This window comes from Gopherus flavomarginatus, chromosome 6, assembly GCF_025201925.1.
Source record: "Gopherus flavomarginatus isolate rGopFla2 chromosome 6, rGopFla2.mat.asm, whole genome shotgun sequence".
Classification (NCBI taxonomy): domain Eukaryota; kingdom Metazoa; phylum Chordata; order Testudines; family Testudinidae; genus Gopherus; species Gopherus flavomarginatus.
In genome coordinates this window covers 61,967,313-62,038,603 of record NC_066622.1, presented here as the reverse complement: position 1 = coordinate 62,038,603, position 71,291 = coordinate 61,967,313, and the positions used below count along the sequence as shown (strand labels likewise).

Sequence of the window (71,291 nt, the reverse complement as noted above, 5' to 3'; positions counted from 1 at the left end):
GCAGGAATGGCTGCTCCCCAGTCCCCTGGCAGAGCTGAGGAGGGAACACAGCGCCCCGCCCCTCCAGAAACAGCTGCTACCCAGTCTCCTCACAGAGCTGGGAGGGGAACTCAGTGCCACTCCCCCTCAGGAACGGCCGCTACCCATTCCCCTTGAAGAGATGGGGAGGGAACACAGCTCCACGCCCCCTTAGGAAAGGACGCTCCCCAGTCCCCTGGCAGAGCTGGGGAGGGAAGAAAGCGCCCCACGCCTGCCCGAACATCCGCTCCCCAGAGGCCTTGCAGATCTGCGGAGGGAAAGCAGAGCCCCACCCCCGCAGGAACAGCCGCGACCCAGTCCCCTGGAAGAGCTGGGGAGGGAACACAGTGCCCCACCCCCGCAGTAACGGCCACGGCCCCGTCCCCTGGAAGAGCTGGGAAGGGAACACAGTGCCCCGCCCCTGCAGGAACGGCCGCTGCCCAGTGGCCTCACAGAGCTGAGGAAAGAAGGCAGCGCCCCGCTTCCGCTGGAACGGCCGCTCTCTAGTCCCATCGCAGATCTGGGGAGGGAACCCAGCGCCCCGCCCCTGCTGGAATGGCAGCCCCACAGGTCCCTCGCAGATGTGGGGAGGGAAGGCATCGCCCCACCCCTCAGGAACAGCCGCTCCCCAGTCTCCTGGCAGAACTAGGGAGGGAAGGCAGCAACCTGCCCCCGCTGGAACGGCTGCTCCCCAGTCCTCTTGCAGAGCTGGGAAGTGAACCCAGTGCCCCACCCCCACAGGAGCAGTCACTCCCCAGTCCCATTGCAGAGCTGGGGAGGGAAGAAAGTGCCCCACCCTCGCTGGAATGGCCGCTCCCCAGTCCCATCGCTGATCTGGGAAGGGAACCCTGCACCCCGCAACCACAGGAATGGTGGCACCAGAGTCCCCTCGCAGAGCTGGGAGAGTAACCTGCCCCCGCAGGAACGGCCGCTGCCCAGTCCCCTTGCAGATTTGGGGAGGTAACCCAGTGCCCTGCCCCCACAGGAAAGGCTGCTTATCAGTCCCCTCACAGAGCTGGGGAGGGAAGGCAGCGCCCCGCCCCCGCAGGAAAGGCCACTCCCCAGTCCTCTCACAGAGCTGGGGTGGGAACCCAGCGCCCCGCCCAGCAGGAACAGCTGCTACCCAGTCTCCTCACAGAGCTGGGAGGGGAACCCAGTGCCACTCCCCCTCAGGAACGGCCGCTACCCATTCCCCTCGCAGAGATGGGGAGGGAAGACAGAGCCCCCCACCCCCGCAGGAACAACAGCTCCGTAGTCACCTGGCACAGCTGGGAAGAGAATCCAGCTCCCTGCCCCCTCAGGAACGGCTGCTCCCCATTCCCCTCGCAGAGCTGGGAAGAATAGACAGCGCCACGCCCCCGTAGGAACGGACACTTCCCAAACCCCTGGCAGAGCTGGAGAGAAAAGAATGCGCTCCACCCCCACACGAACGTCCGTTCCCCAGTGGCCTTGTAGAGCTGCAGAGGGAAGGCAGTGCCCCCACAGGAACGGCCGCTCCCCAGCCCCCTCACAGAGCTGGGGAGGGAACCCAGCGCTCAGCCCCTGCTGGAACGGCCGCTCCCCAGTCTCCTCGCAGAGCTGAGGAGGGAAGGCTGCTCCCCGCCCTCTCAGGAACGGCCATTTCCCTTTCCCCTCACATAGCTGGGGAGGGAATGCAGCTCCCCTCCGCGGCTGGAATGGACGCTTCCCAGTCCCCTTGCAGAGCTGGGATGGGAAGGCAGCTCCCTGCCCCCGCTTGGACAGCCGCTCTCCTGTCCCCTGGCATAGCTGAGAAGGGAACCCAGCGCCCCGCCCCCGCAGGAGAGACAACGTCCAAGTCCCCTCGCAGAGCTGGGGAGGGAACACAGCGCCCTGACCCCACAGGAACTGTCGCTCCCCAGTCCCCTCGCAGAGCTGAGGAGTGAAGGCAGCGCCCCGCTGCCGCTGGAAGGGCCGCTCCCCAGTCTCCTGGAAGAGCTGAGAAGGGAACCCAGCGCCCCGCCCCCGCAGGAAAAACAACGTCCAAGTCCCCTTGCAGAGCTGGAAGGGGAACTCAGTGCCCCGCCCCCACTGGATCGGCCGCATCCCAGTCCGCTCACAGAGCTGGGGAGAGAATCCAGTGCCCCGCCCCTGCAGGAAAAACATCGTCCAAATCCCCTTGCAGAGCTGGAAGGGGAACTCAGTGCCCTGCCTCCGCAGGAACGGCTGCTCCCCAGTCCCCTGGCAGAGCTGGAAAGGGAACCCAGCGCCCTACCCCCACAGGGACATCTGCTCCTCAGTCTGCTGGCAGAGCTGAGGAGGGAACCCAGTGCCTCGCCCCCGCAGGAATGGCTGCTCTCCGGTCCCCTCTCAGAGCTGGGGAAGGAAGGCAGCGCCCCGCCCCCGCAGGAACGGCCGCTCCCCAGTCCCCTCACAGAGATAGGGAGGGAACCCAGAGCCTCGCCCCCGCAGGAAAGGCCGCTTCCTGGTCCCCTCGCAGACCTGGGGAGGGAAGGCAGCGCCCCGCCCCCACAGATACAGCCACTCCAAAGTCCCCTCACAGAGCTGGGGAAGGAAGGCAGCGCCCCGCCCCCGCAGGAACGGCCACTCCCCAGTCCCCTCACAGAGCTGGGAAGGGAACCCAGCACCCCGCCCCTGCAGAAACAGCCACACCCCATTCCCCTCACAGAGTTGGAGAGGGAAAGCAGTGTCTCACCCCCGCAGTAACGGCCGCTCCCCAGTGTTGGTGTCACTAGGCGTAAATCTAAGCCTTAGTGAACCAAAGCTCCTCCATGTTGAACTCTACTTGATCTGCAGCAGCACAGGAGCCAGCAAACAGAGCTGTAAACAGGGGAGTTTCAGTGGGAGTTATAGACTCATAGACTCATAGGTCAGAAGGGACCAATATGATCATCTAGTCTGACCCCCTGCACAAGGCAGGCCACAGAACCCTACCCATCCACTTTTATAACAACCCCTAACCCAGGACTGAGTTACTGAAATCCTCAAACTTGGTTTGAAGACCTCAAGCTGCAGAGAATCCACCAGCAAGCGACCCATGCCCCACGCTGCAGGGGAAGGTGAAAAACCTCCAGGGCCCCTGCCAATCAGCCCTGGAGGAAAATTCCTTCCGGACCCCAAATATGGTGATCAGCTAAACCCTGAGCATGTGAGCAAGACTCACCAGCCAGCACCCAAGAAGGAATTCTCTGCAGTAACTCAGTTCCCATCCCATCCAATATCTCCCCGCAGACCATTGAGCAGACTTATCTGGTGATAATCCAAGATCAATTGCCCAAATTAAACTATCCTATCATAACATCCCCTCCATATACTTATCAAGCTTTGTCTTAAAGCCAGAAAAGTCTTTTGCCCCCACTACTTCCCTCGGAAGGCTGTTCCAGAACTTCACTCCCCTAATGGTTAGAAACCTTCGTCTAATTTCAAGTCTAAACTTCCTTATATCCAGTTTGTACCCATTCGTCCTCGTGCCTACATCAGTACTAAACTTAAATAATTCCTCTCCCTCCCTAATGTTAACCCCCCTGATATATTTATATAGAGCAAGCATATCCCCCCGCAGCCTTCTTTTGGCCAGGCTAAACAAGCCAAGCTCTTTGAGTCTCCTTTCATAAGGCAGGTTTTCCATTCCTCGGATCATCCTAGTAGCCCGTCTCTGGACCTGTTCCAGTTTGAATTCATCCTTCTTGAACATGGGACACCAGAACTGCGCACAATATTCCAGATGGGGTCTCACCAGCGCCTTATATAACGGTACTAACACCTCCTTATCTTTGCTGGAAATACCTCGCCTGATGCATCCCAAAATCGCATTTGCTTTTTTAACAGCTGTATCACATTGGCGGCTCATAGTCATCCTGTAATCAACCAATACCCCAAGGTCCTTCTCCTCCTCTGTCGCTTCCAACTGATGCGTCCCCAACGTATATCTAAAATTCTTATTATTAATCCCTAAGTGCATGACCTTGCACTTTTCACTATTGTATTTCATCCTATTACTATTACTCCAGTTTACAAGGTGGTCCAGATCTTCCTGAATAGTATCCCTGTCCTTCTCCGTGTTAGCAATACCCCCCAGTTTTGTGTCATCCGCAAACTTTATTAGCACATTTCCGCTCTTTGTGCCAAGGTCAGTAATAGAAAGGTTAAATAAGATCGGTCCCAAAACCGATCCTTGAGGGACTCCACTAGTGACCTCCTTCCAGCCTGACAGTTCACCCTTCAATACGACCCACTGGAGTCTCCCCTTTAACCAGTTCCTTATCCACCTTACAACTTTCATATTCATCCCCATCTTTTCCAATTTAACTAACAGTTCCCCATGTGGAACCGTGTCAAATGCCTTACAGAAATCTAGGTAAATTATATCTACTGCATTTCCTTTATCTAAGTAATCCGTCACCTTCTCAAAGAAGGAGATCAGATTGGTTTGGCACGATCTACCTTTAGTAAATCCATGTTGCAATTCGTCCCAATTACCATTGACCTCTATGTCCTTAACTACTTTCTCCCTTAAAATTTTTTCCAAAACCTTACATACTACAGACGTCAAGCTAACAGGTCTATAATTACCCGGATCACTTTTATTCCCTTTCTTAAAAATTAGGAACTACGTTAGCAATCCTCCAGTCGTACGGCACAACCCCCGAGTTTATCAATTGCTTAAAAATTCTTGCTAACGGGCTCGCAATTTCAAGCGCCAGTTCCTTTAATATCCTCGGATGGAGATTGTCCGGGCCCTCCGATTTTGTCCCATTAAGCTGTTCAAGTATGGCCTCTACCTCAGTTGCGGTAATATCCACTTCCATATCCACATTCCCGTTTATCATCCCTCCATCATCGCGAAACTCCTCACTAGTCTTATTAAAAACTGATGCAAAGTACTTATTTAGATATTGGGCCATGCCTAAGTTATCCTTAACCTCCATTCCATCCTCAGTGTATAGCGGCCCCACTTCTTCTTTCTTTGTTTTCTTCTTATTTATGTGGCTGTAGAACCTTTTACTATTGGTTTTGATTCCCTTTGCAAGGTCCAGTTCAATGCGGCTTTTAGCCTTCCTCACTTTATCCCTACATGTTCTGACCTCACCAAGGTAGCTTCCCTTACTAATCCCGCCTTTCTTCCACTCCCTGTAAGCTTTCTGCTTTTTTCTAATCCCCTCTCTGAGTTGCTTGCTCATCCAGCTTGGCCTACAATTCCTGCCCATGTTTTTTTTCCCCTTTCTTGGGATGCAGGCTTCCGACAGTTTCTGCAGCTGCGACTTAAAGTAATTCCAGGCCTCCTCCGCATTTAAATCCACAAGTTCCTCCTTCCAATCCACTTCCCTAACTAATTTCCTTAACTCTTTAAAATTAGGCCTCGAGAAGTCGAAAACCCTAATCCCAGATCTACATTTGTTTATCCTTCCATCTAGTTTGAACTGAATCAGCTCATGATCACTCGAACCAAGGTTGTCCCCTACCACCATTTCTTCTACGAGGTCCTCACTGCTCACCAACACCAAATCTAAAATGGCATCCCCTCTCGTAGGTACTTCAACTACTTGATGAAGAAATCTATCCGCTATCACATCCATCCAGAAAAATCTGACCCCTATTATTCTTGCAAGCACTCGTCCTCCAGTCTATATCCGGGAAGTTGAAGTCTCCCATAATCACACATTTTCCCTTTGTGTTTACTTCATTAAAGACATTAAAGAGGTCTCTATCCATATCCAAATCAGATCCCGGTGGTCTATAGCACACCCCAAGCACTATCTCAGGGGAAGCTCTAGTTGCTTTTTTACCCAGTGTGATTTTTGCCCAGACAGACTCTGTCTTATCCATTCCATCACTTCTTATTTCACTACAGTTAATCTCATCATTGATGTACAAGCCTACTCCACCACCTTTGCCTTTCTTCCTGTATTTTCTAAACAGCACATAGCCTTCAATACCTGTGCTCCAGTCATGACTACTATTCCACCAGGTTTCGGTTATCCCTATAATATCCGGTTTCACTTCCTGCACCAGTAGCTCCAGTTCCTCCATCTTGTTACCTAGGCTCCTTGCATTAGTGTACAGACATTTTAATTTTTTGCTTTTGGCGTCAGTGACATTCTTTCCCTCGTCATGCACAGACCTTCTACCACCAGCATCACCCGTTACTCTGGTTTCTACTCCACTATTCCTCCTTGGATCAATTCTTTGGTCCGCAAGGGTATCCCCTCTCACTTTGTTTACTTCCCTCTCCAGATTATATTCCGGCGTGGAGATCTCCTGAACATCTCCCAACCATCTCCCCCAACTTCCTAGTTTAAAGCTCTCTTGATGAGGTCAGCGAGCCTCCATCCTAGAATTCTATTTCCCTCCTTACTTAGATGAAGTCCATCCTGAGCGAACAGTCGTCTATCCGTAAACGCTTCCCAATGACCGTACATCCCAAAGCCCTCCTTATAACACCAGTGCCTGAGCCATCTGTTGATCGCCATAATCTTGTCACTCCTTCGTCGCCCTGCTCTAGGAACCGGCAGAATCCCACTGAAGATCACCTGAGCCTCAATTTCTTTGAGCGTCTTCCCCAGTCTGGCATAGTCCTCCTTGATACAGTCCAGCGAGTAACTAGCCGTATCATTCGTTCCCACTAGGATCCTATTCAGCCACAGGTCCACATCCTGTATCTTAGCCCCTGGCAGACAGCACACCCTTCTGTTCTCCCGATCAGGTCTAGTTACAGGCCTGTCTACTCTTCTCAGTAAAGAGTCTCCAATCACGTAGACTTGCCTTTTCCTGGCGACAGTGTGATTCTCCGGTCTATCCCCCACACCAGCTGGCCGCAATTCCTCTTGATTTGTATTCGCCCTTATAATCCTCCTAGGGCTCGTACTTGGTGTCGCCTCCATTGACTCCTCCCCTCCTTCTGCAGGACTAGCTGCTCGTCTCTTTTTCCTTGCCCTCTCTCCTTCAGCAGCCTGCTGTGCTCCATCTTCATTTTCCAACTCAGCAAACCTGTTCCTGAGTTCTATTTCTCCATCACTGGCCCGTCTTTTCCTCTGCCTGGTTCTCCTAGTCACATGCTTCCACCATCCACTTTCCTCACCCAGCAGCCCCTCCTCAGAGTTCTTTGGTCCTGCTTCTATCCGCTCGTCTGAGCTTATCCCCTGTGCATCATCATGTCTGTGTTCCACCATCTGCTCAAACCCCCTTCTAAACTCAGCCGGAGTTTCCACCTGCATCTCCAGTCCTCTTATCTTTTCCTCCAGCAGCTCTATCAGGCGGCACTTCATGCAGATGAAACTCCTTTCAGGTGCCCCCTCCAGGACCATGTACATGCCACAGCTACAGCATCTGGTCATCCTCAGTGTGTCTGCACCTGCTGCCTCTGCCTCCATCATACCCTTCCAACTCTGTGCCTGGCAATCCACGCCTCACACCGCACTGCAGGCCACCAACAAGCGCCGGGCTGCTGGCAGACCCCTGCCTCTTCCTTTGTCTGACTTCCTGGTTTCTTTGCCTTGGTCTCCTCTGTAACCTCCCCCTGGAAACTCCCACTGAAACTCCCCTGTTAGCAGCTCTGTTCACTGGCTCCTGTGCCGCTGCCTGAGTGCCTGGCTCCTTATATAGGACCCCTAATCAGGTCCCAGAGTCCAGAATTTGCATAAACCCACCTACTGACCTGTGACTAAGAATCTGATTGCAGAGATAGTTTGTGTGTCAGAAAGGAAGTGTCCCACAGCTGATCTCCCAGAGTCCAATCTGCAAAGTTTCCTTGGTCTCTGAGTGGTAAGGAGCATTTTCTCCAACTATGAAGTTTTTTACAACTTTCAGTGTGTAAATGAGATCAAAGCCCAGCAGCTTACATATGTCTAAAAATTGCATTTAGTCATTCACAATTTTTTATCTGTGGCACAGCTACAAATATTAATTAGAATTTTAAAAAGCTTCATATTTAAACTAGAGAGATCTAAAAGACATAAAACATGCATTTGGAGGTTTCACATGAAAGCCATCATACTAAATGCAAATATTCTTTTTCAACCTCTCTTATTCCACTAAGCTTTGCAACCCATGTCCCTTGCCTAACGAGTTTTATGTAGATTCGGGTGAGTCCCGAAATCATGAAATGCTAAGTTCCATTCTACTGTCTTTGATTCATATCACTGGAATAACTGCACTTTATTACCCCTGCCCTAATAAGAAAAAGACTGGGGATCCCACAGCAGCCAAAATGACCCTTTGGAAAAGCACCCCCATCATGCAATGCAGGGTGGGTGTGACCATGCACATCAGCAACAAAAGGCCTTTACAACACATCACCAACAGATGTCAGGGTAGAGTTCCTACTCACCCTGCTTATATCCTTCCCCCAGCCAAGAATTGGTGGGCCTGATAAATCACATTCTCTATTAAACCAGCTCATTGGTATTGAATGTGAAGTTATGGCTAGCAAAAGTAGCCACCCATCTCTGCCTTGTAGCATCCAGCTTAGCCCTTGTTAACACATAAGTCAGTGGATTGTTCTCTGTCCACACCTGAAACTGAGAACCACAAAAGTAGTCTTGAAATTTCTCAGTGATGGCCCATTTCAAGACCAAGAACTGCTGCTGGTGGATGGGATAGCGAGTTTCACTATCAGACAGTCCTCAGCTGGCAAAGCCTACAGATTTACATTTCCTTCCACTTCCTGGTATGGGACTGCTCCGAGACCCTCCAAACTGGCATCAAAATGCAGGATAAATGGTTTTTTTGGGTCAGCGAGGACTAGGATTGGCACATGAATCAGGTAAACAATGATTTCCCGTAAAGCCCTGTCACATCTCTCATCCTGCCGTGTCCCAAATGGAGAGGAGAGGAGCCCCTCCCATGTCCGAGGCCAGGAACACCAGATTGGGGGCAGGGGTGGGGGAGGGGAAAAAGTGTTCATGGCTCAGTCCAGGTCTGTTAGTACTGCAAAGAAAAAGATTTCCTTCCTCAGTCCAGGTCAACTGGAATTGTTGTTACAGAGGGGGAGGGATGTTTCTCTTCTGGTTCTTAGATGCTTTAGTGAGAGGGGACAGGCAGAGGTTTTTTCTTCCCTCTGCAGCTCAAACTGCACACTTCTTCTCTGCTTTTTGCTCTAGCATGATTTCTCTCTTGCATCTCAATATTCTCTTTCCTGGCCTCATTCCAGAGCATTCACAGCCCAATTCTCTATCCTAACCCTGAGTCCTCTACTGCACCCTGAATGTCTCATTCTAACCCCACCCCAGAGTCTGCACCCCCAGAGCCAGGGCCTTCATCCCTCTGCACTCCAACTCTCTATCCCATGTAGCCTGATGTAGGGTGTACTAATAATATTAATTTGGATAATTTGATGAAAATTTAATTTATTAGCTTACATTTTATTTAATTTAATTGAGTTACAAAGTTACAGTTGCATTACTGCTATTCAAAAGATACATGTGGCATTATATGCAACAAAGCTTTGGTTAATATACTCACAGCCTTCCTTGATAACCTGGTGGTAAGAGACAAAGGACCAGCCTTGCAGTTCAGGTTTCTAACTTCTTAAGTGAAAGATGCAGTGCTTAGAAAAAGCTGGTGTTACTTAGGGTTTACTTGAATATGTTAAACTTAAAATCAAAACCTAATAAAGAAAGAATAAAAACTTAGGGAAACTGAGCTTAGCCTAGTTCCCTTGAAACTTAAAGTTTAAGAACAAGTACAGCCTACTGGTAGTACATAGAGAGAGAGTGGAGGAAGTAAGTCAGAATGATAGAGCAAAGTGCTCTAGCGAGGTGGGTTACCTCTTTTATAGGGCACAAGGGCCGGAAATCCTTCCTCCTATGCCCAAATTTCATTCTTCACCCACAAAACATTAGGGTACGTTTACTTCATAGGCTAGTATGTTTGTGCATGTTGATGACATGTACATATGCACATAAGTTACCTTGTGGTGTACCTGTTAAATCTGTGGGTACAATGCTGAAAAAAACCCTATGCCATTCTCCATTGTCAATTGGTCTAGGTAAAGGTCTTAGACAGGCATGGGTACTTATCTATTTAAGTTACATGATAAAGGTCGAGTTTCCTCTCTGAGAAAAAGGTCACGATGTAGATATGCTCTCTTTGCCTTAGCTTAATATACAGGATATGGCCTGTAGGTCCTCATAAGTCATGTGTCTCAGTCCCCTAATCATTTTTATTGCCCTCTGCTGGACTCTCTCCAGTTTGTCCACATTCCTTCTCATGTGGGTCCCAACCCCAAAAGTACTCACATTTCACCCCATTGGCCCCAAAATGCCAGCTTTTAATATGTAAATAGGGTGCTGCCATGGTCAAGTCACTCCCAAGCTCTCCAGTGGATCCTGCTGGTGGACAACAAGGTGAAAATTAGCCAGGATGTCACTTAGTCAAATCCCTGTGCTCCCCGCAGGTGGTATTGGAAAGCTCCAAGATGGCTCACTTCCCTTTCTCTCATCAGCTTCAGGCCCCAAGGTTACAAATGCACAAACCAGTTGGGATTCTCCCCTGGCCTCAGGGTGTGGGGCTGCTCTGAGGGGATGGACTTGCACACTTGGGATACTAGTGCAAAGATATAATTACAATATCTTTTAGAGAAATTGAAGGGCAATTTTTATTTGGTAAAAATCTTATTTAGTGAAAGGAAAGCTGCAGTGACAGCCTGGTTACTGGGGTGCAAAACACTTTCCTCCTGGGAGAAACAAGAAGTTAGAATTAGAAATTTACATGGTTTGTTCCAGTGTTGGTACAGGTTTAATTTTGCTTCTGTGTAGGTTTATTTCAGGCTGTGATGGTTTTGGTTTATTGGGTTGTTTTGGTTTTTTTAGTTGGAATGAAGCTTTTAATTGACATTTGCTGGATTTGAATGGCTGACCTGCAACACCAGTTTTGACATAGTTCTGCATATTTTATACAGATTTGGCCAGTATTCAAGGATTCAGTTCCTTAATAAGAAGCTTTAATGGTCATGCTTATTTATTTGATATTATTTTATCATTCTGCTGTAGCACACCTTTTTGATAAAATGTTGAAATTATTAATTTACAGTATTTGTTAGTTTTTATTTTTACAAACAAAGTTTTTTCTTAATGTTTGGATTTTAAATTAAGCCTTGTTTTTGGTTTCAATTTTTCATTTATGTTTTGGTTACTGATGGGATCTTTAAGAGAACTTTGGATTCAGTACTAAAATTTGGACAGATTTAGAATATTTAAAGCAGCAAAGAATTCTGTGGCACCTTATAGACTAACAGACGTTTTGGAGCATAAGCTTTCGTGGGTGAATACCCACTTCTTCAGATGCATGTAGTGGAAATTTCCAGGGGCAGATATATATACTAGCAAGCAAGCTAGAGATAATGAGGTCAGTTCAATCAGGGAGGATGAGGCCCTGTTCTAGCAGTTGAGGTGTGAAAACCAAGAGAGAAGAAACTGGTTCTGTAGTTGGCAAGCCATTCACAGTCTTTGTTCAATCCTGAGCTTATGGTGTCAAATTTGCAGATGAACTGAAGCTCAGCAGTTTCTCTTTGAAGTCTGGTCCTGAAGTTTTTTTGCTGCAGGATGGCCACCTTAAGGTCTGCTATAGTGTGGCCAGGGAGGTTGAAGTGCTCTCCTACAGGTTTTTGTAGTTCATCTGCAAATTTGCATGCAAAGATGCACGTTTGGCAGTTACATTGGCTCAGATTGGCCACCCCGGTCTAGATGTAGAAGTTACAACACTGAAACTTGAAAGAGGGGCCAGTTTCTCCATCATTTCACACCTTTACATCCAAACACTATGACTTTCTGAATGAACCCACCTCGTTCAGCCAGAAGATCTTAGGGTAGGTGTAGGAGTCACCGGGTAAAATTCTCTGCACTCTGTTATGACTCAGGTCAGAGCAGAGGTACCTAGTGATCTAGTCGGGCTGTAAAATCTATATATCAACCCCAAATATGGCGTGAAATTAATCCTCAGAAACTACTGTTCCCCACCCAGACCCCAGCAAAGGGCTCTCCAAGGAAGGGGGCTGTTGAGGAAGGAAAGAAGAAAGATGTCCTTCTCTCCCTGGAGGAACTGGGCTCTGCGCTTTGAACAGAAAGGAGGGGAAGGAAATGGCCACACGATGGCAGCGGAACCTAAGAGATGAAACACAACAGGCTTCTGTGCACATTGATTCTGCACAGGTGAATGAACCTGACTCCTGTATCATGAAAAGCCAAAAAGCTGTTTCTTTGTATGACAGGGAGAAAAGAGTTCCAAACATTCTGCCAATTTACTTTTGAATTATTTTACATTATAAATACAATTGTAACAAAAGTAGTCAGAATTTGAGCTGCCTGTTATTAAAAGCTGGTTCCCCAATTCAGTTCCAACTTCCCTGCTAGAAACACCCCCAGATCCCGGCTCACCCCAGGAAGAAGAAAAAGAGAAACTCCCACTGGGCACTACCCTTGGCTCCAGGCTTCTGTCCCAGGGTGTGGGTGGGGACTGATTGTTTGCTGCTGAGGAGGGAGCCAACAGAGGCCTCTGGAGCTCTGCTCCTAGCATCTGCCCAGCCCAGGCTGTCTTCTGCCTCAGCTGCTGCTCCCGGGCTGCTCTAGAGTCAAACAAGCAGGACTCCCAGGGGAACAGAGGCTGGGACAGGGCAGCAGCTTGGGTTGGGCTGGGAAGGTGCTGAGGGTTCTCGCTCCCTGAGAACTGGCCTAGCTCCCTTCTCAACAGCGAACAAATCAATTCCACGTCCCCTCCCCAGAAAATTAGCCTGGAGCCAAGGGCAGCAGGGGACGATTCCCTTTAGTTCTCACCAAGGCAGGAGAGAACCCAGGGCCTTTCTAGCAGAGCTTAGGGAACTGACGTGGGGAAACCAGCTTTTAATAACAGGCAGCTTAAGTTGAAGCTAAGTGTTTTTAACAATTTCTACAACATTAAATAACCCTTCAATCGTAGTGTCACCATCCATAAAATTGCTTCAGCCTTACAGGTTCCCAAGTGCAAAACTAAACATCTCTTCAAATCCAAGGGAGTGGAGATCAGTCAGTGTTCAGAGTCACCCCCCATAAAAGAACCATGTTGTGGTACATACTGGCCCCATCATGTGGCCATGGCCTTTCCCTCCTCTCTGTTAAAAGTTTTGGTATTTTGCACAGAAACTCTCTTCCCTCAGGAGAGACCTGCCAGCCAGACAAACACCTTTAAGAGAAGGCATAACCTGTCAAAAAATGATCTCCCTCCTTCAGTTCAGTGACACCCTGAAATGTTACTTATCCCAGCAAAGCTGCAGGATTGAAAGCAGCTACATCAAGCCCCTGTGTAGCTCGAAGGAATGAACACAAACACTCCCTTGTATTTGAAGAAATGTTTAGTTTTACTCTTGGTAAACTACAAGACTAAAGGGAAAGGCGGTGGTGGTGTCAGATATAAAGAATGAAACATGAAACAGTCATCATAGTTATGCCCATAGTGACTGAAAAATATTTCTATATACTTCTTATTATCATCAGTGTATTATTTTCTCTGGCATCTAGACATTGACTAGATCTTGACCAAAAAATTTGGAACTTGACAAAATAATCAACTACCCCTCGTTAAGGTAATGGACTTGACACCCACTTGGGTGTCTCCACGCAGGTTCAAGTACTAACAACAGTGGTGCCTTACAGCCATAGCTTTTAATCAGGGCAATACATTGATACAAATTCCTGTTAAATCGTTTCTCAGCCAGAGTCCATCGCCAACATTCCTTAAGGCACTGGGCCACCATGTGGACATTTCATTTCCCTCCTCAATTTCACACAGAGACACAATTTCCTTTGCACATGTAAGCAGAGTCAGGATAAGCTCTACCCTGACATCTGGTGGAAAGAATTTCAGAGAGTGTATTTGCATAGGCACGCCTACCCTATCGCAGACTGCTGAGCTGTGGGACTGCTTGGTGACAAATGACTCACCCTCAGTTGTGTGGTACTTGCTAGACAAAGGACATGGGTTCCAAAACCCAGTGAATTGAGAGAGGTTAGGGAAAGGTATCTGTCTCTGGTGCCTTGTGGAAGCAGAAGCACCAGTTCCATCCCCTTTTCTCTCCATTGTGGAATGTCAGAGTTGATTTTTTTTATTCCCTCAAGAATCTAAACACAGGTTATTGAACTGAACTCACATTGGGCTAATGGTGCTCTTGCACTGGGGCTCCCCACTAAGAGTTGAAATCACTGAAGAGCTGGAACTACTGAGCTGAGAGCACTGAGTACTGTGCTAACTAATGGGGGAGCCTGAAGCGATACTGTGGAACAGAGCAGCTACCGAAGCGGAGCAGTTGTGGGGATGGCTGGAGCGGATCACGGGACAGCTGGTAGCAGCGGAGTGGCTGGCAGAGCAGAGTAGCTGTGGGATGGGTGGAGCGGCCCACAGAGCGAGCGGAGCCGAGCAGTTTGCAGAGAGAACTGGAGCAGCTCATGGAGCAGAGCAGCTGGTGGAGCGGAGCAGTTTCTGAGGACGGCTGGAGGAGCAGAGTGGAGCGGCTGGTAAAGCGGAGCAGTTCGTGGAGAAGGCAGAAGCAGAACCCACGGAGAGGCAGGGCAGTTGGCCCCAGACCACGTAAGGTGCCCCTTTCTACCCAGGCTGGGGGGAGGGACCTCTACAGATAAACTCTCGAACTCTGAGGTGGCATTGACCAGAGACTTTTGGGTTGTTGGACTTTGGGGTGATTGGACTTAAAACCCTAAGGGGAAAAAGGACAGTGCCAAACGTACTTGGAGGTGGGTTTTTGTTTATGGTTTGTGTTATAACCCTGTTTGTGGTGTTTCTCCAATGGGATGCCGCATTGATTCCTTCCTTTATTAAAAAGATTTTGCTACACTCAGACTCCGTGCTTGCAAGAAGGGAAGTATTGCCTCCTAGAGGCGCCCAGGGGGATGTGGTATGTGAGTGTCCCAGGTTACTGGGTGGGGGTTCGAGCCGGTTATGCATTGTGTTACTGAAACAGAACCCCTGGATACTGAACCCGGCCCTTGTTGCTGCCAACTCAGAGGGGAAGAAGGGTTACACACAGATCCGTGAACAGCAAAACCTCCCTGTGTCTCTTGTCTGAGAGTATGTCTACACTACGGGATTATTACGATTTTACAGAAACAGGTTTTTTAAAACAGATTGTATAAAGTCAAGTGCACCCGGCCGCACTAAGCACATTAATTTGGTGGTGTGCGTCCATGTACTGAGGTTAGCGTCGATTTCCAGAGCATTGCACTGTGGGTAGGTATCCCATAGTTATCCCGTAGTTCCCGCAGTCTACCCCCCCATTGGAATTCTGGGTTGAGATCACAATGCATGATGGAGCAAAAACGGTCTCGCGGGTAATTCTGGGTAAATGTCATCACTCATTCCTTCCTCCATGAAAGCAACGGCAGACAATCATTTCATGCCCTTTTTCCCTGGATTGCCCTGGCAGATGCCATAGCATGGTAACCATGGAGCCCGTTTAGCCTTTTTTCACTGTCACAGTATGTGTACTGGATGCTGCTGAAAGACGCGGTACTGCAGTCTACACAGCAGCATTCATTTGCCTTTGCAAGGTTAAAGAGATGGTTACCAGCCCTATTGCACTGTCTGCTGCTTTGGAAATTGATGATGATGATTATCAGTCATATTGTACCATCTGCTACTGTCATGGGTGCTCCTGGCTGGCCTCGCTGAGGTCAGCTGGGGGCGCATGGACAAAAATGGGAATGACTTCCCAGGTCATTCCCTTCTTTATGTTTTGTCTAAAAATAGAGTCAGTCCTGCCTAGAATATGGAGTAAGTCTACTAGAGAGCACAGCTGCTCTGGGTCAGAGCCCCAGATATCACGCAGAAATGATGAGCTGCGTGCCATTCCAGGAGGTGCCCCTGCAACAACCCCACCCATTGCTTCCCTCCTCCCACACCCCTCCTGGGCTACCGTGGCAGTTATCCCCCTATTTGTGTGGTGAAGTAATAAAGAATGCAGGAATAAGAAACACTGACTTTTTAGTGAGATAAAATGAGGGGGAGGCAGCCTCCAACTGCTATGATATTCCAGGCAGAACATCTTCATTACTCATTAAAGGGTAGGGGGGGAAAGGAGCACAACCTCCTGCTGCTATGATAGTCTAGAATCTCCATTAGACATGAAGGGGGGGAGGGGAGAGGAGCTCAGCCTCCAGTTGCTATGATGAGGATGGTTACCAGCCCTATTGCACCACCTGCCAGAACTGAATCTCCAGAACACAAAGCTTAAAGAAGGGAATGACCGAGAGTCATTCCCATTTTTGCCCAGGTGCCCCTAGCCAACCTCACTGAGGCCAGCCAGGAGCACTCACAGAATGATGATGATGATGATGAGGAGGAGGAGGAGGAGGAGGAGGACAGCTATCAGTCATAATGTACCATACCATCTGCCACCAGGAAGAGAAAAGGATGCTGCTGTTTAGCGCTGCAGCACCTCGTCTACCAGCAGCATCCAGTAGACATACGGTGACATTGAAAAGAGGCGAGAAATAATTTTTTCCCTTTTCTTTGAGGGGGGGAGGAGGGGTAAATTGCTGACATATTCCCTGAACCACTGGCAACAATGTTTTTGACCCTTCAGGCATTGGGAGTTCAGCCAAGAATGCAAATACTTTTCAGAGACTGCGGGGACTGTGGGATAGCTGGAGTCCTCAGTTCCCCCTCCCTCCCTCCATGAGGGTCCATTTGATTCTTTGGCTTTCCGTGATGCTTGTCACACAGCACTGTGTTGATCCCTGTTGTGGCCTCTGTCTGTCATAGCCTGGAGATTTTTTCAAATGCTTTAGCATTTCATCTTCTGGAACGGAGCTCTGATAGAACAGATTTGTCTCCCCATACCGCGATCAGATCCAGTATCTCCCGTATGGTCCATGCTGGAGCTCTTTTTGGTTTTGGGACTGCATGGCCACCCATGCTGATCGGCGCTCCACACTGGGCAAATGGGAAGTGAAATTCAAAAGTTCGCGAGGCTTTTCCTGTCTACCTGGCCAGTGCATCCGAGTTCAGATTTCCTTCCGGAATGGTCACAATGGTGCACTGTGGGATACCGCCCGGAGGCCAATACCGTCGAATTGCAGCGACGCTAACCCTAATGCGACATGGCAATACCGATTTCAGCGCTACTCCCCTCGTTGGGGAGGAGTACGGAAATCGATTTTAACAGCCCTTTATATCGATATAAAGGGCTTCGTTGTGTGGACGAGTGCAGGGTTAAATCGGTTTAACGCTGCTAAATTCAGTATAAATGCGTAGTGTAGACCAGCCCTGAGCCAGGGCATTCGATTCCAGTGAACCCTTCTCTCCTGCAATGGCAATGGTCAGACAGAGGGGACGTGGTCATCTGCATCCTTGCTGGGGAGATCCTTGCTCTGCTCTTTCTTTCTGCTGCGGTTGTTAGTCCAGGAAACATCAGGGATGGAATGCAAGGCTGTATTCATGCATCAACCCCCTGAAAAATTTCAGTGCCCCAGAGAAATCCTGACTCCTGCTGTTGGAATGATATGTAGAGATTCAAATAGGAAAGGAACTGTCTGAATTGTCAGCGTGGGGAATGAACAGCAATCTATAGCAATGTCATTAGCCACAAACACACTCTCATCATGCTCCAACCGGAAAGGAAATGGGCGGGAACTCTTGCTGTTCACCATGGACACACACTAATGCACAGCCGTGAGTGTGCTGGGGGAGCTGGTCTGAGCAATTTGAAGTGACAATTCTGTGAGAACAGAAATATTGTGTAGTGAAGCAGCTGCACATCAAGTAGTTGTGGCCGAGTGGTTAAGGCAATGGACTAGAAATCCATTGGGGGTTTCCCCACGCAGGTTGAAATCCTGTCAACTACAGAAGCATTAGTGTCTTGTCATTGTTGTTGTCTTAGTGCCTGAGCATCCATGGAGCCAAATCTGGTCTCCCTCTGAGGCTGTCTACACTTAAATTACTGCTGTAGCACTGTGGAGTAGACAGTTGCTACAGTGAGGGGAAAGGTTTTCCATCCCTGTAGTAGCTGCATTGACAGAACAATCTTTCAGCTTAATTATACTGGTCCTGGGGTTTTTCACACCCTGAAAGACGTACTTGTTAGAGGGTTTATCCTATCAACCTCCTATTCCCTGGTCCTTCTCACGTGACCAGAGAGCAGCAATGCACGAAGCTCAAAGGTGCAAACAATTCAATATTTATTGGGGTAAACTTCCAGCAAGCAATGATTCCAGTTTCCTTCCTCAGCATCCCCCTTCCCAGCTCTGACACCACAGAGGCTTGCCTGTGTCCCTGTTCCCCTTCCCTGTTTCTATTCCCCCCTTTGGCAAAACATAATTCCAATTCCCCTACCCCTATTCCCATTCACATTCCCCCCCTTACTTCCTGATTGACTGCAGACTATATAGTAAAACTTGAATTCTGCTTAGCTGTGCCTTAACCAATCATTTTACTGAAATGTAACTAACCAATCCCAACATATTGTAACATGATTATCTAACCAATTATACCCCACTGCCTTAATTGGTTTACACCCAACAAATTAATTATACAGCAGGCTGAAACAATCACAGCACCAGACAGAGATTATACAGACAAGCAATAGCAAAGTGGGGACTACAGTGATAGAACAACAAAGAAATGAGAATTTCACACCCCAGCTATTGACCAGTGAGTTGTTCCCAGATAGGATGCTATCCTGGTAGAGGCTGGTGGCTTAACTCTCTGGCCCCCAGGGCAGGATTTTGAGGTTCACCATTACTGTCTCAGAATGTTCTTTTGTTCACTTAAAACGTGAGCAGGGAGATTGCAAGACAGCAGAACTCATGGAGCTCCAGGAAACGTGTAACTTTAGGTCCGGGTGAGTGTGTCTAAAAATCAGCTGTGCTGTAGAAGGTCTCTAGGAGTTGAAAGAGATGTGCCATCTCGACCGCCCTAAAGAGTTCATCAACTATTAATGAAAACTAGGATTCATAAGTTATATTCTTTGTAGTATCAGGATGATGGACTGGTGTAAAGTGCTAGTTATAAGATTCTTTTTTTTCCCAATCCCTTGGGTGTTATGGTCTCTGCATAGAGATGTGATTTCACATCCCACTCCTGATATTACCATTAATCCTATCTGGAGAAAATGGCCTCACTTCAATCTCCTTTGGAATAATAGAACACCATTTACTTAGCTTTTCTATTCCAGTAGCTGTGAGAGAAGCTACAAACCAAGGGGAAACAGTGCCTGTTCCCTCGACTGATCAATTTTTTGTCTTCCTTCCTTCCAAGCCATTTTCTCAAATACATTCGTATTTCCTACACTTTTATGAAACATTAGGCTCATCATTTAATTGCCAAACAACTGTACTTATGAAGTGAAGTGAAACACAACATTTTTTGGATTATCTTGCAGAAGAGTTTTGCTTTCTGATCTGGAATTGAACAGGGGCTACCTGTGGGGGACAATGCTACTCCCTTTTCTTGACTCATCCAAAAAACATAAGTTCTTGGTGCCCTTTGTTTCCCTGTTCTTCAAACACCTGTCGGGGTGGCCTAGGGATACTTGGCCCTGACTCTTGGGGTCCTTCCCTGCCCTACCTTTCAATATGATTCTGTTGTGTGGGTTTGTCCTGTGTCGTTGTTCCACGCTGAGCTGTTTTGCACAGTGTCACTTTGCACTCTGACACATTGTTTCGTGTTGTATGGTTTTTGCACCGCCTTGTGTTGTGTTGGTTTGAGCTGAGCTCTTTTGCAGTGCGTCATTTTGCCCTACGGGGCATTCATTTGCATGGTGCTGAACTGTAGGGATTTGCACTCCTACGTGTTGTCACTTTGTGCTGTGGAATGTTAGTTCACGCTGAATTGTTAGATGTTAGATTGGGGTGTTTCCACTTTTGTTGTTTATATTATATTGCAATGGCATCGAATTATAGAGCTGTACGGCTGCAAGGGCCCTGGAGAGGTCATGAAATCCAGCCCTCTCTGCTGAAGCAGAGCCAAGCAGAGGCGATGCATCGAGGGCATGTGGGATCAAGTGCCCACAGCAGTCGGCCCAGGCAGGGAGCAGAAGGAGGGAACTGGAGCCAGAGCAGGTTGTCTATGGGACCAAGTATATGCAGAGTATCCTTGACAGAGGTTTGTTCAACCTGTTTGTAAAAACCTCCTAGGACAGAGACTCCACAGACATCCTTGGGAGCCTATTCCAGAGCTTAACTACCCTCAGAGTTAGAAAATTGTTCCCAATATCTAACGTGAATCTCTCTGGCTGCAGATTAAGTCCATTACATCTTGTCCTACCATCAGTGGACATGGAGACCAATTGATCATTGTCCTATTTATAAAGACCAAACTTTTCCCTCTGCAATCATCTGTTAAATGGTTATTATCCCCTCTTCTTGCTTGGGGTACAATGGAAGAGGAGAAAATACTCTCTTAACATAGGATGCAAATGTCAGTTTGTTCTCTCTTCATGTTTTACTGAAGCTCAGAGAGAAGAAGAAACATGACCTGCCAAAGAGCATAGAGAGTTTGTTTCATTTTGATCTGTGACTATTAGCAGAAGAGTGACACCTAAGGGTTGTCGCTACCACTCACCATGGGTCTTGGATTTATGATGGTGGGATTAAGAGCATCATGCTCTACCAACAGAGCTAGCTAGATTTAAAGTCAGTCAACTGCCCAGACGCAGTGAAGAAGGTGCCCTGAAGGTTTTTATTTGTGAGCTGAGGTTCCCTGTCTTACATTTGCCTTCTTTCCTGGTTTGTTATGTCTCCAGCGAGCAAACCAGAGCTGTCACAAGGCTGGTTAGATGTTGCTTTCTAGACCAGAGGGCTGGGGTTGATTTAGCATGCTGCCGTCATCAGCTGGTCAGAACAACAAGGGCGGGAGGTTGGAATTTAGGATTCTCCCACCAAGGGGAGGTGCTGTTGGACTCATCTAGTGGGGGAGAGTCTGAAAAAGATTCTCGGTTCCCAGAGAGGGGGCAGACAAGCTGGTGCCACACACATTTTCACAGGGAATCAGACCTCCCCTTGGGAAAAACTCAAAAGAAGCCCAGACCCAGGAGTGTCAGAGAAGGGAATCACTGTTTGCTTTAAGAGATGGGTGAGGGAAACCTACAGGTCCTTAGATCCCTCCAACACCAGATAGAACCATTTGTGGGGAAAGTCTGGGGAAGCCAAGGAGAGAGAAAAAGGCCTTGCAGCTGTTGTGCAATCACCATGCTCTCAGTAGAAGGGCCCGGGGAGCTCTGCTCTCAGAACACACAAGATGGCAAAGTTCAGAGCCCTGTTGCACGGAGTCAGACTGTGATCAGCTCACAGTGAGAGGAGGCAACACCCCTCCCTTGGTCTCTATGCCAGAGCTCCTATCATCTGAGTGTCCTTCCTGCAAGAGTCGGCTGCTGAGAGGGTTGCAATGGGGTAAATGAAGACAGAGGAGGATTGTTCCTCCTAGGTTTTTTTTGCATGGCTCTGTGATTCTGCTGGAGGAAGCATCCTTAGAGTTTATTTCAGTGGCTTGTGTTGGGCTGAGGTTGTGACCCTGAGTACAGGGGTTCCTGTACTCTCTGTTCTTAACCCCTCAGGGAGTGGACAATGGAGTACTGTCAGAAAGTGGATAGAAAGTAGCCTAAGAAAGTGTAGCATAAGTGAGAAAAAAAGCAATATTGTCAGCTCCCTGGTGGTCTAGTGGTTAGGATTTGGCACTTTCGCTGCCAAAGCCTGGGTTTAATTCCCAGTCAGGGAAAAGTGACTTCAATTAAAAAAAGCTTCAGTTATTCTTCACTTGCAATGTAAATAAATGTGTATCTGTTTCTTGATTCCCTCATCTTTCCAGTGTCTCCATGGCAGGGCTGGCTCCAGGCACTAGGGATGGCCAATGGAATGGGGAGGCTTTTGTGGCTATTGGGTCCTCTCAGTCCCTCTTGGTGGAAAAGACTCACTGCCAAAAGTGGCAGAGGTAGAGCTGCTGCTGATTGCAGCTTTTTTATTTTTTTTTGCGCTTGGAGTGGCAAAAATGCTGGATCTGGCCCTGCTCCATGGAAGACAATTTGTTAAATCCCAGATAAGTGGAGTTCTATCAGTTCTCAGCCTGAATCCTTAGGTCTTAATCCTGAGGATATTATCCCATCATGGGGCCATTTCCCTCCTCTCTTTCATACAGAAGCACAATTTTCCTTGCACAGACACAGGAACAGCAAGATCTTTCTCTGTCCCTTGTGCAAAGCAGGGGGCCAAATTCCATGGAAACAATGGATGAGTTGGGGCCCTGGGCACATCCAGCCCTGGCAGTGAGATGTTCCCTCCCCTCTTTCTTTATGCTCCTGTTGTTATTTCATGGATTGTCTGGGATGGGGGAAAAGCTGAGTTCACTCCAGGTGAAGGGTAAAAAGGACCCTCAAAGTCTCAGGACCCAACTCCTGCTACCAGGTTCACCGAAGTGCTGGGGATTTGAGTAGGAAAGGGACTATGTGAATTGTCAAGGTGGGGAATGAATAACAATCTACAACCAGATCCACCTCATTAACCACTGACACAGGCTAATCCTGCTGCAGATAGAAGGGAAACTGGGAGTGATTCTTTGCTGTTCAGCCACTGAAACAGTGACCCAATTGCACCGCAGTGAATGTGCTGGGGAAAGTTGGACTTCACAGGCAGGTGGAAACACCTAGAACTCCGCACCCCACTTCTGCCACCAGGGTGAGGTGTTGAGCTGCTCACAGCATACCCCACAATGACCTTACAGCAGGGGATTGCAGCACCCCCACCACCCAATGCAGGGGAGAGGGCTGAGTGTATCTCTGCAGCCTGAGTCCAGGGCACAAACTCTCTCTGCCCCACACATAGAATCTTGCCATGCTGCAAAGTGACTCCTATGAACAAGTAACCTCCAGGAGAGCAAGCCTGGTCCTCAGAGAGGGGAATGGGCTTCTCGTGAAGCTTATAGGTCACTGGATGCAGTGAGAAGAGGAAGGCTCTGAGTATAACCCATAGCAAGCACAACCCATCTGGGGATGTAGCTCAGTGGTAGAGCACATGCTTTGCATGTGTGAGGCCCTGGGTGCAAGCCCCCGCATCTCCAGGTTCATTTTTTCACCTTGCTGCTTTGCTCATGCCCAGAGGGGATGTGGCCCACCAGTCTCCCTGCACCAGTTTCAGTCCTGCTCAGTGAGGGGCAAGTGCCAATTGCCTGGAATGTCTGGGGGATTTCTGCTCCGAAGTCACCTTGGTACATTTAAGATGCCCTCTCGCTGTGCTGCTTGGGACAAGGGTAGATGAGAAGGGCGAATCCTCCAGCACTGGAGGGAAAGGTCCCATCTGCTCAGACTGAGAGGCAAGGAAACAGAGGGGCAGTTAGTGCTCAGAGAGGAGAGAGGTCAGTGATGTACTCCCAACAGGGGACACTGTCATTTTGAGTATCACAGGGGTAGCTGCGTTAACCAGGATTTGTAAAAATTGTGAGTCCTGTGGCACCTTATAGACTAACAGACGTACAGGAGCATAAGCTTTGAGGGGTGAATCCCCGCTTCATCAGATGAATGGAGTGGGAATTCTGTGACTGGCTAGCCAACTACAAAATCAATTTCTCCTTCCATGGCTTTCACAACTCAGCTGCTAGAAGAGGGCCTCATCCTTCCTGATTGAACTAACCTCCTTATCTCTAGACTGATTCTTACCTGCATATTTATACCTGTCCCTGTAAATTTCCGTCACATGCATCCGACGAAGTGGGTATTCACCCACGAAAGCTTATGTTCCAATAAGTCTGTTAGTCTATAAGGTGCCACAGGACTTTCTATCTTTTTGAGGTGAGTGCAGCTTGCTTGGGAGGTGCTGACGATGGATAGAAAAAAGGCTGGAGTCAATGACAGATGAGACCACAGAAGAGGAAGGGGAATGGCAGCCCCACAGAAGGTCCTGGGTGCTCAGATGCCCCAGTTATTGCACCCTGGCCTGTCATAGAGAGAGAAAAGACACTGAGGAACCCAGCTCCACTAACAGTGATCTCATGGACAAGAACCTGGTTGGGAGTGGGGTGAAGGTTCCCTGTGGGCAAAGTGGAGCTGAAATCCCTCAGTTTCCTAGAATTTAAGCAATGGAAGCTTCAAACCCTGCACGGGGGTGGGCTGAGGTGCATCAGCAGAAGGTTGGGCTGGACAGAGGCGGCAGGTTTGTATAATTTTTGGTGGTGCCCAGAATGGGACCAAGTCCTGCCCCCCCTCCCCACACCTGCCTAAGGCTCTGGGAGGGAGTTTGGGTGTGGGAGGGAGAGAGTCTGGGCTCTGGGAGAGAGTTCGGGTGCAGGGTCTGGGCTCAGTCAGGCGGTTGTGCTGCAGGAGGGTGTGCAAGGAGCAGGGTCCTGGAAGGAATTTGGGTGCAGGTGTGGGGTCTGGGTTGGGGCAGGGGGTTGAGAGTACAGGAGAGGATGAAGGGTGCAGCATTTAGCTTGGGCATCTCTTGAAAGCAACCCGCACCCCCCTCTGGCAGCAGCCCCTAAGCGGGAGGGCTGGGGGAGTCTCTGAGCACTGCTGCCCACAGACTCCAGCCCTGCAGCTCCCATTGCCACAGTTGGCTCTTGGGGCGGGAACAGCATGTGGAGACCCCACACACGCAGTTGTTCTTCCCGCAGATTGGGGGCAGCAGGGAATCTCCCCTGTTTGGAGGAATCTCTCTGGGCCCCACTGTTAGGCCTCCATCCTTTCTCCCCCTAACCACGCACACCCCTCCCCTCCCCGTTATCAATGTTTTAGAGTGACCCCTCCCTCCGTTTGTAGGATACAGACTCTCTGTGACAGAGACTGACTGGGGCTCCTCTCTGCATGGCCCCAGTGGAGAAGGAAAGAGACTGGGGGGGTGGGGGCGGAGAAGATGGGCCGAAGGAGTCAAATGGGGCTAAACCAGAATAGAGGAGATTTTCTTCCTGTTAAAACGTACTGGAGTCTCATCACTGAAACGCCACATCTTGAATTAGGTTTGAAGCAACTGCTTTTCAATTACCAGGCAAAGGTGTGAACCACAGAGACTGGGAACTGCCTGCTTCCCAAATCCATCTAAAAAGCATCTGCAGTGGTGCAATTGGTTAGTGCAGAAGGGCAAGCTGCTGGGATTATAAATTCAAGCCTTATCTAGAGCCCTGGATTCTGTTCCCCATGTACCTTCCCCAGCTTGTTCCTCTTAGCTGTGTAGTTTGCTTTGCCTAATTCCCATGGAAAGTGCCCTGCTAGGAAAAGGAGAGTAAGTTCCAAAATGTGGAAGTAGGTGCACATCTTGGAAACATCCCTCCTGTGCAGCAATTAGTTCCAGGAGATTGTTCACTGGCAGGGCAAATTGATTTCTCTGCTGCTGAGAAAGCTGCCAGGACAGGTCTGTGGGCACCAGAGCTCCCTGCTACTTCCAGCACACCCCTGGCTCCTTCCCTGCCCCAGTCACCGATGTAGGAGGGTCCTATATGCATGGAGCCTAAAGTTTTACCAAGTCTTCTTAGTGAAGTTGACAGCGTGTCAGTCTCATAGTTGGAAGGTCATGAGTTCAACCTTCAGAGGTAGCAATGGTGTTTGCTCCCTGCTTCAGATTTCCGAAAGGAAATCAGAGAAAAGAAACTAGAGGAGAGTGGTTTCTAGACACCCTCCCAGTCATCTAACACACACACACAGGGACTTTTCTATGGCATTATCTTTTCCTTCTCTGTGCCATTTGTATTCTCCATAGAGCAAAATAAAACAAAAACATGCAAGTCCAAGCCTAATACAGCATGAAACTCAATACAGATCAAGTCTCACCCTCAGAGATCTTCCAATACGCTTCTTTCACAGACTAGACGTATTTCTTGTCTGGGCCCAATCTTTTCACCAGGTATAGTCCTTGTTCCAGCTCAAGGTAGCTAGGGGATTTCTCATGACTGCACCCACCTTTCTTCTGTTCCATCCCCTTATACAGCTTTGCTATGAGGCAGGAAACATTTGTCTCTCTCCTGGGGAAAAGCCCCAGGTTTAAGATGGATTCCTGTACCAGGTGACATGGTCACATGTGCTGGGAGACCCCAAGCCTTCATTCTTCCTGGCCTGACTCACAGATGGTGCAGGACAGAGCCATCTCCAGTCAATTCTCCTGGTTAATGGGAGCCATCAAGAGTCCAAACTACTACTAATGGCCCACAATTTGTATCATTACAAGAGGACCTCAGAGTTATATTTCATATTTCTAGTTTCAGATACAGGAATTATCGGTTCATACAAATAGGATGAACACACATAGTAGATTATAAGCTTTGTAATGATACCTTACAAGATACCTTTTGCATGAAGCATATTTCAGTTACTTTATATTCACACTCATTAGCATATTTTCATAAAATCCTATGGAGTGCAACTTCACAGCAGGGAAAGGGTTTTACTGCAGCACCTGGGAGCAGTTGAGTTTCATGTTCAGGCTGTGGTATGAGTTCCTCCAGGTTTCTTGTAAGCACACAGGGACCTTAGTGGGTGCTCTCAATACAGGAATGGCCCAGATAAGCTACAGTGATGGGAACTGCATTTTCCTTTTTAATTTTTGTATTTCCAATTACATTTCTGTATAAATGTGTTTTCTCCTGGATTTGATATTTAACTAAAGAAAGAATAAGACCTCAGGGCACCAGATGGAGGAGCAGGCTGGGGCTAGGACTGCTAAGAAAGCAAGAGTAGCAACTTTTCTGTATTGTTTCCTACCCTCATTTTCATGTCTAATTTCTCTTCTGCATGAAATTTGCCATTTGTACATGTGAGCCTGGCTAGTTCAGTTGGTAGAGCATCAGGCTTTTAATCTGAGAGTCTAGGGTTCAAGTCACTGGTAAATGAAAAAGACAGTTTTCCCTGTAATATTCTCCAAGATCTTCAGAAGGTATCTTTTGAGGACTCTCCTTGGCTTCAGCTCCTCCTTTCCTAGGAAGTGCCATGTATTGCTTAGGACTGAAGGGACAACTTCCTTACATGCCCACTGGCCTCTCAATCTGGATTAAGAAAGGCCTCTGAGAGCTGCAGCAAACTGCTGCAAGACAACTTGGTGAGCAAATGCAGGGTTGCTCACACAGGGTCATCGTCAGCAGAGATCTGGGTGTTCCCTATTGGTCCCTTGGTGTAAGGGCCAGCACTCAGGACTTTGAATCCTGCAATATGAGTTGAAGTCTCAGTGGGATCTGAGAGCAATTCCTGTGGCACCTAACCCTACTGGGTCTTCCAAGGCTCTGTCTTGCTTTCTCAAAGGCCATGAAAGTCTGTCTGTCCCCCGCTAGCTGTTGTGACTTGAGCACAAGAGGGGATGTTTGATCCAGAAGCCTGGCTGTGCCTGGAGTCTTGTAGGTAGTGATGCGAGCTGCATTTCCTCTGAGTCCTGAAGCTGGGCTGCAGCCTGGCCTAGGAGGCAGCCCTATTGGTTGACCTACTGGCCTAAAGTCACTTGGGCAGTGTTGGTGTCCCCAGGAATGCTGAAGGGCCTAAGGGAGGGAGGCTCAATACTCCTCCCTATCAGTCAGGGCGGAAGAGGAGGGCTGCAAGAGTGGGCAGGCTGATGAGCTGGGCCTTCTAGCGTTCGGTTGGGGACGAGGTGGGGTGCGCGAACTGGGAGAAGCAGTTGCTGACCTGTGAGGAAAGGCTCAGCCAGTGGCATAAGTGGACCTTGTCATTAGTCTACAAAGTTGTGATGCTCAAGACCTATCTTTTGGCTGTGGGGAATTTCCTCAGCCATGTGTTTCCCCCTGCTCCATGAGTGCTGCTGAGACCGAACATGAGGGCCTTCCACTTCCTGTGGGGCAATAGGACATCCCTACCTAGTCAGGAGACATGTGACTTTTCTGCCGTATTAGAAGGGGAGGTGGGTTTGGTGGGCTTTGAAGCCTTGTACGGCTCTCTCAGTGGTGGCTGAGCTGGAAGGCAGGTCAGGCCCAAGGGAAATGGTGGGGCAACCACAAAGAACGCAACTGACTCTTCCGATATGGTTGTATTATTTTTACCCCACTGAGTGCAGCACAGGGTATGGGATGGCCGATGATGAGGGAAGGGGGAGGGCCCCCCATCTAGTGTTCTACTCTCACCTTACACCCTACACGATTTTCAGTGGGTGGCTAGGTGGAAGGTTCTTGCAGGATGGCTTCATCTGCAACAGTGGCTGCCCTCACAGAAGCAGCGGCCACAGCAGCTAGGCCCCACCCCCTCCCTTGGCTCAATCTGAACAGAGGTCAGTGTACCACTGGATGAGACAGGCCAATTTTAGGGAGCTTCCTCTGAAGGTGAGCAACTGTCCCCAGAACTTACTGACAGGCACTTTAAAGTATTTGCAAATGTGCATGGCCGGCATATGCAGAGTAAAGGCTGCCCAGGGGCACTGTGTCAGGCTCTGGCACCGCTTGAGACAATGGACCATCTTCAGCCACTAGGATCTAAGGCAGGAATGAGGTGAGGAAGCAAGTCAAGCTGAGCAAGGCAGCCAAAATTCATCTTGCCTTCGTAGGCGCTCACAATGATGCCATTTTTGTGTGCCAGGGCTGACAAAAACATCCCAGACAGAGAAGCAGCAGGCCAAAAAAGCAGCAGGGGTATTCTGTCTGCTATCCAAGATCCATAAACCTGGAAATCCTGGATGCCCCATCATTTCAGGCAATGGCACCCTGACAGCAGGATAATCTGGCTGTGTAGACTCCCTCCTCAGGCCCTATGCTACCAGCACTCCCAGATATCTTCGAGATGCCACTGACTTCCTGAGGAAACTACAATCCATTGGTGATCTTCCAGAAAACACCATCCTGGCCAGTATGGAGGTAGAAGCCCTCTACACCAACATTCCACACAAAGATGGACTACAAGCTGTCAGGAACAGTATCCCCGATAATGTCACGGCAAACCTGGTGGCTGAACTTTGTGACTTTGTCCTCCCCCACAACTATTTCACATTTGGGGACAATGTATACCTTCACGTCAGTGGCACTGCTATGGGTACTCGCATTGCCACATAGCATGCCAGCATTTTTATGGCTGACTTAGAACAATGCTTCCTCAGCTCTCATCCCCTAATGCCCCCACTCTACTTGCCCTACACTGATGACATCTTCATCTTCTGGACTCATGGAAAAGAAAACCCTTGAGGAATTCCACCATGATTTCAACAATGTCCATCCCACCTACAATTCAGTCTGGACCAGTCCACACAAGAGATCCACTTCCTGGACACTACTGTGCTAATAAGCAATGGTTACATAAACACTACCCTATACTGGAAAAATACTGACCGCTATGCTTACCTACGTGCCTCCAGCTTTCACCCAGACAACATCACACAATCCATTGTCTACAGCCAAGCTCTAAGATACAACCACATTTGCTCCAACCCTTCAGACAGAGACAAACACCTACAAGATCTCTATCAAGCATTCTTACAAGTACACTACCCACCTGCTGAAGTGAAGAAACAGATTGACAGAGCCAGAAGAGTACTCAGAAGTCACCTACTACAGGACAGGTCCAACGAAGAAAGTAATACAACCCCACTAGCCGTCACCTTCAGCCCCCCAACTAAAATCTCTCCAGTGCATCATCAAGGATCTACAACCTATCCTGAAGGATGATCCCTCACTGTCACAGATCTTGGGAGACAGGCTAGTCATTGCTTACACACAGCCCCCCAACCTGAAGCAAATACTTACCAGCAACCAAACAACATAAACACTAACCCAGGAACCTATCCTTGCAACAAAGCCCGTTGCCAACTCTGTCCGCATATCTATTCAAGAAACACCATCATAGGACCTAATCACATCAGCCACACTATCAGAGGCTCATTTAGCTGCATATCTACCAATGTGATATATGCCATCATGTGCCAGCAATGCCTCTCTGCCATGTATATTGGCCAAACCAGACAGTCTCTACATAAAAGCATAAAAGGACACAAATCAGACATCAAGAATTATAACATTCAAAAACCAGTTGGAGAACACTTCAATCTTCCTGGTCACTTGATTACAGACCTAAAAGTCGCAATATTACAACAAAAAACCTTCAACAACAGACTCCCATGAGAGACTGCTGAATTGGAATTAATTTGCAAAATGGACACCATTAAATTAGGCTTGAATAAAGCCTGGGAGTGGATGGGTTATTACACAAAGTAAAACTATTTCCCCATGTTTATTTGTCCCCCTACTGTTACTCACACCTTCCTGTCAAGTGTTGGAAATAGGCCATCCCGATTATCACTGCAAAAGGTTTTTTCTCCTGCTGATAATAGCTCACCTTAACTGCTCACTCTTGTTATAGTGTGTATGGCAACACTCATTTTTTCACGTTCTCTGTGTGTGTGTGTGTGTATCTATATCTATATATCTTCCTGCTGTATTTTCCATTGCATGCATCCGATGTAGTGGGTTTTAGCCCATGAAAACTTATGCTCAAATAAATTTGTTAGTCTCTAAGGTGCCACAATTACTCCTTGTTCTTTTTGCAGATAAATTAATGGAGATTAAGTCCATGAATGGCTATTAGCCAGGATGGGTAAGGAATGTTATCCCTAGCCTCTGTTTTTTAGAGGGTGGAGATGGACGGCAGGAGAGAGATCACTTGATCATCACCTGTTAGGTTCAGTCCCTCTGGGGCACCTGGCATGGCCACTGTTGGCAGATAGGATATGGGGTTGGATGGACCTTTGGTCTGACCCAGTATGGCCATTCTTATATTCTTATGAAGGGAGGGGCAGAGCACTGCAACAGAGTTTCTGTAGTGTAGTGGTTGTCATGTTTGCTTAACACGCAAAAGGTCCCTGGTTTAAAACCAGGCAGAAACATGATGGCTTCCTTTTCCCAGCTCTTACTGGCCTGTCCCGGCTGTTGTAGGAGCAGCAGTCATTTCTATGCAATGTATAATCTGTATGCTCAATAGGTGTGTTATACTTCCCCCCTTCCTGCTTTTGTCTCCTCTCCCTCTCTGAATACCTGTGAAGTGGTTTTCCCCCTCCTCCTCCTGGAATGCTTGTGGGATGAATGGGCTGGTTGAACAGCTAGAAGAGCAGAAGAGCTTCAGGTAGACAAGGTGTCTGGGACTCTAATTAGGCAGCACTCACACACCTAGAGCATGGACACTGCCCAAAGTGGAGCGTGACCAACCAGATGCAGCCAAATCATCTCTAGTCGCAGGCCATTAGGTGCAGGTCCTTAAAAGGAGAAGGGGCCAAGTGCTCAGGAGTCACTCACAAGCTTGTACCTCCAGTGAATGCCCTTTGCCTGGATTGCCTGGCCAGTGGTTCTCTGCGTTGTATTTCATTGTGCCTCAGGAAGACTTACCTTCATCGCACTGTCCATAGCTGCACTGTGGGACAGTTACCTTGCAGAATCCTGACGTGTCCAGTGCTGTGCCTGTCCTGGGAGCATGAGTATGCAAGTGTGAGTGTGACACCCCCGCTTCTTCTTTTGAACTTAGCTGTCAGTATAATAAACCTGCTGCTTTCTGCATAACTCTGTTGGGTCATTAGTCCTCCCTACGCTTACTAGCTGACCCAATTTTGGGTAACACCTGTGGTAACCCCAACCTCTGCATGGAAGAGGGTGGTGAAATGAGCTGGGAAAAAGGCTTGGCATCAGCAGGGGAAAGCTAGAGGGTCTGGGCCAGTCACCTTTTGAAGCCTTGTGGCTTGGTCTCCTCTGCCCTTGGAGGTTGGCCTATGGCGGCCAGCTCTTCCTGCTGGCTTCCTTTGTGTGACTTGCCAAAGGAGGGAGTGAGACAGGAATGGGGAAAAAGAGGAAAGTCTAGCTGAGGAAGGCAGGGCAGAAGTTAAGCCCATTTGTTCCACAAAGCCTGAAAAGCCTGGAGAGGTGCGGTTGGCTGCTGGGAGGTAGAATCCTATGCCTACCTCTTGGCTTTCCAGGGATGGCTACTTGCCTCCCAGGGGAAGAAGGATGGTTCTGGGTAAAAGGAAAACAAGCAAAGCTCTGGGAGGAAATTTGGGTGTGGGATGCAGGCTCTGCGCTGGGGGAGCGGGTTGGGGTGCAGGAGGGGTGGCGTTTACCCTGGGCACTGCAGTTCCCAAAGTGACTGGTACACACAACCCTGCGACAGCAGGTCCTAGGTGGGCTGTGCCAGGGGGTCTCTGTGTGCCGCTGCCTGCAGGTGCTGCCCCCAGAGCTCCCATTGGCTGCAGTTCCTGGCCAATGGGGGCTGCGGAGTGGGTACTTGGGGCAGGGGCAATGAATGGAGACACTCCCTACACCCCAGGGGATGCTGGGACATGCTGGCCATTTCTGGGAGTGGCAGGGAGGGACGGAGGCAGAGTGGACAGGGATCCACCTTAGTGCTGCTGGCACATCTCTGCACACCCATTAGGGGAGGAGGGCAGAGGTCGTCCATGTGCTGCCTGGGGTAGGGGCAGTGCACAGAGCTGCCTCCCCTACTGGGTCTATTACAGGAGGGGAGGGGGGTCTTTTGGCTGTAAGGTGCAGCAAATCGGACTAGATGATCACATTGGTCCTTTCTGACCTTAAAGGCTCTGAGTCTAAAAGGGAGAGGGAAGTAAAGGAAGTTTTTTTTAAAAAGAACCCAAACATTGTAATACCAGGATAACTCCATCTGCTCATTGTATAGTCCCACCCCTTTCTTCCTCCATTGTGTGTTGAATGACCTGCAGGACACAGATTCTCTCATTCCATTGATAAACTGATACAATGTGACAGAAATTAAGCTAATTGCCAGCAGATGAAACATCACATCACTGGCTGGGAATCCAACCCAAGTCAACTGCTTGGAAGGCAGCTATGCTCACCACTATACCACCAATGCATCTGGTGAAAGTGCCACTTATGGTTGCCCAATGAGGCTAGACAAGCATTGAGGAGATTTTCTGTCCATTAAAATGAACTGGATTCTCATCACTAAAAAAACCACCTCCATCTTCACTTGGGTTTGAACCATCAGCCTTTCAATTAGCCACCAAAGTTGTTAATCACAGGGTATGTCTACACTACGGGATTATTCCGATTTTACAAAAAACAGTTTTTGGAAACAGATTGTATAAAGTCGAGTGCACGCGGACACACTAAGCACATTAGTTCGGCGGTGTGCGTCCATATACCGAGGCGAGTGTCAATTTCCGGAGCATTGCACTGTGGGTAACTATCCCATAGCTATCCCATAGTTTCTGCAGTCTCTCCCACCCATTGGAATTCTGGGTTGAGGTCCCAATGCCTGATGGGGCAAAAACAGTGTCGTGGGTGATTCTGGGTAAATGTCGTCATTCATTTCATTCATTTCAAACGTCCGTGAAAGCAACGGCAGACAATCATTTCGCGCCGTTTTCCCTGGATTGCCTCGGCAGACGCCATAGCACAACAACCATGGAGCCCGTTCAGCCTTTTTTCACCATCACCGTATGACTACTGGATGATGCTGACAGACGCGGTACTGCAGCACTACACAGCAGCATCCCCTTGCCTTTTCAAGTTAGCAAAGATGGTTACCAGTCATACCGTGCCGTCTCCTGTTTTCAAGTTGACAATGATAGTTGCCAGTTATACTGTACCATCTGCTGCTGTCATGGGTGCTCCTGGCCGGCCTCGGTGAGGTCGGCAGGGAGTGCATGGACACAAATGGGAATGACTCCCCAGGTCATTCCCTTCTTTGAGTTTTGTCTAAAGGGATAGTCAGTCCTGTCTAGACTATCAGGCAAACCTACTAAAGAACCAGAGAGGCAAACGGCCACTCTGGGTCAGAGCCCCAGACATCCCGCAGAAATGATGAGCTGCATGCCATTCCAGGGGGTGCCCCTGCAACAACCCCACCCGTTGCTTCCCTCCTCCCCCACCCCTCCTGGGCTACTGTGGCAGTTATCCCCCTGTTTGTGTGATAAAGTAATAAAGAATGTAGGAATTTGAAACAACGCTGACTTTATTTCCTCTGCAAGCAGAGCTCAAAGGGGGCCAATACCGCTGAATTGTGGCCACATTAACCCTAATCCGACATGGCAAATACCGATTTCAGCACTACTCCCCTCGTCGGTACAGATATCGGTATTAAGAGCCCTTTATATCGATATAAAGGGCTTCGTTGTGTGGACGGGTGCAGGGTTAATGTGATTTAATGCTACTAAATTAGACATAAACTTGTAGTGTTGACCAGGCCAGAGAGAGCAGCTGGTTTTCCCTACTGTTTCCCACTCTTGTTTTCTTGACTAGTTCTCCTCTACATCAAGTTGCTCTTTTACTTTCTGAGTCTGGCAAGCTCAGTTGACAGACCCTCAGGCTTTTAATTCCAGGGTTCAAGTCCCTAGTCAGGTGATAAACTACTCCCCAAGATCTTAAACTGTCTCTCTGGAGTCCTCTTTGATGTTACTTTTTCTCTTCAGGATATTCCCTTTCCTCAGAAAGGCCTTTTTGTGTGTGGGTTTGAAGGGACAACTTCCTGACAGCCCCTCTGTCCTTGCAGCCTGGAGGAATAAAGGCCTCTGGGCATATAGCATGTTCCTTCCCTGCACACCCACACACATACAAACATATAGAATATCCCTAGGAATTAGAATCACCTGCTGCTTTCCCCTTTCCTGCTGGATCCCCAAATGATGATGCTCTTCAGCCTAAACCCATGTCCCCTCTTTTCCCAGTGCCCCTCAATCCCAAACTTCAGTCCCTCCTATGCACACTGCTTCTCACTTTCAACCAGAGCCTACTCCTCTTCACCCTTCTCCTCTGTCCCTACCCCAGCCCCCTCAATTCCAACCCACAGTCCCCTCCTCCTCATGCTGCTTCTCAATCCCAACCCACAGCCCCCTCCTATTCCCAGTGCCCCTCAATCCCAACCCACAGCTCCCTTCTTCCCTCCAGCAGCAGGTGCTTCAGACTCCCTAAGGAAGATTTTCTTGCAAGGTTTTGTGTATGAGTCTGCATGTGGATTTTACAGTATGTTGGAAATATGTTGGGTTGCTTGCTGAAATGATCACTTTTGCCTGATGTTGGATTCCCAGTCTCCTTGTTATTGGGGAAGGAGAAATAAAGCGTCGTTATCCTTGTTGTGTAAATTGAAGGCAGCACAACTGTGCTTGCAAGACCCCGACTGAGGGACTCATGCACAGTTCAATAGCATTTGCTAGGCAGGGGACAGGGGTTCGAAAACCAAACGGGCCGGCGCCTGGGTCCTAATACTAAAATTTAGGGGTTAGATTGGTGTTAGGACAGGGTGGCTGTGGAGGGATGAGTGAGTCCCTAGACAACATAGTGAGAATAGTGCCTTCTTATTTTCCCCCCTTTCCACCCAGGATGGCAGGTGAACTCTACAGAGGCACCTCTGGGCTTGCACTGACTAAGGAAAACAGCTGTGAGTGGGGTGCAGAGAGGAGATGGCTCATGTTAAAGGACTTTTGGTTGCTGGACTTACGAACCGTAGGGAGAAGGACACTGCCCAGCTTATTTGGGGGGTGGGTCTTTTCCTCTTGGTTTATGTTTATGCGTTGGGGCTGCTGACATGACTTCAGCTAACCCTGGGCTTACATTGCAATGTAGACATACCCTGAGAGGGCATCTATAACGTGATAAAAGCCCTGTGGCCCGGCTGGCCTGGATCATCTGACTTGGACTCCTGGGGCTCAGGTTGTGAGGCTACAAACTGCAGTGTAGACATTTAGGCTCAGACTGGAGCCCAGGCTCGGAGACCCTCACCCCTTGCGGGGTCTCGGAGTCTGGGCTCAAGCTCAAGTGTCTACACTGTAATTTTATAACCCTGCAGCACAAGCCCCACAAACCTGAATCAACTGACCCAGGGTTTGAGAATAGTGACTTGGGTGTGTTTATGACAGTGCAGACATAATACTACGCTATGTCCATGCTGCAATGAAACACCCAGGGCTGCCCAATGCCAGCTCAGGCTCCCGAGGCTTTGGCCGTGGGGTGGTAAATTTGCAGTATAGATGTCTCAGCTCAAGCTCAATACTAGGCTCTGGGACCCCTCAAAGTTGGGAGGGAGTTGAGCAAGCAAAAAAGGTAAAACCGCAATGAAGTGTTACCTTGGACTCAATGGCATTTCTCCATTCATCTGCCTGCTTTGGGGCAAGGACAATAGCACATCCTGCTGCATTCATTATTTCATAGGGTGGTTTAGGATTTTCATTCTCAGACACTGGGCACAAAGTAGGACTCAACCCTCGGCATTAACTAGGTGAACTGCCCACAGATTCTGGCAGCCACAATGAGCATTTGGTGTGAGAGCTCAGACCTGCCCCTGTCCCAGAGGGAGAGGGTCATCCATGAGGGGACTGGACCACTGCCCTACCAGCTCCTAACTCCCAAACGTTCAGTAACTCTGTTATCTGTGCCTGTGTGTGTAATTTAAACCATAAGAAAACCCACACTGGGCAAGACCAAAGGTCCTTCTGATAACAGCCAAGAGCAGGTACCCCAAAAGCCACTCAACAGGGTACCACTGGCAGTTATTATCCCTGCCTGAAAAGCAGACAGACCAATGGAGAACTGCCATGAGTCCAGGGTAATACTTCCCTGTGGTTTTACCATTTTCACTTGCTAAACTCCCTCCCAACCCTCTGGGCTCCTAGACCTATCCTAATGTTATATCTACACTATGATTAGAACACCTAGGTCACCTGTCTCAAAGCCCAGGTCAGCTGACTCAGGGTTATGGGACTTGGACTGCAAGACTATAAAATGACAGTGCAGACACATGGACTTGAGCCCAGCCTCTGAGACCCCAGGAGGGGTGAGGGTTTCTGAACCCAGGCTTCAGTGTGAACACAAATATCTGCACCACAGTTTTTAGCCTCTCAGCTTTAGCTCCATGAGCCCATGTCAGATGACCCAGACCAGTCATGCTGCCTTCTTTATCCTGGGAGAGATGGATTCTAAGGTACGTTCCCATTGCAATGGAAGCCCAGGTGTGGCACGCTGTGCTTAAAGCAGCACCCTGCAAGCCCCATATTCACCATTCTCATATAGTGATGATACATTTTGAACAAAGTCTGCCTGGTGAGGGATCATTTTAAAAATCTTGAACTGTTCATCTGTAGAACCTTAATGTCTTCTTGCATTCTATGTGCTCCCATTGGTTTGGGAAGTTATGAAGTTTGCTCTGTGTGCATTACAGAAATATGTTATGAGGTTGGGAAATGCCCCCCACCAGCCTTTCAGGTGCAAAAATGGAGGAGCCAGACTCACTGCTGTCCCATTAAAGGTGGCTACATTCCCAAGGACTATCCCAGGAACCGTGTACAATGCAGACTTCGCCGAGATAACACAGCAACAATGGACACTGCTTGACTCACATCATAGCAAAAGAGCTTTCTAGAAAGTTGGAAGAAACTATGAAAGAAGGGAAGAGACATCATGACTTGGCATCTCTCCCCCACAAATCAACAGCTGGAAACGCATCTGGATGACAAAACTGATTCATAAATCAGAAGATAATAATAATAATGCATTCAAACCAAAGTCCCCAAATAGCTAGTACTGGTTTTTCAGCTGAAAATTTTCAGTTTGGGGAATTTTGTTTTCCCAGTCAGACCTTGCCAAGGGAAGCAGGGAGAAAATGTTTGAGTTGCCTCCTTCAGAACAGCTTAGCCTAGACACTCTAGCTGTGGGTCACTGTCATGGCCTTGCTGAGAACTGGGGAATTTTAATAATTTGGGGAGGTCTCAGGGTGTTTGGGGGAGATTTTGAGGTGTTACCTTTTGAGATAAAAACTAAGACATAGAGGACTAGAGAATTTTTTTCTTTTAGAAATCTGAGATTTAGACATTTTATTTAAAGCAAGGGTGTTTCTGAGCAGGCTTTTCTATGCAGGAAATAACATTGTTTGATCTGTCATTGTACCAAAGGATTGATGGTTGTCCTGAAAGGAGGAGTGAAGACTAAATGCATTTGATGAGGATGGGATTTGAACCCATGCATGCAGAGCACAATAGATTAGTAGTTCATCACCTTAACCACTCAGCCACCTCATCTGAGAGGTCAGGAAATGGACAGGGCGAGAAATTTAAGGCCAGCAGAGATAGGGACACAGATGTTTTTAAATACTAAAGCGGAAGCAGGGGCTGAATGAGCTCCCCCATCACACCTAGTGACCAGCTGTGGGAAAGGCTTCAGGAACAGACCGTGTTTGCATAGACACACCTACTCTGCCTAGGTATGCAGCATCATGGGGCCGCTTCCCCAAAATGACCAGTTTTAGCTGGTGGCGGGTTACAAATCACTTTAGCACTGAGTGGTATGAAATGTTATTATCCTTCCTGCATGAGTGAAGGGCAGCAGAACATACTTAGTCGGTAATGATGGGTGAGGAATAGCTTTTATTGGACTGCACAGAAGTGATTCAGAACGTCACCCTAAAGCTGTGGTCTCCAAACATTTCACACTGTGCCCTCTTATCCATGGCTGTGGGCCCTCGGAGCCACAGTTGAAAACTGGGGCTGGGAGTGGGGTGTTGCTTGCTGAAGAGAGAGGTGCAGACAGGGGTAAGGGGGTTGAGGCCGAGCTGGCAGTCAGGGGCCCAGGCTGAAGGTGGGGTTGGAAAAGAACTGGGACAGAGTCTGGCTGACTGGTGCTCCCTCCATGGGGGCTGGCTCAGGCCCTGAGGTGCCCCTATGAATCTTCCTCTTTGTTCGCCTAGGAGTCATGCCCCACATTTTGGGGACCACTGAACCCTACACGTTAAGCAGGGGCTAGTGATGACAAAGCCCAGGGAAAGGGAGAACTAGTGCAGGGGTCCCCACACTGGAACTAGACCCCCTCACTTCTGTCTGTGGCTCTGCCCCCTGCCACACCTTCCACCCACGGCCCCATCCACTATGTCACCTCTGTTCCCCCACTTCCCTCACTAGCCCCACCTTGTCACTCCTTTACCCCTGCCCCGCTGTGGCCCCAAGACCAGAGAAGCTCTGTGCCCCTGCTGCAGCCCCCGGGCCGTAACACGGAGTGAGAGCTCCTCCAGCCCTGGGGCTGACATGGGGGAGACTTTTCCAGGGGGACCTAATTTCTCCAGGGCCCCTAGTCATGGGCTCCACTGCCCCTTGGTGACACAAGGTTTGGGGAGGCTGAGCCCCCACGAGCCTCCATTATGTGCTACCCAGGCTACCGCTGCTCAGTGTGTGGCCAGTCTCTCTGTGTTCTCTGCTGTTCGTGCTGGGGAGCCTGGCTGGCCTTAGGGCTGGGGCCCTCCAGCAGCCACCCAGGACTTCAGGGGGTCAAAGGGTACTGTGTGCCAGTGCAAAGGTGCTCACTGCTCTCCCCTGCCCCAGTGCTCCTCCATGGCCCCATAAAGGGTTGGGGGGAGAGAGGAGCAACACTATGTGCTCTATGCGTCCTGGTCACTTTCCCGACCTGGGCTGTGCTGTGAGGGGAGCATCAGAAGCTGCTGCTTTCTGCCCTCCCCTTATGCAGCCTGGCTGAGGAAAGTGACCCGGATGCAGGGAACTCAGGTGATGTTGCTTCTTGCCCCCGCACCCCACCCCCACCGCTCCTAGGGGTGCCCGGAGGAGCAGCCTTCCAGGGAGGAGCGGGCAGCAATGCCAGCTCTTCCATGCACACAGGTCACTCTCCCCATGTGGGTGCAGAGGGGGTGCAGGGGTTAAGGGTGAAGGGGGTGCAGCAGAGGGGCATGGCTGGTAGCACAGGAAGGGAGTGTGGGACTTAAGGGCAAAGGGGACACAGTGTAAGGGTTAGGGCACAGGAGGGGGCAGGAGATAGGAGTGAAGGAGGTGCAAGGGTTGGGAGTGCAGGAGCTGGGGGGAAAGGGGGAGGGGGATCGTCCAGGGGCGATGGAGAAATGCCAAAGTACAAGTTTTGCCCAGGGCACCATTTCCCCTAACGCTGATCCTTGATAACATTTCCTGCTGGGAGCGGGAGGGGAGAGAGATGAGGCGTTTTCTCTCTGTTTCTTTCCTCTCCATTTTCTGCTCCTTCCTTCAATTCCAGAAACCTCCCTTGTGTTTCAGACTGTGCAGTGACGCCCTCCCCACCCCAGGCCTCTGGAGCCTTTGGAGCAGAAAGATCCCAGGAGCTGAGGAGGAATCCAGGGGTGAGTAGCTGGCAGGAAGGAGTCCTAGCAGCTCTTCTGGGAGTGCAGGGGAGAAATGACTCCCCCTTCTCTAGATTCTCCCCATGGGGCTCTGGGGAGCAGGGAGCGTTGTGTGATAAATTCCATCCAACATCCCCCTTTGATCCAAGCCGAGGGACATCCCAGCTCTGTACGTTCCCCTTGGCAGCACCAAACAAGGGATGTTTTCCACTGCGCAGGAGACCCAGCCAGGGACTGATGTGCTGGAGATATGTTGGGAAAGGGACTGTCTGAATTCCCAAGGCAGGAAACGAACAATCTACAGTGACATCATTAACCACAAACACACTCTAACCATGCTCCAGCCAGTAGGGAAATGGGCAGGAATTCTTGTTGTTCAGCCATGGCCACATGTACAGAGCTGCACAGCAGTGAGTGTGCTGGGGAAGCTGGTCTGAGCAAACAATTGGAAATGTCCCTTCAGTGAGAACAGAACCAGAGTGTAGAAAGGCCCCTGTGTTAAGTGGTTGTGGCTGAGGGCTTAGGGAGCTGGGGTATGACACCATAGGGGTCTTTATGTGGAGGTTTGATTTTGCCAGCTAGGAAAGGCTGGTGTGTGGTGTCTTCATGGCTGTACTTTCAGTGATGCAGGTTTCTCTATCCCATTGTTCCACGGGTAACCTACTAGATTACCAGCTGCCTTTCAACTGCAGTGTGGAGACTGTGTGTGGGGAGAGACAGTGTGTGTGTTGAGGTAGGTAAGACCGGATCATTATTATCCCTACTTGAAAGAGGGAGAAGCTAAGGCTGAGAAAGTAGAATTGACTTGTCTTAGGTCACACAGCCAGTCAGTGGCAGAGTAGGGAAAAGGACTCAAGAGCCCTGATTTTGAAACTAATGATCAGATCTAGAATTTCAGACATGGAATGACCTGAGTAAAGTGCTCTCACATGAGCTCAAGACCAACAACAGTACACAGTAATTATTCAGCAAGTATTTAAGGAGAACTGCAATGTTAGAGAGAACCACGAACTGCTCAGAGACCATTAATGCAGAGAAGCAGCAAAATTCTTCAACCATATGACTGGTTATGACTTATTTACTTGGTCGTAAAAGAGAAGAAAAAGGACCTGAGTCTCCTCCTTGTCAATAACCCCCTGCTCAGCCAATCAGGGTAGAGACTGAGGACGGGAGGCTGAGGGTTCTCACCAGAGGCCAAAGGACGGCCCAGGTCACTGGTGGGGATCACTGCCCGAACACTATCTCAGCCGCACATTTTTGGGTGGACCTCCCAGAGTGGGAGCTACAGAGCACTCCCCCGCAACACACAGACACACCCCTCACTCTTGGTGTTGGGAGGGGAACAGGTGAAAGGACAAAAGAAGCAAGAGACAAAGAGAAAGGAGGGAGGGATGGATGGAGGAAAAGGTGAAACAAAAAGGACAAACCCTAATGTCCCCAGTGATTCTAAGGGACAAAATCTCAGGTGTGGAATAAAATTCAGCCTCCTTAAGCTCGTGTTTTCCATGCCTAGAATTCAGCTGTCACCAGATGGATCAGACTGAACAGGTTGCAAACCTCGAGAAGGCTCTTACCTTCTGAACAGGGATGGCTGTTTTCTAGTAAAATCAGGAAAAGGGAAGGAGAAAACTTGAAAGAGGTTCCTCCTGGCGCTCACATACGTGAACCCGAATACTCTCTCAGTCCTCAAAGACAGATCTGGAGAAGGAGACTTGCTGAAGCAAACCCACAGGGGTCTCTGAGGTTTCCCTGGCCCATCGCCCTGTCCTGCCTGGCTGATGTCAGCATCTCTCTGTGAGGTCACCACCTCCCCACCACCTTTGACCAATAGTCTGAGGTCCTGCAAAAGGCCTTTGTGATGTCACTGCCACACCCCTCCCTTGCTGTGCTAATGTCCTGCCCCTGGCCAGGCACTTTGGAGGTTTGAGCTACTCCCTGTGGATCATCCCATTCAAGGAGCATTCATTCTAGGAAGCAAACCAGTAGTTTTGGATCATCTGCAAATTTTGTCACCTCACTGTTCAGCAGATCATTTATTAATATGTTGACTAGTCCTGGTCCCAGTACAGACACCACTAGATACCTGTTTCCATCCTGAAAACTGACCATTTAGTCCTACCCTTTGTTTCCTATCTTTTAACCAGTTATTCATCCACGTGAGGACCTTCCGGAGGTGAAAGTAAGCCGGTATGTTACGGTATGTGGTACTGGCAAGAGCGAGTACATTGTGCCAGCCCAGCCTGTCTACCCCAGGCTGGTGATTTAAAGGGTCCATGGCTCCCTGCTGTGGTCGGAGCCCTGGGACCTTTAAATCACCTCCCAAGCCCCCCTGCCGGAGCCCCGGAGAACAAATCACTGCTGTGGATGCTGCTCTCTCCCACTCTGTGAACACAGAGCAGGGGCGTCGGAAGCTTCCTTACAGTGAGAGGGGCACTGTTATCCGAACTGTGGCACCCCCATGACACTCCTTCCTTAAGGACCCCCACTCACAGCACCTCTCCCCTCAAGGCCACACACACAGAACGCCTCTTCCCCAAGACTTCACCCTTCCCCCCCTCCATCATTTGTCCTAACAGCCAATAAAGAGTGGTGGGGCCATGGCCCTCTAACCCCCCTGTTCCAGCACCCCTGACACACAGCTAAGCAGGCAGCAGTGTGTACGTGTGTGTGTGTGTGTGTGTGTGTGTGTGTGTGTGTGTGTGACAGAGAGTGCTGTGCTGTGCTGAGCTGAGCCAGTGAAAGAAGGGGGCTGATGTCGGGGCTGTCCCTTGCCTCAGGACTGGTTGCTTCCAGCAGCTGTCTGAACTTAGAGACAGTGTGCCGACACACTCACTCTTCTGCAGTGCACACACTGTCTTTCCTCCCCACACACACATGCTCTCTACCCCACCACGCACATTGCAGTTGAAAAGCAGCTGGCAATCTAGTAGGATGCCCACGGAACAATGGGATAGAAACCTGCATCATGTGAAGCTGTAGCAGCCCGTGAGGCATTGCAAACCCTTCCCAAAGCACCCTGGAGACAGTTGCATAGTGGGATAGCTACCCACAGTGCACTTCTCTCCATGGCAATCCAAGAGATGCCAGCATGGATGTGCTCTGGTGACACAAGATGGACATGCAACAGCTGTTCAATAAAAACACTGTGAATAAAGCCACGTTACTCTTTCATATAGACATAGCTTGAGAGTGAGACAAGACTCAGCTCCATTGAAATTAAAGGACCACAACTTCCTCTGCAGCTAATAGGACTTGAACCTGTGCAGGGAAGCTACAATGGATTTCTAGTCCATCGCTTTAACTACTTGCGTGACAAGTGACTCTCACTACACTCTAGTTCTGTTGTCACTGAGTGATCAGTTCCAGTTGTTTCCTCAGTCCAGCTTCCACAACACACACACTGCTGTGCCGTTGTGTAAGTGTGTCCATGGCTGAACAGCAAGAATTCCTGCTCCTTTCCCTTCTGGCTGGAGCATGAGGAGAGTGTGTTCGTGGTTAATGACATTGCTGTAGCTTGTCCATTTCCTGCCTTGATCATTCAGACAGTCCCCTTTCCATCATATCCCCAGGGCTTTGCCAGGGGGTTCGTGGCTCCTTTCTTTCCTCACCCTGGAGTAAACTCAGCTTTTTATTCCATCCTTGATGTTTCAAGGAATAACAACAGATGACCAAAGAAAGAGGTGGACAGGGTCGGTCTCAGGGGAGGGGCAGAGAGGTGTGGGTGGTGGGCCAGTCAAGCCAGGGGAGGAGGCAGAGAGATGAGGGTGGTAGGCAGGGCAGGTCTCAGGGGAGGGTCAGAGAGGTGCAAGTGGTGGGCAGGGCTAGTCTTAGGGGAGGGGGCAGAGAGATGTGAGCTACGGGCAGGGTGGGTCTCAGGGGAGAGGGCAGAGATGTGTGAGTGGTGGTCAGGGTGAGTCTCGGGGAGGGGGAAGAGAGGTGTGGGCAGGGGCATCTCAGGGGAGGGGGCAGAGAGGTGTGGGCAGGGGGGTCTCAGAGGAGGGCTCAGAGAGGTGTGGGCAATGGGCAGGGTGACTCTCAGGGGAGGGGGCAGAGACGTGTGGGCAGCAGGCAGACATTGGGGTAGAGAGTGGAGAGGCGCGAGGAGGCCTTGGGGGAGGAGAGGAGAGAGCGAAAGGTGGACCAGCAGGCCTCAGCCAAAGAGGAAGAGCAGGGGTGGGAAGTGGACAAATGGGAGTGAGGGCAGAGCACAGGTGGGGCCTCAGAGGGAGGAGAATGAGTGAAGGGGGTGGAGTGGGGGGACAGCACCATGGTCTGGGCAGGGCTGCCCACAGGATTCAGGGGGCCTGGGGCAAAACAATTTCAGGGACCCCTTCCATAAAAAAAAGTTGCAATACTATAGAATACTATATTCTCATGGAGGCCCCTGCAGGGCCTGGGGCAAATTGCCCCACCTGCCACCCCATTGAGTGGCCCTGCCCTCAGCCTCTTCTTGTAACTCCTCTGTCCCCTAATCATTTTTGTTGCCCTCCCCTAAACTCTCTCCAATTTGTTTCTGTATTGGGGCGGGGGCGCGAAAACTGGATGCAATGCTCCAGATGTGGCCTCACCAGTGCTGAATGGAAGGGAATAATCGCTTCCCTCCATCTGCTTGCAATGCTCCTGCTAACCTAGCCCAATATGACCAGTTCCCCATATTGAATGCAGACACAGCAATATTTGATAAATTGGTTCCTGTCCATTCAGGAGGTTATTTCCCACCTATTTATAAATAATGAAGATGCTCTAAGTGGAGGGGAGAGAGCTGTTCTGTCCGTGCAGTTAATCCGTCTCCCTGAGAGGTGGTAGCTATGTCAGTGGGGGAAGCTATGCTGGTGTATGTGCAAGCTGTGGTGTCTACATGTATATATAAAGTTTAATCAAACCCCATTTTAAAAAGTCCTGTGGTCTGGGAATAGAAAAGGAGCTCTCTGAGGCAGAGCCCATCCTTCAAAATCCTTAAGATCACTGACTTGCCTTGGCAAAGGTCAGGGGAGTATAGCTCAGTGGTACAGTGTTTGGCTATAAATCAAGTAGTCCTTGGTTCAAATCCAAGTGCTCCCTTACAAACCTGTTCTTTCAATTAAAAATAATTCTGTTTCCAGTATGTTCAGGAGCTCCACTAAACAGGGATCCCTGAAATGAATAGACATCCTCAATGCTTTCCTGTGCAAATGCATAAAAACCTAGCAAACTTGTCCCCCAGCTGAAATCACTTCTAAGTGTCTAGGTTTGTTTTCATCAATTAAATGAAGACACATTTCCAGGTTCTTGGCCTCCATGGGCTGCAATGTGCAGAAGAACGTGAACCACATCCACTTGGGAGGAATGGACTAGTTTCTATTACATTTGGTAAATAAGTTGCCATGGGGACTGAAAACTCTACTGGAGATGGACAGGAGCCTGTTACAAAAATAAAATAACCAAGATTTACCAAACTCCCTGTGACACATTCAAACCTCTCTTTGTGCGCACTGTATCAATTGGGGCTCTAACAAATGTTAACCTTCCTGTAACACAGATCATTGTTCCTTGTAACTTTCAGATGCATTCAAATGGCAGCTGTTTACAGGTCATGGGCTGCTAGTTCCTGAGCAGGAGCAGTCTCTGTAAGTTTACCAACCATAGAGCTTGTTATGTCTGCATCTAAGTAAGTGCAGAGTTATTTCAATGGCTCCTACACTGACATCTGTTGCCCCTTCTGGCTGGTTAATTGCACTATTTGGGACCGTCTCCTAAAAGTGCACCCTTTCTGGGAGTGAGTCAAAACTGCCCAAGGAAACCCCATTGGGTTTCAAGGGCAGTTCAAGCAAAGAGGTGATGGGACAGCACAGGCGTCTCAGAACTTCCCTTTCATAGCAGGGTCAGAGGGTGCTACTAGCATGACTGTGGGGTTCTATTCCTGGCTGTGGGAGGAAAGGGGTGTGTAGTGGATTAGAGGTGGGGGCCTAGAAGTCAAAAAGAAAACATCTCCCTTTTCAGCTTCTATGCTCATTGAACAAGAACATGGCTTCTCACCTCTTAGGTTTCAGAGGACCAGCTGTGTTAGTCTGTTTCCTCAAAAAGAACAGGAGTACGTGTGGCACCCTAGAGATTAACAAATTTCTTAGATTCTGTTGCCATCATGTAGCCATTTCATTTCACTTCTTATTATTAAAAGGTTTGAGTACTTCACACAGAAATGTTATTTCCTTGGGAAAGAGAGAGAAGTGGAAGCTGCATTGATTTAATCCTCTGAAAATTAAATAAGGATTAAAATATTCTCCAGACAGCTCAGTCCCAACCGTTCTCCCTCACTGCTGCCAGTGAAGCTCAGTTCTGTCCCACGGCCCCAAGAACTGCTGGGTGGAAGTCCTGGGTCTGATGTGCAGTAAGAAAAAAAAAGATAATGGATGTACCCTATCTCCTAGAACTGGAAGGAACCATTGAATCCAGCCCCTTCCTTCATTGGCCAAACCAGACAGTCTCTACGTAAAAGAATAAATGGACACAAATCAGATGTCAAGAATTATAACATTCAAAAGCCAGTTGGAGAACACTTCAATTTCCCTGGTTACTCGATTACAAACCTAAAAGTCGCAATATTACAACAGAAAAACTTCAAAAACAGACTCCAACAAGAGACTGCTGAATTGGAATTAATTTCAAGACTGGACTCCATTAAATTAGGCTTGAATAAAGAGTGGGACTTGATGGGTCATTACACAAAGTCAAACTATTTTTCCATGTTTATTTGCCCCCTACTGTTACTCACACCTCCCTGTCAACTGTTGGAAATGGACCATCCTATCACTGCAAAAAGGATTTTTTCTCCTGCTGATAATAGCTCACCTTAACTGATCACTCTCTTTATAGTGTGTATGGCAACACCCATTTTTTCATGTTCTCTGTGTGTGTGTGTACATATCTATCTATATATATATATATATATATCTCCCTTCCTACTGTATTTTGCACTGCATGAATCCAATGAAGTGGGTTTTAGCCCAGGAAAGCTTATGCTCAAATAAATTTGTTCATTTTCTAAGGTGCCACAAGTACTCTTCCTTCTTTTTCCAGATAAATTAATGGAGGTTAAGTCCATGAATGGGTATTAGCCAGGATGGGTAAGGAATGCTATCCCTAGCCTCTCTTTGTCAGAGGGTGGTGATGGATAGCAGGAAAGAGATCACTTGATCATTACCTGTTAGGTTCAGTTCCTCTGGGGCACCTGGCATTGGCCACTGTTGGCAGATAGGATGTGGGGTTGGATGGACCTTTGGTCTGACCCAGAATGGCCATTCTTATGTTCTTATGAAGGGAGGGGCAAAGGACAGCAATAGAGTTTCTGTAGTGTAATGGTTATCACATTTGCTTAACATGTCAAAAGTCTGTGGTTCGAACAGGCAAAAACATGAGGGCTTAATTTTCCCAGCTCCTACTGGCCTGTCCCTGCTGTTGTAGGAGCAGCAGTGATTTCTATGCTCAAAAGGTCTCTTATACTTCCCCTGCTCCCACTTTTGTCTCCTCTCCCTCTTTGAATGCCTGTGAAGTGGCTTTACCCTTCCCGCTCCCTCCTGGACTACTTGAGGGATGAATGGGCTGGTTGAAGAGCAGAAGAGCTTACAGGTAGACAAGGTGTCTGGGACTCTAATTAGGCAGCACTCACACACCCAGAGCATGGACACTGCCCAAAGTAGAGTGTGACCAACCAGATGCAGCCAAGTCATCTCTAGTTGCAGGCCATTAGGTGCAGGTCCTTAAAAGGAGAACGGGCCATGTGCTCACAAGAGCACTCACAAGCTTGTACCTCCAGTGAATGCCCTTTGCCCGGACCTCCTGGCCAGTGGTTCTCTGCATTGTATTCATTGTGCCTCAGGAAGACTTACCTTCATCGCACCGTCCATAGCTACCCTGTGGGACACTTACCTTGCAGAATCCTGACATCTCCAGTGCTGTGCCTGTCCTGGGAGCGTGAGTATGCAAGTGTGAGTGTGACACTCCCCTCCTTCTTTTGAGCTTAGCTGTCAGTATAATAAATGTGCTGCTTTCTGCCAAACTCTGGTGGGTCATTAGTCCTCCCTACTCTTACTAGCTGGCCCAATTTTGGGTAACACCTGCGATAAACTCAACCCTAGCAGGATAGAGGGTGGTGAAATGAGCTGAGAAAAAGCCTTAGCTTTAGTATCTCCCATACGGTCTATGCTGGAGCTCTTTTTTGATTCTGGGACTGCATGGTCACCTGTGCTGATCGGCGCTCCACATTGGGCACACAGGAAATGAAATTCAAAAGTTCATGGGGCTTTTCCTGTCTACCTGGCCAGTGCATCCAAGTTCAGATTGCTGTCCAGAGTGGTCACAATGGTGCACTGTGGGATGGTGCCCGGAAGCCAATACCGTCGAATTGCAGCCACACTAACTCTAATCCGACATGGCAATACCAATTTCAGGGCTACTCCCCTCGTCGGGGAGGAGTACAGATATCGGTATTAAGAGCCCTTTATATCGATATAAAGGGCTTTGTTGTGTGGACGAGTGCAGGGTTAATGCGGTTTAATGCTGCTAAATTCAATATAAACTCGTAGTGTTGACCAGGCCAGTGAGAGCAGCAGGTTTCCCCTATTGTTTCTTGCACTTGTTTTCTTCGCTAGCTTTTCCTCTGCACCAAGTTGCTTTTGCTCCTTGTGAGCCTGGCTAGCTCAGGTGGCAGAACATCAGACTTTTAATCTGAGAGTCCAGGGTTCAAGTCCCTGGGCAGGTGATAAACTACTCACCAAGCTCTCAACTGTCTTTCTGGAGTCCTCTTTGATGTTACTTTTTCTCTTCAGGATTTTCCCTTTCCTCAGAAGGGCCTTTTTGTGTGTGGGTTTGAAGGGGCAACTTCCTGACAGCCCCTCTGTCCTTGCAGCCTGGAGGAATAAAGGCCTCTGGGCATATAGCATGTTACTTCCTTGCACACCCACACACATACAAACACACAGAATATCCCTAAGGAACTAGAATCACCTGCTGCTTTCCCCTTTCCTGCTGGATCCCCAAACGAGGATGCTCTTCAGCCTAAACCCATGTCCCCTCTTTTCCCAGTGCCCCTCAATCCCAACCCTTAGTCCCTCCTCTGCACACTGCTCCTCACTCCCAACCAGATCCTACTCCTCTTCACCCTTCTCCTCTGTCCCTACCCATAGCCCCCTCCTATTCCCAGTGCCCCTCAATCCCAACCCACAGCCCCCTCCTATTCCCAGTGCCCCTCAATCCCAACCCACCGCTCCCTCCTTCCCTCCAGCAGCAGGTGCTTCAGACCCCCCCTCAGGAAGATTTTCTTGCAAGGTTTCATGTATGAAGCTGCATGTGGATTTTATGGTATGTTGGAAATATGTTGGGTTGCTTGCCGAAATGATCACTTTTGGCTGGTGTTGGATTCCCAGTCTCCTCGTTATTGGGGCAGGAGAAATAAAGGGTTGTTATCCTTGTTGTGTGAATTGAGGGCAGCACAACTGTACTTGGCAGACCCCGACTGAGGGACTCACCTTCAATTCAGTAGCACTTGCTGGACAGGGGTTCTAAAGCCAAGTGGGCTGGGGTCTGGGTCCTAATACTAAAATTTAGGGGTTAGATCAATGTTAGGACAGGGTGGCTGTGGAAGGATGAGTGAGTACGATGCTGTCTTATTTTCCCCCTTTTCCACCCAGGATGGCAGGTGAACTGTACAGAGGCACCACTGGGCTTGCACTGACTAAGGACAACAGCTGTGAGTAGGGTGCAGAGAGGGGATGACTCATGTTAAAGGACTTTTGGTTGCTGGACTTACAAACCAATAAACTGGGCTGACACTGCCCAGCTTATTTGGGAGTGGGTCTTTTCCTCATTGTTTATGTTTATATGTTGGGGCTGCTGACATGACCTCTGCTAACCCTGGGCTTACGTTGCAATGTAGACATACCCTGAGAGGGCATCTATACTGTAACAAAATCCCTGTGGCCTGTCTGGCCTGGATGATCTGATTTGGATTCCTGGGGCTCAGACTGGAGCCTAAACTCAGAGACTCTCACCCCTCGTGGGGTCTCGGAGTCTGGGCTCAAGCCCAAGGGTCTACACTGTAATTTTATAACCCTGCAGCACAAGCCCCGCAAGCCTCAATCAGCTGACCCAGTATTTGAGAATAGTGACTTGGGTGTGTTAATGGCAGTGCAGACATAATGTTAGGCTATGTCCACACTGCAATGAAACACCCAGGGCTGTCCCATGCAAGCTCAGGCTCTCAGGGCTTGGGCTGTGGGGTGGTAAATTTGCAGTGTAGATATCTGGGCTCAGGTTGAATACTGGACTCTGGACCCCACAAGATTGGGACGGAGTTTAGCAAGCAAAAAAGGTAAAATGGCAGTGGAGTATTACCGTGGACTCAATGGCATTTCTCCATTGGTCTGTCTGCTTTGCGGCAGGGACAATAACAGGTCCTGCTGCATTCGTTATTTCAAAGGGCGGTTTAGGATTTTCATTCTCACACACAGTGCACGAAGCAGGACTCAATCCTCAGTGGAAACTAAATGAGCTGCTCACAGATTCTGGCAGCCACAATGAGCCATTTGGTGTGAGAGCCCATACCTGCCCCTGTCCCAGAGGGATGGGGTCATCTGCAAGGAGCTTGGAACACTGACCTATCAGCTCTTAACTCCCAAACTTTCAGTAACTCTATTGTCAATGCCTGTGAGTGTAATTTTAAACCATGACAACAGCCATACTAGGCTGGACCAAAAGTCCTTCTAGCTCTGTGTTTTGTCCTCTGACAGTAGTCAATACCAGGTGCCCCAAGAGTTACTCAACAAGGCATCACTGGGAGTTGAACCCAGGATCTCCTGTTTACAAAACACAGGCTTTAACCAGCTAAGCCATAGTACCTTCCTGTAGCTAAAATACAGTGTCTGCTCACACCTGACACCCTGTCATCCCCACCGAGGCCTGATAAGATTTGCATGTGTTTGGATTCTGCAAAGCAGAGGAACAGATGAGGTTTTCCTTGCAAGCCGTGTGTGTGTGTGAATCTTTGGGCAGGTCTGCACTACAAAGCTATTTCAGCATCATTATATTGCTCAGATGTGTGAAAAACACACAACGCTCCCTTGGTTGGCAGCTTGTGGCTGGTGTACATGCTGCAATGCCACGTCTGGCGACAAAACTGCCCTGTTTTGGTGACAAAGTAAAACCACCTCGACAAGAGGTCTAGAGCTTTTTGCAGCAAACTTAAAGCAACAAATTGTCAGTGTAAATGCTGCTGGTCATTATATCACCATAACTGGCCTCCACCAGTATCCCATAATGCCTGCCGTGAACTCTCCTACCCTGCATTCCTGCTACAGAGGCTGGGCCCCTCCCCTTTCATAGCTCCAGAAAGTTCTAACAGCTGAGCCGCTATCTACACTGGGATTAGGTTGATAGAACTGCATTGCCAGCCTAAGTAATGTAATTAGACCAACCTAATTTTGTAGTGTAGACCTGTCCAAAGAATCACATACACACCTTTGGAGCAAAACTTCACCTTCTCCTCTGCTTTACAGAAGCCAAACACTAGCAACACTTGCCAGGGCCCAGTGGGGATTGGCAGACAATCAGGTGTGGGCAAACACAATGCGTTAAATCACAGTAGGCACCAGGGCTTAGATGGTTAAAGTACCTGTTTTGTAAACAGGAGATCCTGGGTTCAACTCCCAGTAGTGCCTTGGGGAGTGGCTTTTAGGGCACCTGGTATTGGCTACTGTCAGAAGACAAGATTCAGAGCTAGATGGACCTATGGTTTAAACTACACTCACAGGCACTGATAATAGAGTTGCTGAAAGTTTGGGTGTTAAGAGCTGACAGGTCAGTGGTCCAGTCCTGTCAATGTGGTTTTACCATTTCCACTTGCTAAACTCCCTCCAAACCTCTATAAAATTACAGTGCAGACATATGGGCTTGAGTCCAACCTCTGAGGCCCGGTGAGGGTTTCTGAACCCAGACTTCAGTGTGAACACAAATATCTGCACCACAGTTTTTAGCCTCTGAGCTTTACGTCCATGAGCCCAAGTCAGATGACCCAGGTCAGCCCTGCTGCCATCTTTATCCCAGGAGAGATGGACTCTAAGGGTACATCTCCATTGCAATGGAAGCCCAGGTGTGGCACGCTGTGCTCAGAGCAGTACCTGGAAGCTCCATATTCACCACTCTCATATAATGATGACATGGTTTGTACAAAGTCTGCCTGGTGAGGTATCATTTCAAAAGTCTTGATCTGTTGAACATTAATATCTTGTTGGATTGTGTGTGCTCGCATTGGTTGTGAAGTTATGAAGTTTGCTCTGTGTGCATTACTGAGATATGTTATGAGGTTGAGAAATGCCCCCCACCAGCCTTTCAGGGGCGACAAAGGAGGAGTCAGACTCGCTGCTGTCCCATTGAAGGTATCCACATTCCCAAGGACAATCCCAGGAACCTTGTACAATGCAGGCTTCTCTGAGATAGCACAGAGACAATGGACACTGCTTGGCTCACATCGTAGCAAAAGAGCTTCCTATCAAGTTGGATGAAACAATGAAAGAGGGAAAGAGACATAGACTCAGAGACTCTAGGACTGGAAGGGATTGCGAGAGGTCATCGAGTCCAGTCCCCTGCCCTCACGGCAGGACCAAATACTGTCTAGACTATCCCTGATAGACATTTATCTAACCTACTCTTAAATATCTCCAGAGATGGAGATTCCACAACTTCCCTAGGCAATCTATTCCAGTGTTTAACTACCCTGACAGTTAGCAACTTTTTCCTAATGTCCAACCTAAATCTCCCTTGCTGCAGTTTAAGACCATTGCTTCTTGTTCTATCATTGGACGCTAAGGTGAACAAGTTTTCTCCCTCCTCCTGATGACACCCTTTTAGATACCTGAAAACTGCTATCATGTCCCCTCTCAGTCTTCTCTTTTCCAAACTAAATAAACCCCATTCTTTCAGCCTTCCTTCATAGGTCATGTTCTCAAGACCTTTAATCATTCTTGTTGCTCTTGTCTGGACCCTCTCCAATTTCTCCACATCTTTCTTGAAATGCGGTGCCCAGAACTGGACACAATACTCCAGTTGAGGCCTAACCAGTGCAGAGTAAAGCGGAAGAATGACTTCTCGTGTCTTGTTTACAACACACCTGTTAATGTATCCCAGAATCACGTTTGCTTTTTTTGCAACAGTATCACACTGTTGACTCATATTAAGCTTGTGGTCCACTATGACCCCTAGATCTCTTTCTGCCATACTCCTTCCTAGACAGTCTCTTCCCATTCTGTATGTGTGAATCTGATTGTTCCTTCCTAAGTGGAGCACTTTGCATTTAACTTTATTGAACTTCATCCTGTTTACCTCAGACCATTTCTCCAATTTGTCCAGATCATTTTGAATTTTGACCCTGTCCTCCAGAGCAGTTGCAATCCCTCCCAGTTTGGTATCATCCGCAAACTTAATAAGCGTACTTTCTATGCCAACATCTAAATCGTTGATGAAGATATTGAACACAGCTGGTCCCAAAACAGACCCCTGCGGAACCTCACTTGTTATACCTTTCCAGCAGGATTGGGAGCCATTAATAATTACTCTCTGAGTACGGTTATCCAGCCAGTTATGCACTCACCTTATAGTAGCCCCATCTAAACTGTACTTTCCTAGTTTATCTATAAGAATATCATGCGAGACTGTATCAAATGCCTTACTAAAGTCTAGGTGTATCACTTCCACCGCTTCTCCCTTATCCACAAGACGTCATGACTTGGCCTCTCTCCTCCACAACTCAGCAGCTGGAAACACACCTGGAGGAGAAAGACTGAACTGATTCAGAAATCAGAAGAGAATAATAACAATAATACTTTCAAATCAAAGTCTCCAAACAAACTAGTATTGGTTTTTCAGCAGAAAATTTTCAGTTTGGGGAATTTAGTTTTCTCAGTCAGACCTTGCCAAGAGAAGCAGGGAGAAAATGTTTGAGTTGCCTCCTTCAGAACAGCTTGGCCTAGACACTAGCTCTGGTTCACTGCTCTGGCCTTGCTCGGGTTGAGGGTATTTTAATAATTTGGGCAGATCCCAGGGTGTTTGGGGGAGATGATGAGGATGTTACCTTTTGAAATAAAAACTAAGAAATACACCACTAGAGAATTTTTTTTAAAGAAAACTGGGATTTAGACATTTTTTTAAAGGAAGGAGTTCTGAGTAGGATTTGTTTGCAAGAATCAACATTGTTTGATCTGTCATTGTACCAAAGGGGGAAGATGGTTGTCTACAAAGGAAGGGTGAAGACTAAACACATCCGATAAGGATGGGATTCAAATCCATGCATGCAGAGCACAATGGATTAGCAGTCCATCACCTTAAGCATTTGGCCACCTCATCTGAGCTGCCAAGAAAGAGACAGGAGGGGAAATCTAAGGCTAGGAGAAATAGGGACAATAAGGAGTTTTTAAATACTAAGTGGAAGCAGGGGCTGAATGAGCTCCCCCCCCCTCACATCTAGTGAGGAGCTGGGGGAAAGACTTCAGGAACAGACCATGTTTGCACAGATACACCTACTCTGCCTAGGTATGCAGCATCATGGGGCTGCTTTCCCAAAATGACCAGGTTTGGCTGGTGATGGGTTACAAATCACTTTAGGATTGAATGGAATGAAATGTTATTATCCTTCCTGTATGAGTGAAGGGCAGCAGAACATACCTAGTCCGTCCTGATGGAGGGGTGGGTAGATAAGGAATAGCTTTTATTGGACTTTGTAGAAGAGATTGAGGACATCACCCTAAACCAGTGGTCCCCAAACATTTCACACTGTGCCCTCTTTTCCATGGCTGTGGACCCTTGGAAGCTGAGGTCAAGAACTGAGGCTGGGAGTGGGGCTGTTGCTTGCTGGAGAGAGAGGTGCAGATGGGTAAGGGGGTCAAGGCCAAGCTGGAAGCCAGAGCCCCAGAATAAGAGTAGGGTTGGGGAAGAGCTGGGACAGAGTGAGGCTGAATGGTGCTTCCTCCATGGGGGCTGGCTCAGGCCCTGAGGTGCCCCCAAGAATGTTCCTCTGTGTCCCCCTAGGAGACATGCCCCACATTTTGGAAACCACTGAACCCTACTTGCTAAGCAGGGCTAGTAATGCCAAAGCCCAGGGAAAGAGAGAAGAAGTGCGGGGCCCCCAGCACTGGAACCATGTGAAGGGGCTGCAGAAGAGGGGCAATGGCTGGTGGCACGAGGAGTTAAGGGCAAAGGGGCCACAGGAGGGGGAAGGAGTTTGGGGTGAAGGAGGTGCAAGGGTTGGGCGTACAGGAGCTAGCAGTAAAGGGGGAGTGGGGATCATTCGGGGCAATGCGGAAGTGTCAAAGTACATGTTTTGCCCAGGGCACCATTTTCCCTAATGCTGGTCCTAGCAAACAATTGGAAATGACCCTTCAGTGAGACCAGAACCATAGTGTAGAAAAGCCCCTTTGTTAAGCGGTTGTGGCTGAGTGCTTAGGGAGCTGGGTTAAAAACAACAGGCATCTCTCTGTGGAGGTTTGATTCTTGCCTGCTAGGCAAGGTTGGTGTGTGGTGTCTACATGGCTGTATTTTCAGTGTCTGATAACCCATGATGCCACAGGAAGCCAAGTCTAGACATATTCAGAGGCTCTTTGCCAGGGTTTCTCAAACTTCCTTTCACTACAACCCCCTTCTGCTGAAAAACACCTTACTACATGGCCCTGGAAAGAGGGACCAAGCCCCTCCACACTGAGCAGAGGCAGAGGAGACAAAGCCTGAGCCCTACCCCAGTTGGGGGAGGGCGAAAACCAGAGCCTGAGGGATTCAGCCCTGGGTGGTAGGACTCAGACTTTTGGCTTCAGCCCCAGCCACCAACAAGTCTAATGCCAGCCCTGGCAACCCCATTAAAACAAGGTCACATCCCACTTTGGGGTCCTGACATAGTTTGAGAATCACTGCTCTATGCTGAGGGGAGGGAGTTTTCCTGTGGGTGTCGTTGATTCACTTCCCCAAGAGGTGGCAGCTATGTCAGTGGGAGAAGCTATATCGGTGGGTGTGCAAGTTGTGGTGTTTACTACATTTAAGAAGTTTAATAAAACCCCATTTTTAAAACCATCTGTGGTCTGGGAATGGCAAAAGACATCGATGAAGCAGGGTTTGTCCTTCAAAGTCCTGGAGATCACAATCCCATGCACCTGTTGTCCTGGGGGTATAGCTCAGTGGTAGAGTGTTTGTTTGCAGCTCATGTAGTCCTCACTTCAAACCCCAGTGTTCTTCCATAACTTTCTTTCTTTTTTTTTTTAAAAAAAAGGAAAACATTTTCATTTCCATTCTCCATTATGTTCAGGAGCTCCACTATACGGGTGGGGGGGCTTGATATGAATGTAAACATTCAACATTTCACTGTCCAAATGCATAAAAACCTAGCAAAGCTGTCCATCAGCTGAAATCAGTTCCAATCCTCATAGTGTCTAGTGTAGGGATTGATCCTGGCTGGCAAACCACCAGATAGTTAATCCCTGCAACCCCCCGTTACCCCCCCTGATCATAAGACCAGGCAAGTACAGCACTACATGCCTGAGTAGAATGAAAAATATAGCACGTCACGCTTGCAAGCAGCGGGTGAGAAGCAGGGAGATAAGGGAGATCCTCCGCCAGTAAGAAACAAGTAAACAGGGCTGTGATTCATGCTGATTCATGCTGACAATGTAACCAGAAAGAATAAAAGGGCTGCCACGCCGGCTAACGGGGCGCCTTCCTGAGCAAACAAGCTGTCTGTGTCTGGTTCCTTCCCACAGTCTAGTTTATATTTTCATCAATTAAACAAAGGTATCATATGAATGTGCATTTGCAGATCCCTCTTCTCTAGGAGCTATGTTGTGCAGAAGAACAAGAACCACATCCAGTTGGGGTTCAGGATTCTGATGAGCAAAGAGCCAACAAATGTTCTGAGGTCTGAAGAAAAATGCCTTCTTGTGAGCTATTGAACGAGCTCAACCTGTTTAGCTTATCAAAAGAAGATTGAAAGGTGAATTCATTGAAGTGTTGAAGGGCCTTAATGGAGAGAAAAGATTGGGTATGAAAGGGCTCTTTAGTCTAGCAGAGAAAGTCATAACAAGACCCAATGGCTGGAAGGTGAAAAGAGACAAATTCATATTACAAATAAGACACAGATATGCAACAGCGAGGATGTTTCACCACAGGAACAAGCTACCAAGGAAACTGGTGGATTTACCATCTCCTGATGTCATTTAATGAAAACTAGATGCCTTTGTGGAATGTGTTTGCCCCAAAAGTAGCTATTGTGTCATACAGGAGGCCTGTGATATGCAGAAGGTCATATTAGATGCTCTAATGGTCTCTTCTGGCCATAAAGTTGACTAATTTCTGAAAAACTGAGTGTAGCGCTGGGAGCAGCGTCTGATGTATTACTGTCTAGCCGGCTTGCTTCCTAGAACGAATGCTCCTTGAGTGGGGTGCTCCACAGGGAGTAGCTCAAACCTCCAAAGTGCCTGGCCAGGGGCAGGACATTAGCACAGCAAGGGAGGGGTGTGGCAGTAACATCACAAAGGCCTTTTGCAGGACCTCACACTATTGGTCAAAGGTGGTGGTGAGGTGGTGACCTCACAGAAAGATGCAACATCAGCCAGGCAGGACAGGGGCAAAGGGCCGGGGAAACCTCAGAGACCCCTGTGGATTTGCTTCAGCAATTCTCCTTCTCCAGCTCTCTTTGAGGACTGAGAGAGTATTCAGGTTCAAGGATGTGAGCGCCAGGAGGAACCTCTTTTGAGTTTTCTCCTTCCCTTCTTGTGATTTTACCAGAAAACAGATGTCCCTGTTTAGAAGGTAAGAGCCTCCTCTAGGTTTGAAACCTGTTCAGTCTGATCCATCTGTTGACAATTGAAATCTAGGCATGGAAAATACAAGTTTAAGGATGCAGAATTTTATTCTGCACCTGGGATTTTGTCCTTTAGAATCACTGGGGACATTAGGGTTTGTCCTTTTTGTTTCACCTTTTCCTCCATCCATCCCTCCCTCCTTTCTCTTTGTCTCTTTCTTCTTTTGTCCTTTCAGCTGTTCCCCTCCCAACACCAGGAGCGGTGTGTGTGTGTGTGTGTGTGTGCGTGTTGCGGGGGAGTGCTCGGAAGCACACACTGTGGGAGGTCCACCCAGAAATGTGGAGCTGAAATAGTGCTTGGGCAGTGATCCCCACCTGTGACTTGGGCCATCCTTTGGGCTCTCCGGTGAAAACCCTCGGTCTCCTGTTCTCAGTCTCTACCCTGATTGGCTGAGCAGGGGGTTATTGACAGGGAGGAGACTCAGGTCCTTGTTTCTCTCTTTGAAGACCAAGAAAATAAGTCAGAACCAGTTATATGATGAATTCTGCTGCTTTGGTGCATTAATAGTCTCTGAGCAGTTCATGATTCTCTCTAACATTGCAGTTCTCCTAAAATACTTGCTGAATAATTACTGTGCAGTGTTGGTCTTCAGCTCATTTGAGAACACTTTACTCAAGTCAGTCAATGTTTGAAATTCTAGATCTGATGGTTAGTTTGAAAATCAGGGCTCTTGAGTCCTATTCCCAGCTCTGCCACTGGCTGGCTGTGTGACCTAAGACAAGTCAATTCTCCTTTCTCAGCCTTAGCTTCTCCCTCTTTCAAGTAGGGATAATAATGATCTGCTTCTACCTAACTCATGGTGGGTGGAGGATGGGGATCCATTGGAGAGTGTCACTAGGGGTAGTGCATAATATGAGGTGTCCTATCACCTTTACTCAGAGCAAATTATAACATAATAGACTAGCTGAAATAGTCTTTTTTATTTGTATTTTTTTTATTTTGAAATTGTTAAGAGCAGCAACTACTTAGCTCAGAGTGAAGCATCTTATCTCATGTTTGTAACCTAAGTGTCTCCTCTTTGTGTGCAATGAGGCAATTTAACACACTGACAAACAGGAGATGCTTTTGTTTTGCACAAAATATTTTTGCAAAGAACTTTCATCCCATTTATTTTGATTTCGAGAAAGAAAGTGGTTTAGTCTGAATGGAATTTTCTGATAGAAATGGTTTCAATTACATTTCTCCACCACCTGAATTCCTGAGCTCTATCCCTGCCGCTGGGGAGTGGGGGTTTCCTGGTTGTTAGAACAGGAGTCAGGACCGGTGGCTTCTCTTTCTGGCTCTGCCACTGCCTTCCTGTGTAGGCCCTTGGGTAAGTCACTTTCCTTCCCTGGAACTCAGGCTCATCCCCCTCTGTCCAATGGGAACAGGGACAGTTCTCAAACTCTGGGCAGTCCTTAGCCTGGGTGATATAAGGGGCGTTAAAACCCTCTGTGAAGGAGAAAGGGAAGTTTCACTGTGTTTAGCACCAAGGAATTCTAAAGTTTGCTAAAATGTCTAGTCTGTGGAAACAAGAATTGGTCGGGGCCAAACTTTTTAACCACTGCCTTTTTACAGCCCATTCATGGATGTGTGTCCCTATCTCTCAGGTACCTGGGGTTCTTTGCCAGGAGGAGAGAATAGGTTCCTGCCTCTGTTTCTGTGGCCTTAACAAACCAGGTGTTGTGCTCCAGTTCTCGTCTGAGATCCCTGAAGAAGAACATCTTCCCACCCTTCAACAAGACAGGATCTATCTTTAAAAGGGAACAAAGAGAACTCTGAGACTTATTAACTCGCCTCACTTCCATAGCTGGGGAGATACTGGAGTACATTCTTAAACAATCAGTTTGTCAGCACCACCAACAGGATAGTTTGGTTCTTAGGACTAGTGAGCATGGATTTGTCAAGAACAAATCATTCCAAACCAATCCTCTTTCCTTCTTCGGCAGGGTTCCGGGCCTAGTGGAGGTGTGTAAACAGTAGATGGGATCTAGCTTGGTGTTACTAAGGCTTTTGACGTAGTCCCGTAGGACAGTCTCACAAGCAAACAAGGGAAATGTGGTCTAGATGCAATCAGTGTGATGTGGGTGCCTAGCTGGTTGAAAGCCCAGACTCCAAGAGCCCTTCTCCATGTCTGGCTGTCCAACAGAGAGGGTGTACCTGATGGGTCTGGCAGGGATCAGTCCAGGGTCTGGTACTATTCAATATTTTCATTAGTGCTTTGGAAAATGGAGTGGAGAGCATGCTTCTAAAATTTGCAAATGACACCAAGCACTTTGGATCACAGGACTGGAATTCAAAATGCCCTTAACAAACTGGAAAATTGGTCTTCTTGAGCCAAACTCCATGGCTGGGCTCCTCTCTCTAGACTGGGATGAAGTGAAACCCCAGAGCCAAACACTCCTCCTCCTGGGCAGTGCGCTCTGCCCTTGAATGGTCAGATGCTGATTAGCACTGTCAGAGCAGCGTTGTCTGGGAGATTCTCCCAGCACTTTTCAATAGAGGGAAAGTATGAAATCCCATCAGTGGAACTCAGGAGTCCTGAATCCCAGACCCTGGTCCAGTGTCTCCAGCGGATCACACTCCCTCTCATAGGCAGGGGGAGTGGCCATGAGGGCCTACTTGCAATATCCTGCTGTGGGAGGGAGTGTGCAGCAGTGGTTAGCAAAGGGGCCTGGAAAGAAGGACTACTGGGTCCCATCCATACTTCTGACACTTGGTGTGACCCTGAGTCAGTAGCTTCCCCTCCCCAGGCTTGTTTCTCATCAGTAGGGTTGGGGTCGCAGTCCCGACAGCACAGGGGGATTGGGAGGCTGCAGGAAGGTGTGTAAAGTGCTGGGATTTCAGGATCCCGGAGGCACTGTCACCCCTGCACTAGGGTGATGTTCTGCACCCCCTGCTGCTGGCCAAGTTTCTCCTTTCCCTGGCAATAAGACAGACTCTTGTTTTCACAGCCAACCGATTGCCCAGTGTCATCACTCTGTCTACTGGCTGGGCAGGGTAACTGCTCAGGTCACCACCCCGCTCTCCAGCCTGTCTTGGGCTTGGAGAGTGAGGAGAAGGGCGAGGGATGACATTGAACATCCTCCATCCATTGCTCCATCACCAGAGCAAGTGAGTGGCATTAGGGTTCCTCGGTGGCATCCCCTGTCTGTCTGGGGAGAGGCAGAAAGAGGGGAGAGAATCTCTCCCAAAGGAGATTGGATTTGCAAACAGCCCCCAGGAGCCCCTCACTCTCAGACCGGGGAGGGGCTTCTCCAGAGCCATCTCCAGATGTTTGGCAAGGTCCCAGCAATGAGGCTCCCAGCAATTCCCTTGTGGGAGACTGTTCCCCAGGCTGAGAGTCTCTGAGCTGGGCCAGACCCAGTGAATTGCTGAGCATGGAAATCAATGGGAAATGAAGGAGCTCTGGCCTTGCTATATCTCGGGACTTTGAAGTGGGGAATGGTTTCCCAGAAGAAGTCTGGACTCCTGGGTTCTGTTCCTTCTCTAGCCTGGGCGGGGAATGGGGGGGGAGGAAGTGTGAGTGTGTCCTGGGCTGGCAGGAGGGAGCTGCTTGTCCAAAGTGACCGATGGTCTTTGTGACTGACCTCAGTGCTCGAAATGGACGAGACTCCCCAGTTCTTGCAGCCCCAGAGATGACGAGGGGGAAGGTTGAGGGGGAGCAGACCATGCAATGAACTCCTGCCAGTGTGTGTAGCTTGCACTCCCTGCACCCTGTGGGGGAGGAGGAGCTGCTCTGGCTGGGGCAGGGATGCGGGGGGACCAAACAAGTTGGTTAGTGAGAGGCTGCCTTGACCCCAGACTCACGTCTGCTCCCTCCTCGGTTCCAGGATGGCCAGGCGCCTGAGGATGTTCAGGAAGAAGGCTCTGCAGGTGGCCCCAGAGCCTGTGGGAAGCAGCTGCCATTTTCCCCAGGAGTGGAGTGGCCCCACCGTCCCCAATGGCAGGGAAGGAGCTCTCGGCCGGGCCAGGAGGTGGAAGTGCCCAGCCTTCTGGAAGAGGAAACCTGCTCCCGGCACAGGCGCCGAGGTGGGAGAGGCACCGTCAAGGCCAAAATGGAGGTGGGCTAGGATACAGCTGGGCAGGCAGGACCCAGCCCAGGAGCCGAACCGGGCAGGGTGGTTCTGGGGCTTGTTGTGTGGGCAGCAGCGGCCCCAGGAGTCCAGCCCCAATTTCCAGCAGGAGGCATTGCCCTGCCTGGTCAGTGGGGACCTTCCAGCCTTCCCAGGGCAGGAGGTGGAGGATCCCTCTCCCAGCCCGAGCAGCTCGGCCCGCTTCCTGTGGGACAACAGCAGTGCCTGGGACTGGGACAGCAGCGTGGCCGACGGATGCTTCTGCTTTATTCCAGGTGAGGAGCCAGGCTGGGCTCGGAGGGGTAAGGAAGGGGCTGTGAACACTCCGGGCCCAGGCCCTCGAGCAGTGCTATGGGGGCGGGTCCCCAGCTCAGGTGTCTGGCCTGAGCCACTGAACCCCACTGACACTAGATGCTGCCACTTTAATCCTGGATGCTCCATTGGGTTGGGGAGGGTGTGTGGGAGGCACCTCCCAGGGAGTCCAGGACAATGTGAGGGGTCTCTTTGCTAGGGACTCCTGAAGGAGTTGGGGGCTGATGACACTGAGGCTACTTGGAATCAAATACATTTGAGGTACAAGTACACAGCCCATATTCATAACTTCAAATACAAAAATGGTACACACATACAGCCAGCATGATTATAACCAGCAAATCACAACCTTGTCATAGACTCATAGACTCTAGGACTGGAAGGGACCTCGAGAGGTCATCGAGTCCAGTCCCCTGCCCTCATGGCAGGACCAAATACTGTCTAGACCATCCCTGATAGACATTTATCTAACCTACTCTTAAATATCTCCAGAGATGGAGATTCCACAACTTCCCTAGGCAATCTATTCCAGTGTTTAACTACCCTGACAGTTAGCAACTTTTTCCTAATGTCCAACCTAAATCTCCCTTGCTGCAGTTTAAGACCATTGCTTCTTGTTCTATCATTGGACGCTAAGGTGAACAAGTTTTCTCCCTCCTCCTGATGACACCCTTTTAGATACCTGAAAACTGCTATCATGTCCCCTCTCAGTCTTCTCTTTTCCAAACTAAACAAACCCAATTCTTTCAGCCTTCCTTCATAGGTCATGTTCTTAAGACCTTTAATCATTCTTGTTGCTCTTGTCTGGACCCTCTCCAATTTCTCCATATCTTTCTTGAAATGCGGTGCCCAGAACTGGACACAATACTCCAGTTGAGGCCTAACCAGTGCAGAGTAAAGCGGAAGAATGACTTCTCGTGTCTTGTTTACAACACACCTGTTAATGTATCCCAGAATCACGTTTGCTTTTTTTGCAACAGTATCACATTGTTGACTCATATTAAGCTTGTGGTCCACTATGACCCCTAGATCTCTTTCTGCCATACTCCTTCCTAGACAGTCTCTTCCCATTCTGTATGTGTGAAACTGATTGTTCCTTCCTAGGTGGAGCACTTTGCATTTATCTTTATTGAACTTCATCCTGTTTACCTCAGACCATTTCTCCAATTTGTCCAGATCATTTTGAATTTTGACCCTGTCCTCCAAAGCAGTTGCAATCCCTCCCAGTTTGGTATCATCCGCAAACTTAATAAGCGTACTTTCTATGCCAACATCTAAATCGTTGATGAAGATATTGAACACAGCTGGTCCCAAAACAGACCCCTGCGGAACCCCACTTGCTATACCTTTCCAGCAGGATTGGGAGCCATTAACAACTACTCTCTGAGTACGGTTATCCAGCCAGTTATGCACCCACCTTATAGTAGCCCCATCTAAATTGTACTTTCCTAGTTTATCTATAAGAATATCATGCGAGACTGTGTCAAATGCCTTACTAAAATCTAGGTATATCACATCCACCGCTTCTTCCTTATCCACAAGGCTTGTTATCCTATCAAAGAACGCTATCAGATTAGTTTGACACGATTTGTTCTTTACAAATCCATGCTGGCTATTCCCTATCACCTTACCACCTTCCAAGTGTTTGCAGATGATTTCTTTAATTACCTGCTCCATTATCTTCCCTGGCACAGAAGTTAAACTAACTGGTCTGTAGTTTCCTGGGTTGTTTTTTTTTCCCTTTTTATAGATGGGCACTATATTTGCCCCCTTCCAGTCTTCCGGAATCTCCCCCGTCTCCCATGATTTCCCAAAGATAATAGCTAGAGGCTCAGATACCTCTTCTATTAACTCCTTGAGTATTCTAGGATGCATTTCATCAGGCCCTGGTGACTTGCAGGCATCTAACTTTTCTAAGTGATTTTTTACTTGCTCTTTTTTTATTTTCTTTTCTAAACCTACCCTCTTCCCGTAAGCATTCACTATACTAGACATTCCTTCAGACTTCTCAGTGAAGACTGAAACAAAGAAGTCATTAAGCATCTCTGCCATTTCCAAGTCTCCCGTTACTGTTTCCCCCTCCTCATTGAGCAGTGGGCCTACCCTGTCCTTGGTCTTCCTCTTGTTTCTAATGTATTGATAAAAAGTCTTCTTGTTTCCCTTTATTCCCATAGCTAGTTTGAGTTCATTTTGTGCCTTTGCTTTTCTAATCTTGCCTCTGCATTCCTGTGTTATTTGCCTATATTCATCCTTTGTAATCTGACCTAGTTTCCATTTTTTATATGACGCCTTTTTATTTTGTAGGTCACGCAAGATCTCGTGGTTAAGCCAAGGTGGTCTTTTGCCACATTTTCTATCTTTCCTAACCATCGGAATAACTTGCTTTTGGGCCCTTAATAGTGTCCCTTTGAAAAACTGCCAACTTTCCTCAGTTGTTTTTCCCCTCAGTCTTAATTCCCATGGGACCTTACCTATCAGCTCTCTGAGCTTACCAAAATCCGCCTTCCTGAAATCCATTGTCTCTATTCTGCTGTACTCCCTTCTACCCTTCCTTAGAATTGCAAATTCTATGATTTCATGATCACTTTCACCCAAGCTTCCTTCTACTTTCAAATTCTCAACAAGTTCCTCCCTATTTGTTAAAATCAAGTCTAGAACAGCTTCCCCCCTAGTAGCTTTTTCAACTTTCTGAAATAAAAAGTTGTCTGCAATGCAGTCCAGGAACTTATTAGATAGTCTGTGCCCCTCGGTGTTATTTTCCCAACATATATCTGGATAGTTGAAGTCCCCCATCACCACCAAATCTTGGGCTTTGGATGATTTTGTTAGTTGTTTGAAAAAAGCCTCATCCACCTCTTCCACCTGATTAGGTGGCCTGTAGTAGACTCCCAGCACGACATCACTCGTGTTTTTTTACCCCTTTTAGCCTAACCCAGAGACTCTCCACACTTCCGTCTCCTATGTCCATCTCCACCTCAGTCCAAGTGTGTACATTTTCAATATATAAGGCAACACCTCCTCCCTTTTTCCCCTGTCTATCCTTCCTGAGCAAACTATACCCATCCACACCAACATTCCAGTCGTGTGTATTATCCCACCAAGTTTCAGTAATGCCAATAACGTCATAGTTGTATTTATTTATTAGCACTTCCAGTTCTTCCTGCTTATTACCCATACTTCTTGCATTTGTATATAGGCATCTAAGATACTGGTTTGATCTTGCCTCCCAGCTTTGCCCTGACCCTCCTTCCTCTCTGCCATTATAGCCCGTGCTCCCTCCTGTTTCCAACCCATCTCCCAGGTCTTGTTCCCCACTTACCTGTGGGCTTTGCTCACCTGTCCCCGTCGAACCTAGTTTAAAGCCCTCCTTATTAGGTTAGCCAGTCTATGCGCAAATAAGGCCTTTCCCCTCTTCGAAAGGTGAACGCCATCTGTTTCTAGCAGTCCTTCCTCGAATAGCATCCCGTGCTCAAGGAAGCCAAAGGCCTCCTGGCGACACCATCTTCGCAGCCAGGCATTCACCTCCACGATGCATCTGTCTCTGCCCGGACCCCTACCTTCAACAGGAAGAATCGAAGAGAATACCATCTGCGCTCCAAACTCCTTAACCCGTACTCCCAGAGCCCTGTAGTCACTCTTGATCTGCTCAGTGTCACACCTCGCAGTATCATTTGTGCCCACATGGATGAGTAGCATGGGGTAGTAGTCAGAAGGCCGGATAATCCTCGACAATGCCTCTGTAACATCTTGGATACGGGTCCCTGGCAGGCAGCATACCTCCAGGGATGAACGGTCAGGGCGACAGATGGGTGTCTCCATCCCCCTCAGCAGAGAGTCTCCAACCACCACTACCCTACGTTTCTTATCAGTGGTGGCAGCAGACCTCCCAGCCTTAGGGGTACGAGGCTTCACCTCCTTAACTGTTGGGGATGATTCCTTCTCTCCTGTATCAAGAAGAGCATAACGGTTATCTTTTACCACAGCAGGAGGGTTCACAGCAGCGGTGGAGTACTGCCTGCTGCTAGAAGTAACCAGCTGGCTGTGTCCACCCTGAGCCTCCTCCTCCACCGGTGTGTCAGATACACCAGTGGAGGAGGAGATGCCTCAGGGTGTGTTGATAGTCCTGTGAACTGGGACAGCTACGTCAGCTGTCTCCACATGGATACTGTCCAGGAATTGCTCATGGATATGGATGTTCCTCAGCCTAGCCACCTCCTTCTGTAGCTCTCCCACCTGCTGCCTGAGAAATTCCACCAGTAGGCACCTTTCACATTGGATGCCACCCCCAGCCTGGATATCAGTAAGTGGAAATTTCAAATTACAGTCTTTGCAAGCCCACACCAGAATCTGGGTAAAAGCATCCATGCTTTGGTGCTCTGTCTGGCTACAGGCACAGGTGGAGGAGACAGAAGCAGTGCTGGCACAGGTGTTGCGGGTCCTTCTCACCATTGTAAGCCTCCCTCTGTCAAACTCTCTCAAATTCCCGTCTGCAACTCCCTGTCCGCTCTGCTCTGCTGTAAACAGAAAGGTTTTGGATGTGGCTCAGTTTATAGGTTCAGGGGACCAATGGGTCACAGATGAGACTGACAAGGGACCCCCCCTCCCTTCCTAACTCCCTTGCAAAACTCCTTGTTAGCAGCTCCCGTTCGCTAAGCTCCCTGGTCGCTTGTGCTCAGCTTTATAAAGCCCTGGCCTGAGTGAATGCCCCACCCACTGGTTAAGGCTCAGCCAATTACCAGAGGCTTCTAGCTTTCAAACCTTCCTGGTAGCTCCACCTCCAACTGCCAGCTACAGCACATGGTCCTTCAAACAAACAAACCAAACAGACTGATAAACACAAGCTCAGCACACAGCAAGTAACCCCAAAACACAAACACAAACACTGCAGACAGTCACTTACCCCACAGATGCTGTATGTGCTCCTCCTTCACCTGGAGAACTCCCTTGCAAAACTCCCTGTTAGCAGCTCCTGTTCGCTAAGCTCACACGACACCTCACACGACAACCTTTGCACAATATTTTCTGTACATATATAACAGTGGTGGCAACAATGATCTCTACAGTCCCAGTTCATATTAATAACATCACAGAAGGCTATAGAGAAGTGGAAGGGAGGCATCTTCCAGCCGGCGTGTCTCATCCGTTTCTCCCTTGCCACTTGGGTCGAGGTGGGAAAGGAGCGAAACGTGCCCGGCTGAAGGTTTTGCGCTCGGCCTTGAAGATTAAGCCTGAACCCTCAGCATGGCTAGGTCGGGGTTGTCCTGGGCTCTGGTGGGGGATGAGGAGAGGGCTCAGCTGGGAGAACAGACAGACGAGGGGATTTGGTCTCTGATATATACATGGGCTTTGTCAGAGGGAAGCTGTAGGTCACATGCTGGGGGTGACAGTGGGGTTTGAGTTGGGGCAGCAGCAGGGGAGCAACGTGTGTGTGTTGTGGGGGGAGTCACTTGGTAAAAATGAAACTGCCAAGTTGCCCCTTCTGCTGCAGCAAAAGCCTCTCATTTATCTCCTCAACTCCCCTCCACGAAAATCTCCACGCCTTCCCCGGCGCTGAGAGACCCCCTCACTCCCATGCAGATTTATGATTGTTCTGACTCTTCCTGGGAGCTGTCCAAACAGTTTTCACAGAAAAATGATCAAGGACATTTCAAATGAGAAAATCAAAACAAACCAGAGAAACCCCCACCACACACAGTTTGGGTCCGAGTTTTTCTACTGAAATCTGGAGACAATAAAACTCATCCCTCTGTTGGCCAGAAACCAAAGCTAGACCTCCCCCGCTGTAGCTGTGACTTCTGCTACCAAACCACTAATGCACTGACTCCTCTTGTGAGATATTTCTCTGCACAATACTGCTGCTAATCCAGTTACTGACTCCAGGGAACATTTTCCTTAGCCTGGCTCCATGTGTCACTGGTTTCTATAGCAAAAATCAGTCCCTGGCCCTGTGGTCCAGACATCCTCATTCACATCAAGCTTCAGGTTGAGAATCATTTCCCATTCCCACTCTGTGGGAGTGGAGACTTTTAAACGCGCTCTCTGTGCAACTGCACATGGCTAAGCAAAGAGAACAAACCCCAAATCCCCCCTGCGCTTTGGCAGCCATGTTTGCGGTGGGAATTCTGTAGTTCAGATGACTTCAAGCCTGGACACTGTGATTCTTTACCTATTTCTCTGGCATTGGGGCATTTTTGTGCTCATGGCTGTGTGGTTAAGGCGTTGAAGTTGAAATCCAATAGGGTTCCCCTGCACAGGTCTGAATCCTGCTCACAGCGAGGCCTGTGTTTTAGCCTGTCTCTCACTAGGGCAATACCTCTGTATACCCCTCTGTGACACTCTCAATTCTCTCCCCACCCCAAGGAAATCCTGTTCTGCTCCTTTCATAGAGATCCCTGGGACACCACCTCACACTGTGTCCCTAAGGGGTCAGGGAAACTCTCAGCACCTGACGCCTCTGTCACTCACCTAGTGCCCCATCCATCAGCCATAGCCCTGGTTCTGCTCCTCTCTCTAGAGTGCAAAAGAAGCCAAGTCAGCGACTCCACTAGAGCTGCGGGACCAGGGGACCCTCCGCAGGCACAACTGCGGCAGGTCCACTGGAGCCGCCTGCCGCCCCCCCCCAGCAAAATACCCCCCCCCAATAATCCTGGTTCCCTAGGCTATTGCCTAGGCTGCCTAAATGGAAGCGCCAGCCTTGCTGGCACCTCTAACTGCCTGGGCTGAAGGCAAGAGGCAGGCCTGGGCAGGGTGAGGGCTTCCTGTCCCGGAATGAGGCCGCAGGGCTTCCTCGTCCCCTCTTCCCACCCACACCGGCAGCGGCTGCTGTGGGAGAACACGAGGGAGGCTCTCAGGGTGCTAGGCAGCGTGTGTGACTGTCAGGGGAAAGAGCTGAGGCTCCCGACTCGACCTGTCATTGACTCGCTTGGCTCTGCACGCCGTCAGCCAGGGCAGGCCAGGCTGCGGACGTGACTTAGGCTTGGGCAGCATGGCCGCTCTTTCCTGACAAGGCATGAGGCAGGCCAAGAGCTTTGCACAGTGTACAGGGAAGTGGGAAGGAGGCATCTTTGAGCCGGCGTGTCTTGTCTGCTTCTCCCTTGCCGCTTGGGCGGACCCGGGAAGGGAGCGATATGTTCTCGGCTGAAGGTTTGTGCCCGGCCTTCCGGATTAAGCCTGAGCCTCCGGCATGGCTGCTCAGAGATGAGCTATTGCAGCGTGGCCCCCACACTCTTCCAGCCAGCAGGTGAACCCATTGTGTCCAAGAGGGAGCCTTCAAGGCGGCAAAAGGGGAACATCACGGCTCCCAGCAGACCTTGAGGAGCCCACAAGGAGCCTTCAGTGGCATCCCTGGGGGAGCATAAGCCCCCCTCCTTTCCATTAACAGCAGAACTGACTGACCCATGACACCACAGAGACACCTACCAGCAGCTGATTTGCCAGGGCCGCTGCCCAGCACCCTGCAGCGCTTCCTGCCCGTGCCAGAGCTCGCAAGGCACTAGCCTGGAGCCAGAGCTGCTAGCGCTGCTGAAGAGAAGCCAGCAGAGGGACACAGTGGAAGCGTCCTGTGCCCATAACATAGAGGTGGATTAATCAAAACCCTCTTCTGCCAGCACCAGGCCTCCTTCTTCCTACACTGGGCCTGCAAGCGAGGGGGCAGCTGGCACAGCACCATGAGTCTAACCTGTGAGGCAGAAGGCGGCTGACACCAGCAGCCTGCTGGGGAGTTCCCAGAAGTTATTAATGAATAGAGACTCCTCAATGCCCTTAGTAACAAGGATTTGGGGTTCATCGAGGCCAGTAAGGGGTTCACTATGTCAGCCCTGTAACCCTGGGTGTCAGGTCACTGTTCAACTTTGATCTAGAGCTCAGATCCCAACAACTGACCAGCAGCCCTCAGCCTTCCCCTGGGTCTGCCCCATCTGGTTACTCCTTGCAGGCTGACCTTACCCCCCTTCCAGCCCCGGATTCGTCCCCTAATCATCCTACTGCCACTCAAAGCCACAGACGTGGAGGTGCTGAAGGAGGGAGGGGTGACTCTAGGGTGGGGTTCTTCTCTAAAGATGGCTGGCAGAAAGGTGGTGCTCAGTTCTGTCAGTCACCTGCCTAGTCGCCTTGCTGCCAGGGGATACAGACATTTCTGTAAGGTACAGAAAAGGAGTATTTGGCTTCTAAGCGAATGTGAGGAACATGCATTTATGAGAGGGAATTTTTGCCCTTCCCGGTGTACATCAGTGGCCTAACTTTTGCAACTGTGTTGCCCTGAGGACATTCATATGTCTGGGTGGTATCAGCTCCCTGGATGGGCTCACAGAGCAGCTGAGCCTCCCTTGGCAGAGCCTGGCCAGACCCCCAGGAAGGGGAGGACATGCACTCAGGCCCTGTAATGGGTGATGCCAGGGTGGCACCTCCTGCTCTTTTTCTCAGGGATTAGCTCAGTCAGCCAGTGTTCCCTCTCCTGGTAGTGCCTTGTCCATCACTGTCACTGCTTGCAGACCTGCCTCAGTCCAAGTACTGCAGCATCCTCTTTATGACTCGGCCATCCGGCCGTGCCATGATCTGTGCTCCTCCCTTCCAGGGTGACGTAGGCGGGTGTGCAGTGAAGTGTCTCCCAGTCCAGCCATTTCTTCAGTGGTGAGTGGCTGGGATCCAGGTCCACACTACTCTGGGTCCCAGCCTGGGATCCTGTAGATAACAGCTTCTGCTTCCTCTCCTTAACTTCATTCCCCAAGCTGCTTCAATTCCTGGGGCCACTTCCCCGCAGCCCCAGCACGTTCTTTGCCCTCTTCTCAGGGTCTCGCGCCTGCAAGTCCCAGCAACCAGCCAGGAGCTCTCTCTAGCTTCTCCTGGTCCCTGCCAGCCACTGCCCTGCCAGAGGAGCTGTGACCCTACACCCCATATTCTTCATAGAGAATATTGTTTGGAGGGGCGTTTTCTACCAGAACTCCTTACACTACATGTGAGTCCATATATCTCTGGCTCTTTTGCCATGTGTATTGGTGGAAGAGGTTTCCTATATGGAAATGTTTGCATCATGGCAGAAAATACCTCTCTTGTCATGCTTTTTAATCTTTCAAAGTAGGAGATGGTAGAGGAGAA

General features: G+C 49.0%; 4 non-coding genes across 4 annotated transcripts; 3 read left to right on the top strand and 1 right to left on the bottom strand.

Annotated features, from left to right (window-relative positions):
- Positions 1-17,736: 17,736 nt before the first annotated feature.
- TRNAS-AGA (transfer RNA serine (anticodon AGA)) lies at positions 17,737-17,819 on the top strand. The gene has a single exon. It is a non-coding gene; the product is annotated as a tRNA-Ser (tRNA).
- Positions 17,820-21,615: 3,796 nt separating this feature from the next.
- TRNAE-UUC (transfer RNA glutamic acid (anticodon UUC)) lies at positions 21,616-21,687 on the top strand. Its single transcript has one exon. It is a non-coding gene; the product is annotated as a tRNA-Glu (tRNA).
- A 16,123-nt stretch (positions 21,688-37,810) lies between these two features.
- On the bottom strand, positions 37,811-37,892 carry TRNAS-ACU (transfer RNA serine (anticodon ACU)). The gene has a single exon. It is a non-coding gene; the product is annotated as a tRNA-Ser (tRNA).
- A 7,061-nt stretch (positions 37,893-44,953) lies between these two features.
- TRNAY-AUA (transfer RNA tyrosine (anticodon AUA)) lies at positions 44,954-45,025 on the top strand. Its single transcript has one exon. It is a non-coding gene; the product is annotated as a tRNA-Tyr (tRNA).
- Positions 45,026-71,291: the final 26,266 nt, after the last annotated feature.